We start from the raw sequence: 72089 nt of genomic DNA, 5'->3' as shown, positions 1-72089 counted from the left end.
CCTCTTTCTCTGACTCTGAATTGCGATGCCTCTCTGCATGTCACTCTTAATAATCGCAACCTTATCCACGACCTTCGTGAATGTTTGAGCTTGGAAACCGATAACCTACTCAAACAAGTTTTGTCTCATGCCCTCTTCAAACTTTCTCGCCTTCTTCTCCTCGTCCGATGCCAAATGTGGGGCAAACTAAGACAACTTAATAAATCGAGTTGTGTACTGTGACACTATCATATGCACCTGAGCTAAGTGCATAAATTCTGCTGCCTTTGCACTCTGAATGATAGTAGGGAAATATCACTCAAAGAACAGTTCCTTGAATCGACTCCACGTCACTGGCATAGGATTCGGTCTCTGCTCCTCAATCAACCTCGTTGATCTCTACTAGTGTTTTGCCTCTCCTGTCAGTTTGAACGTTGCAAGTACTACCTAACTAAGACCCCAAAGCCTTCTGCAAGCTCTTCCAAAATCGTGATGTAAAGCGTGAGTCATGGTCCAAAACTATAGATACTGGCACTCTATGGGGTCGAACAATCTCCTGGATGTAAATCTCTGTCAAATGGTTCATATGGTAGCTAACTTTAATAGGTAGAAAGTGGGCTATTTTCGTTAGCTGATCAACAACTACCCAAATGACATTCTGACCATGCAGTGCCGGCGGTAGCCCACTTACGAAATCCATGGATATGTGGTCTCACTTCTATTCAGGGATGTAAAGTGGCTGCAACTGCCATGTCGGCCTCTGGCGCTCAGTCTTAACCTGCTGACACGTCAAGCACTGCTGCACAAATTTGGCAATCTCCCTCTTCATGCCACTCCACCAGAAATACTCTCGCAAATCCCTATACATTTTAGTGCTTCCAGGATGAACAGTGTATAGAGATTTGTGAGCCTCCTCTAAAATCGTCCTCCTTATGTCATCATCTGTAGGCACACACAATTTGGTGCGAAAGCTCAGAGCTCCGTTATCAGAAATATTGAACTCCTCTCCCTGACCATCTTGTACTCTGGCTATTACCTCTGCTAATTCTGGGTCCTCTTTCTGAGTAGCTTTAATTCTTTCCTATAATATAGGATGCACCACTAAGTTGGAAATAAATGCCTGAGGATCACTCTCCACCAACTCTACATCGAGTCTCTCCAGTTCCATCTGGATCGGATGCTAAACCCCCATAGCTGCCAGTGCTGATCCCACTAATTTCCTACTCAGAGCATCTACTACCATGTTTGCTTTCCCTGGGTGGTAACTAATAGTGCAGTCAAAATCTTTAATAAGTTCCAACCATCACCTCTGTCTCATGTTCAGCTCTTTTTGAGTGAAAAAGTACTTCAAATTTTCGTGATCAGAGAATATCTTGCATCTCTCACCATAAAGTAATGCCTCCAAATCTTTAATGTGCGTACCACTGCAGTTAATTTTAGATCATGGGTAAGGTAGTTCTTTTCGTACTCTTTCAATTGTCAGGAGGCATAAGCTACAACCCTACCATGCTGCATCAACACACAACCAAGCCCTTTCAAAGACACGTCGCTGTAAATTACATAGTTGTCACGTCTAGATGGAATCGTCAGTACTGGTGTAGTGACGAGCCACTATTTTAATTCCTAGAAGCTTTGCTCACATTCATCATCTCATGTGAATCTGGCATTCTTCGTGGTCAATCACGTCAAAGGTCTTGATAATCTTGAGAATCCCTCTACAAACTGATGGTAATATCCGCCAGTCCCAAGAAACTCCTAATCTCCTAAACATTCCTCAGCCTTTCCTAATTACCACTACCTCTATCTTACTAGGATCCACTAAAATTCCATCCCCCGATATAACATGCTCTAGAAACGCAACTTTCTCTAACCAGAATTCACATGTGCTAAACTTGACATACAATTTCTTTTACCTGAGTGTCTGAAGCACCAGCCGTAAGTGTGCCTCATGCTCTTCAAAATTCCTTGAGTAGACCAGTATATCATCAATGAAAACCACAACAAATTGGTTTAAATATTGATGAAACACCTAATTCAGTAAATCCATAAATACTTCTGTTGCATTAGTTAACCCGAGTGACATCACCAAAAACTCGTAGTGCATGTATCTGGTTCGAAATGATGTCTTTGATATGTCCTCTGCCTTGACTTTCACCTGGTGATAACCTAATTTAAGATCGATCTTGGAATAGACTCACGTACCCTGAAGCTGATCAAATAAATCATCTATACGGGGTAGGGGATATTTGTTCTTAATGGTTACCTTGTTTATTTCTCTGTAATCTATGCACATTCTCATAGACCCGTCTTTCTTCTTTACGAATAGCACTGGTGCTCCCCAGGGCGATACGCTAGGTTTGATAAACCCTTTATTCAACAAATCCTGCAACTGATCTTTTAATTCTCCCAATTCAACTGAAGCCATACGGTAAGAAGCCCTAGAGATCGGCTGCTGTCCCAGAAGGTAAATCTATAGTAAAATCTACCTCACGATCAGGAAGCAACCCAAGTAATTCTTCTAGAAAAACATCTGGAAATTCCCTTACCATTGGTGTACTGTCAAGCTTCGATTCATTTTTTGACACTTCTTTTACAAAGTTCATAAACCCCTGACATCCTTCTAGGAGCAGTCTTCTCGCCTGCATAGCTGACACTAACTAAGACGGGGAACACACCTGTGATCCCACAAATTTAAATTCTTGCTTGCCTAGTGGTCTGAATATCACCTCTTTCATACGACAGTCAATATTAACATAATTAGCTGCCAACCAATCCATCCCCAATATTACATCGAATCCATACATATCTAACACAATCAAGTTAGTTGGTAAAACCCTCCCCTGAATTTCTACTGGATAATCCCTGAGCACCTTACGACACCTCATCACTGACCCTGATGGTGTAGCTACTGGAAATTCTATATCTAATAGCTGGGTCTCGTTTCCATACAACTTAACATAGGCCACATACACAAAAGAATGGGTGACACCTAAATCAAATAAAGCAATAACTTGATATGATAAAATAGTAAAGGTACCTATCATTACATCTGCGGTAGTATCAGCATCTTCCGACGTCAAAACATAAACCCTCGCAGGGGCTACATTCCTCTGCTGGCCTCCACGGGACGCCTGATAACCTCCCCAGTAGGGTCTGGGAGTTGGGACCTGGATTGGCAGTCCTAGGCATGCTCGTTCCAGGTGGCCAGGTCTCCCATAATGATAACAGACGTCTCTCCCTACCCAGCACTCTCCTAGATGTCTCCTTCTGCACGTCTGACACACAGGTTACGTCTGCACACCCTGATTCTCACGAGGTCCCGTTAATTGCCTTTGACCACCATTGTAACGGTATCCTCTCCATGGGCCCAAGCTGGAACATGCCTGAAAACACTGAGGTGTGGGCCTCTTTCTCTAACTCTGAGCTGTGATGCCTCTCTGCATGCCACTCTCAATAATCACAATCCTATCCATGACCTCCATGAATATCTGAGCCTAAAAACCGATAACCTACTCAAACAAGTTCTACCTCTGGCCCTCTTCAAACTTTCTCGCCTTCTTCTCCTCGTCCGGTGCCAAATATGGGGCAAATTAAGACAAATCAATAAATCGAGTTGCGCATTGTGATACTATCATCTACCCCTGAGTTAAGTGCATGAATTCTACTACCTTTGCACTTCGAACGATAGTAGGGAAATATCGCTCAAGGAATAGTTCCTTGAATCGACTCCACATCATTAGCACAGGATCCAGTCTCTGCTCCTCAATTAACCTCGTTGATCTCCACTAGCGTTTTGCCTCTCCTGTGAGTTTGAACGTCACAAATACTACCTTATATTCATCTATACATGGAAGCACTGTCATCGTTTCCTTAATTTCCTGGACCCAATTTTCAGCCATAATCGGGTCAACTCCTCTAGCAAAAGATGGGGGCTTCATCTACGTAAATTGCTCGATCGTGCAGCTATGCTCCTTTGAGCTCTTGGCCATTTCAGCCATCACCTGCTGGGTAACACTGCGCAATACCGCCTCAGTATCTCCACCTCCCATACTAAAAGGTCCTGCTCTATCACCCTCAACATTCGTACCACTACTCCCTAGGTTCATCCTAAAAAGGCAAAGAACACAATTTAAGGACCCTATCTCTCAAGCAGATCTAATTTGTTTAATTCAACTGAAATATCATATTCACTATTAACTATCCTCCCTGATCCTAATTCAAAATCCAATCCTGCAACCTAGAAACAAGACCCGACAATAGTTTACTATGACTTTTCTGAAATCGTCACCCTAGGAAAGACACAGAAATCACCACGAAAATCTTGCACCCAAACCACAGAACAAATCCTTAAATCCTTTCCTATACTCTGGTATTGCTTCCACTGCACTTTAAAGTCTATAGAACCTAGCAACCTAAATTCTGATACCAAACTATAACGACTTGATTTTTCATGCCATTTTTTTCCCCTTATATATATATATAACTGTAAACTTTCATTGCTCTGACACCTTCTAATAAAAACCAAACCATCATCACAGACCAGATAGGGACCATGGAATCTGGAACTTAATAAACTACCTATGGAGTGGAAAGCAGAATACATACAACCACGTTAATATATACAATACCAGAGTGTCAGAATTTTTCCAAAAATATGCATACATAACCATTCCCAAAATACACTCATCTGGACCTAGGGACTACTTGAAATGACTTCCCAAAAATACTCACCTACAGACAAGACAGTACTGTAGTCTCTTCTATCTGCGAGTCTGATCTGCTCGCCTAGCTGGATCTCCTTAAAAAAAATGTTAACTCACTGGGATGAGATAATGCTAAGCAAGACGAAATAAGCTATTACTAGTGTGTGGCAAATAAGTTTACATAATTGGAAAATCTGATTTGGAAGTACTGTAAATAACTGAGTCTGAGAAAACATGTATAATAATAATACAAAGTACAACTCATACCTATGTTGCTTAACATAAACTATTTTTCTGAATAATCTATTCATAATACTTCTAATATTCATAGGTATGCCTACAGTTTCTTTAAATCTGGATATATATATATATATATATATATATAATAACTAAGAAAACTTCCCTGCATGGATAACTGAAAATCATGATTTAACCCCTTATGATAGGGTTGTGCGGGCTACAGGCGAGACCTATCGCTAGCTAGCCGACAAGGATAAGTCAACTGAACTCCGAAAGACAGATCGACCTCCTCAACCCTAACTGATGGGGAGCCTGTCCACAACATAGGCATGATCAACTGCTGAAAATCCACGTACTATCTGAGTTGTGTGGTTGCACTTTAAACTAAAAATAGCTACGGTACTGTGCTCTACTAACTAAATTTGGTCTATTAGAGTCTGATACTTTGTATATATATAACTAACATTTCTATATTACTGTTTTACCATGATTTTGAAATAACCATAACACTATAAAACTAATCTGAATAATCTGAAAATCAAATAACTGACTGAATTTTTAATATCTGTATATTTGAATATCTGAGACTCTGGGTATTATGGTTCTGAAATCATGGTATTCTGAAAATGCTGAAAATATATGTTTCTGTACGTATACTGTAAATCATGGAATCTTGGAAATACTGTAAATCATGTTTCTAAATATTCTGTAAAATTTCTATTTGTATGTATACTGAAAAATTCATCATTCTATAGAACATGCACATCCCATGATATTTTATGCTCATATACTGTAAAACATGGTATTTGTAAACTGTATAAATACTGTACTAATCTATACGAGCTCATGCCACACAATTAAATAATTAGACTTTCGTGCTCTGAAATCTGTATTTTTTTGTTATACTAATATTTCACAATGTGAATAATAATCTAGTAAAACATATACTTTATACTGATAACCATACTAAAATTTCCTAGCATAGCATATTTCCTTTACCTCGTGATTAAGCTCGCCTACTAACGTTTTAAATTACACCTCTAGCATCTATCATTCCATAACCCTGAAAATATTATACATATATATATCTTGCAATCAACTAAATACCCAGAATATTCTTCATTTTTCTATCTTCTGAATTATAAACTATTCATTATTTACCTGGCCTTCTGAAAAGATATCCACTGGGGTCCTCAACCCATTCCTGCAGGGTCCCAAAACACCCTAACCCTGAGAATATAATACCCTGATTTTACTTCACAAAACTCCAGTATATTCTCATATAATACAAAATCTAGGTTAAAATAAACTTGGTAATACTAACAATGCCCAGATAATCTACTTACCCTGGTTTTGGGATGGTTCTCAAACTTCTCAAATCAACATTTCGCTCCAGCTATGTTGTAGAGAATCTCCCTAGGATCACTGTGGTAGCTTCTAATCGTCTAACCAGGGAGAGACGGAGCCGGAAACTTAGAGAGAAGTGAGAGAAACCATATTCTAGAGAGAGAGAGAGAGAGAGAGAGAGAGAGGAAGTTTTATTGACATTCTTGTAGAAAAAATGATTTTTTGACTTCATATAAAAAGCAAGCTTGTCTACGTGGACTTGTCGACGAGACATGTCACCTCGTCGATGAGTTAATGAAGGGATTTCGTCGATGAACACCTTCTCCTCATTGATGAGTTTCAAGTTCTAGAATAGTCCTTTCAATAATTTCTCATCTTTCTCATTAACGAGATACTCGTTCTCATCGATGAGCCCAAAGGCCCTACTCGTTGATGAGCACTTTTACATTCGTCGACGAGACCTTGCTGAAATCCCTTCTTCAAATTCGTTTTCCTCTCCTTTATTTATTATTTAATTACTGTAATTCTTCGGGTCTTTACATCTTCGGCCGACCAAGCAAATACATCTACGAATTCATTCAGTAGCTCACTTAGTTTTGCTCTCAAAGTATAGGGCAGGTGACTCTCGATTTGCACGCACTTCTCCTGATTACCGTTTATGGGTATACGTGTGAGGTTGTTATCCAATGTGCTAATTTGAGGCTACACTCCCCTCACCTCTGGGTCTTCAACGGTCAAGGTCTCTCTTGCTTCCGTCTTACCTTTTACCGCCATCACATAGCAATTCTGAGCTACTACTTGATCTCCCTTGACCATCCTTGTCCCGTACAAAGTAGAGAATTTCATCTTTAGGTGATACGTATATGTTATGGCTCGGGCCGCATTAAGCGAGGGGCGGCCTAGTATGATGTTGTATATTGATGGCCGATCGACCACTAGGAAATCTGTCAACCAAATGATTTGCTGTGGGGCTGTCCCCATTGTTATCGGGAGTGTAATTGTTCCCATGAGATGTACTATGTCTCCTCCAAATCTGACCAAGGGGGTGGAGATTGGTTTGAGGTGTTCCCTATCGATCTTCATTCCCTCGAGCACCGACTAGAATATAATGTTGGTTGAAATCTCATTGTCTATCAGCACGCGCCTCACTTTGTAGTTAGCCACTAGAAGGGAGACTACTAAAGCGTCGTTGTGGGGTTGTTGTACTCCTTTTTCATCTTCACTATTAAAGGTGATAGCATCATTTGGTTTTTTTATTTTGCCGCTTGGCCCCCTTTTCTCCGTTAAGAGTACCTACTTAGCATACCTTTTTCGAGCACCTCCGCTGTCTTCACCACTAGTGGATCTTCTAAAGATCACAACGATTTCTCCTATGATTTGTTCCTCTTTCTCGTCCTTGTTTGGCCTTTTCTGCTCACGAGCTTCCCTTTGATGACTCCCCTTATTTATGAACCTCAACAGGTGGCCTTTTTTTATTTATTTATTTTTTATTTTTATCAAGGCTTCAATTTCATTCTTCAATTGAATACACTCTTTTGTATCGTACCCGTGATCCCTATGGAACTGATAGAACCTTGACATATTCTGTTTATATGAGGGTGTTCGCATAGGTTCAGGCCACGAGACGTACTTTTTCTTTATTATGTGCATCAACACATCGGTTTGTCGTGCGTTTAGGGGAGTATAAATGGGGAAATTACTAGATTGCCCTCTTGCCTTAGAGCTGGCATGTAGTGTATTGTTCTCTAGGCTCTTCACGGTCTGGAAGGTTTGCCAATCTCCCTATTACCCTTCATTTTCAACTCGATCCGATTTCCTCTAGTATCTATCATTTCTTCCAGGTTGATATACTTTCATGCTTTGACCATCAGTTCTCCCATATCAGCCGATGGCTTCTTCCCCAATGACTAAAGGAAATTTCCCGACTGAAGGGCTGTGGTTAGAGCTGCCAAAGCCACCCCCATATCCAAGTTACGGATCTCCAAGGTCGCAGTGAGGAAATGGTGCATGGACTTTTTTAGTCTCTCCCATTCTCCCTGAACCATGCTCATCAGATGAGCCGACATTTTGACAATTCTCTGACTATTGAGGAAATGGCCGGTGAACAACTGCTTCATCTCCGAGAAGAAGCCGATTGATCCAGGACGTAGGGTTTGGTACCAATTCTTGGCACTACCTCTAAGGGTGGCTGCAAATGCTCGACACATGATGACATCAGGTGCGCCTTGTAATTACATCAACACCTTGAAGGTGTCTAGATGATTGACTGGGTCAGTCAAACCCTCGTACCTTTCAAAGGTCAGCATTTTGAATTTGCTGGGCAGCGAAACCTCCTGTAGTGACCCGAAGAATAATAATATTTTAATAATAAGAGGGAGAGAAAATAAAAACAGAAACAAATGGAGGTCGTAGACTTCATTGACGACATTACATTTTGGAGATAATATTAAATAATCAAAATTTTAGAAAATTATCGGGCTTCGTTGATGAATATAGGGTTTCGTCGACGAAGGCCTTAAGGATTTCATCGATGAGAAAATACCGAGAGAGGGTCTAGGGCGGTCTGAATTTCGTCGACGAATACAGGGCTTCGTCAACGAAATTACTAAAGATTCATCGACGAAGTGACATGGCTCGTCGACGAATCTAACAGTATAAAAGGAGGAAAACCGGGATTTTTATCAATTCTCTCGCCGCTCTCTCTCTCCTACGACTCTCTCTCCCTTCTCTCTTCATTTTCGGCCCCATTAGTCGCCGAATCGACCATCCGAAGCTACCACGACGCTCTTGGCGAAGTTCTCCACGCATCTACCAGAGCGGATCGTCGGGAAATCGGAGTTGGAAATCATCCCAAATTTAGGGTTAGGCCTTCTAGTCTCCTTTTGGCCTTGTGGTAGTTATAGGAAATGATACAAGTAGAAAAATACTGATGTTTAGTTCTGACAAATATTGGTTTCAGGGTGTTTTGTAGGAGGCCCTACGGGTATCGGGCTAGAGTGCAGTAGGGGTTTTTCAGAGATAAAGTAAGAGATATATGCTATGCTAGGAAATTGCTAAATATTATACAGTGTATTTATTTATGAAAATTATGTACTCAATTATGGTGTGACTTGAGAATATGTATGTAGTATGGGAGTATGTTTTATGAATTGTAGTTACACCATTTTATGTATTTTAGTGCTATGATTATGTGAATTACAGTACCATGATTTTACGGATTTTAATACCATGATTATACGAATTACGGATATAGTATTATGATTACGTAGTTCCAGTATTATGATTTATAGAGTTTAAAGCATGCCATGTTTTCTATTACCATAACATTCAAAGTATACAGACAGAGTATTTGTAGAATATATAGATAATTATACAGAGATAGCATCGAGATGCTATAGTTATAGTATGTACATAACAGAAAGATAGCATTATGGTAATTTTGAAAACATGATGAAAACAGTGAAAGAGTATATATATGAATATGTATATAGTATCAGACCTTGTTGGACCATACAGTTTACATAGCACGGTACCGTAGCTACATGCAGTATACAGTTTACAGAGTGCAACCGCCTATTCAGATAATAGGTTGTAGGTTGATTGTATAGTGCCCTTGACGTGGATAGGCTCCCCATCAGATATGGGTAGAGGTGGGCAGATTGACCGAGGGAGTATCGTAATTTACCTGGTCGGCCAGCCAGTGTAGATCTCGCCTACGGGTCGCACAACCCTGTCATGAGGGGTTAAATCATGACATATAGATATCCACAGGGGAAAGTTTACAGTTATTATTATGTATATTATGATTTACAGAGACTAGGGAATTACTTATGTATGTTAGAAGTATTCTGAATAGTAACTTAAATACAAATGTGTTAAATGACATGAAAATGGTAATGAATATTATGATTTGTACTGTATTTATAGATCCAGATATACATGATTATATGGAAACGGATCTTTATGATATGATGACTCATTTGTCACACACTAGTAATAGCATATATCGTCTTACTGAGCGTTGGTTCATCCCAGTGTTGAAACCTTTTTCAGGTGATCCAGGTAGGCGAGCAGATCAGGCTCGCAGGTAGAGGGGCGTCTGTGGTGCCCTGATAGCAAAGTGAGTACAGTGGAGGGTTTTTGTATTTGCCTTAGCTAGCTGAGGGCAATTTTGGGGATTTAGGATCACATGTATATATTCTTTTGGGAAACATGATAGCACTCTAGTATTGTACAGTATGGTATATCATTATGTATGGAAATGTTTATTTGTATTATGCTTCTCGCTGCTTAGGATAATGTTATGGTATCAGAGTATGATAATTATTACAGTGGAAAAAAAATCATGTTAATTAAGCAAGTCGTTACACCTCCATCACTTCTTTGGTGAATGGCAGCTCCGAGGATCTTAGAGAGGCTTCCCTGTAGAAGGGGTTGGTTTGGCCCTCTTTCATAATCTTCTCAATTTGGTCTATTTTCTTAATCCTTTCCTCTAAATCGGTCGATCTTTGCTCATTGACTCCTACACTGTTCGCATCTTCCACTTTCTTAGTGAGGTTAGTTTTTCCTCACTCTCCTTTAGTTTCTATGCTTTCTTAGGTGGGTTGGGGCTAACTTGTCATTGGTGGGGGACATGCTCTTGTTGACTCTTTTGTTGCAAGAGTAGGTTGAACATATCCTACGTTTTCTTTTGGAAGGCAAGAAATTCCTCCTGGTGATCTCGAATGTTCTACGAGTGTGGAGTGAATAGACTGGGGTGATTCTTTTTTAGCGGCTAGGCCATAACTTGAGCCGTGAATGATTGTCATTATTTATTTGAGTGTCGGAGGTCGAGAGCAAAATGAGCACCTCTTAGAAGCAATTCCCACATATGGGACCAGCTGTTGCGGGAAAAAAATGGTGATGACTTGCAAGAGTGCTCTCTCACTTCCGATGACCTGAAAAGGGTGAAAGCAAAACAAGCTTGGAGGACCCGGGGTGTACTCTAAGGGATTACTCCGATGTCTAAGTAAGGGGAATGCTTCAAAGAGGTTGAATGTAACAGTAAAAGTGAGTTAAAAATGCGATACCTTCGCTTGTTTGCGTCCCCCTCTTTATAGTGGCGAGGGTTGACCCTTGAGGTGATTCGTCATTGTGATGTGGGGGCATGGATCGCTCCCGGGTCATAATGCGTCAGCATGTGTCACTCCGAGCGTTTAAGGCATCAGCGTGGATCTCTCCCCTCTTTATTGAGTTGGAATTGATTGCTCTCGCCATAAGGTTTGACTTGGGGAGTGATTGTTAGATGTTGACTTCCTTTTATTAACTGATATATTTTTGCCTTATTAATGATTATTGAAATTTTTTAGAAAATTTTTATGCTAGAAATATAAGTTTTATTCATCTATGAGTAATACATATGCCCTCAATTCTTATTTTGTGCTATAGAAGTATAAAATATATAAGATCAACCAAAAATAATGGCTCTAGCCAATTTATATGATACTATATATATTCCACTTGAACAACATGTAATTGCATAAGTATAATAGCTTAAAATATTTTATAATTCTTAATTAAATTTAGAAATTTTAATTAAATAAAATTAATAACATATAATCAAAATTTAATTTGTAAATATTAAAATATGAATATTCAAAGTTATTTATAAATGATATTTATATTTTGTTTTTAAACTATAAATTTAAACATAATATGTTATTGTAACACAATTTAAATATAGTAACATTAAATTTTTTTGAAAATATAAGATATGATAAAAAGATATAGGACCCATATTAAAGTGTACCTCTCATTTGTGTGGGTCTTAATTAGAGCTGGCAAAACGCATCATGACTTGTCGGGTCACCTGTGACCCGTCTGTTTAAAACAGGTTCGGGTTTAGGAAAGTTGACCCAAGGATAAATGTGATACTTTGAATGGGTATGAAAGTTGAGAATGAAATTTGTGAACATACTGTCATCGATTGTTTAGGAAAAAATTTTTCTTTTAACAGGTGCATGGATGAGATATGATCATTTTTTAAAAGGAGATTCTTTTGAAATTTTTACAGCAATGATTCTGTATATAATTGGACGCCCGCACCACGCTAAATACTTACTTGATATTATTGACAAAGTTGACTTTGGGCTTATAATAAAATATTCTTTTTTGATATCAAAATTAGCTGAATATGTCTTTTGATCTTCTTTATACAAAAATATAATTTTATTTTTAAAATAAATTTAAGAAGGTAGCAGATGTTCAAACGACTATATTCTTAACAAAAAAAATATTAGGTAATCTTTTGCTTACATTGTATTTAAAGAATTGCAAATCTTCAATATAAATGATTTAAAAAATTGGAATGTAGATATCAATGTATTGCATAAATGTAGCTGATTTAAAAAATTAGAATGTAGATATCAATGTATTGCATTGATATCAGCTGAGACACATTTGATTCTTCCTTCTTTTCTCATCTAGAGCCAATCCAAATCCCATATCAACCAAATAATATATATATATATGGATGGATGGAGAGAAGTTGAAAATCATTAGACTTAACTTTCATTTCCCTAAAGAATGTGACACACCATATGATCATGGGGTAGAAATGTTGTTTTCTTTCTAGTTGCAACAAACATATAATTTAACATGAATATAAGAAAGTTAATTTGATATTTCTTTATGAGTGCCCATAAGAACATAAGGGTAGATGTTTCTTTCAATATAACATTGACAATGATGTTGTAGATAACTTTGTTTTCATCACTAAGAAAAGAAGCCTCTAGTGTAACTCTAAAACTTCCAAAAATATTTTTGATGGATTTCATTTTTTTTTTTTTAACATTTTCGAGATAACCAATTCCTTCATATGGTATGTTGACTATTGATGCAATATCATTTGATTTTACAACTATATTGACACTATTCACAAAGCTTCTTAGAATAAACGCAATATCGGTACCAGTTTATTGAAGATTGAAGTAGAATAATTCGACGAACAAAAAAAGAGTGACATGTATGAAATTAATAAGTTTATCCCACCATTGAGCCACCAAAATTTTCTTAATTCTAGAATTGTTAAACTCAAATAATTTATAGACAATGGTAGGATGTTGAAAAATCTCCATCTCAACAAATTGAAGAATAACTTTTTTCTTCATTTTTATCACATTAAAATATAAATTAATTGTTCAAAAATCTTGAAAACATAAAAAGAAAATGAAATACTTAAAAATTTTTAATTTACAAAAAAAAATGCATGCATAGTCGCTCATGGTCCGATGAAATCTGCCATGCATTAAAATTTATTCCCAAGCAAATCTCATTAGATGTTTCAGCGAGATTTGCCATGAGTTCAACGCTGCTTAATTTTTCAAACAAATCTTGTTGGATCAAAAGCAAGTTATGAGTAGGGGTGGCAAAACGGGTCATAACCCGTTGGGTCACCTGGACCCGTCCATTTTAAACGGGCTCGGGTTTAAGAAAGTCAATCCGTTTAATAAACGGGCGGGTGACGGGTTGACCCGTTTATAAACGGGTCAACTGGGTTCGGGGCCGGGTCACCCATTGGGTGACCCGTTTATTTTGCTCATATTCCTATATATATATTATACATTAACTTTACTCCATGAAACCCTAAATTTTCTTGTGGCCGAAGCCGCCTCTCGCTGGCTTTCACTACCTTCGTTCCTTCTGCTTCGTCGCGTGGGAGATTGGCGGCCATCTTCATCAATCATCCCAGTTGCAGAGTTGCAGTATCCTTCCCTCTCCCACAAAATCCCAACCCCGACTCCACGGCTCCGCCTCTCTCTCGCAGATAACCTCCTCTCCTGCGGCATATCCTCTCTCCTCTTAAGCCCTCGACTCTCGCAATTTCAACCTCGTAGCCTCGCAGGTCAGTTTGAACTTTGACTTCGCAGTTCTCCACTCATGTTTGGTCTGATCTGCCATAACAAATCTGGTCATTCTTGGGGCTCGTTGCCGTCTTCGTCCTAGTTTCCGTCTCCGTCTCCAGCTGACTCGTGGTCATTCAGGCTTACTGGCTTAATGGTATACTGATTTTGTTTGAATCTGATAAGTGAGGAAGCCGAGAGAGAGAGCGAAAGAGAGAGAGAGAGAGAGAGAGAGAGAGAGAGAGAGAGAGAGAGAGAGAGAGAGATGCGACAAGTGAGGAAGTTTAATTCCCCTTCAACCATGAGAGAGAGAGAGAGATGTGCTGTAATATGGGGCTTTAATTTTTTAAATAAATAAGAGAGAGATGTGCTGTAATTTGGGGTTTTAAAATTTTAAAATAATATATTTTTTTAAATGGGTAACCCGCGATCCGCCCGTTTAATAAACAGGCGGGTTAGGGTTTATATGATTGGCACCCGTTTAACCTCGACCCGTTAAAGACCCGATCCGTTTACGACCCAGCCTGTTGGCGACCCGCTCAAACCCGGCCCACCCGCCCGTTTTGCCACCCCTAGTTATGAGGAATTTTTTCTCAAATAAAGTATTATTTAATATTTTATTATAAAATAATATTAAAATGGGAAAAACTCAATTGAAGTGACCAGCGAAAGCTTCGTTGGAGCCCTAGGGTGCCTGGCGAGTGGCGACATCATCCGCCCCTATTCTGGCCGTCGAACCTCTCCAACCCTCGCAGCCTTCTTCGCCCTGTTCGTCGGACAACTAGGCCTTCATAAAGAGATTCCTCGGAACACTAGCGCGAGTCGCAACGCCATCCTCTCTCATCCTTGCCGACGAACCTTTCTCCCAGCCTCGAAGCCTCTTCTCTCTCGAAGGCTTGAAGCCTGTTCTTTGCTCAACGTGAGTCGCTCATTCCCCCCCTCCGCATTCCCTCCCTCGTCTCCATCTCCTTACCTATTCTTCACTAGTTCGCAGGTTATGATTGAAGTTCCGAAGCACAAGAAGGGGTTTACGTCTTTGAAAAGCTAAATGCAAAATTGGTGTTTCGGTGTTTGAAAGGTTAAACACAAAACTGATGTTTCAGCGTTTCAAAAATTAAAAGGGGACTGCTAGTTACTAGGTGGGTAGATGCAGGGAAAAAAATGCATCCAGTAAACATCAATTTTGTATTTAGCTTGAGTGCTTGCCAATGGCCACTGGTCCACTGCCTATTTCATTTTAAATTAAAATTACCTAAAATTTTTTTTTTCTAATTTAAAAAGAAAAAAAACATGTCTATTATATATGTATGTATATTATGTTAATTAAGGTATCCCAGTTGTGTCGTATCTTTATTTTCACAAAATTGCAAATCACTGGGTCTATATCCTGCCATATCTGTTTTACGTATTGGTATCTGTATTTCGGTTTCAGTGTTTCCTAGAACTAAATAAAATTCTAGCACGTCAGATCAGAACATTTAAATGTTTACTTTTGAATTAACATGTTTTGGGCCCATTATTAAGAGTGTTATGCCTGAGTTTTTTCTCAAATCAGAACATCATATTTCAGATCTTTGAATCTCTTATGAGATATTTGGTTTTTTTCATTTGGAACTGAGGCAGCCTTAGGGATGTCTCCTTGAGTAATGGTAACTTTACATGGGTGTGGCTTTGGGTGATAGACATGTCTCTTGGATTGATAGATTGCTATCCACTAGTTTTTGGGAAGACTTTTTCCTGAATGTTCTTCAAGAGGTTCTGGTGAGGTCAATCTTTGATCAGTGTTCGGTGCTCTTAGACTCTAATCTTATTTGGTGGATCCATACCCCATTTAGATTTGAGAATATGTGGTTGACACACTCCTTTTTTAGGGACATTATTAAGATGTGGTGGAGAGATTATCGTGCTTAGGGGTGGGAGGGCTTTAAAGTGATGAAAATATTGAAATTTGTGAAAGATACTATTGCTGCCAAAATTTTTTCAAGAGAATTTGGATCAATCACAACTTCGATCACTTGCCAAGAATGAGAGAAAAACGGTTTGGAGGACCCGTGGTGTACTTCAAGGGATCACTTTGATGTCTAAGTCAGAGAATTTGGAAGGATTATATGATCGTAATAGTAAACGAGTGAGGATGAGATGAGATCCCTTACTTTCCTTAGAGGGTCATTTTTTAGGCATTTGGGATATCTCCCTATTAGTTTCCCTACTAATGTATTGCACGGGTTACATTTTGGATACACTAAGGAGTAAAGATTGGTGTGCTAACCCCCTGCTTTATTTAACAATCGTTACCTCTTTTCCATTAATCCCTTGATGCCTTTGGTCTTACATAAATTAATGTTGAGTTTAATGTTAGGGTCTCTTTTATGTTATATTAGTTGCCCCCTACTTTTGAGTCTTACAGTTACCTTTTTGGCTCGGGAATATATTGCATTTACTATAAATCCTTTTATTATCACGAGATTTAGATTAAGTCATTAGATGGATATCTTTAGGCCTCATGAGCTGTGCTTATCAAAGGAGCCATACTTGTTAGAATCTCATGATTTATGATTCGATTCATACAATTCGTATCAATTTCAAAACAAATTGATTCGAATCTTACTAACGAATCTAAGAACAACGGAATCATTGCTTAATCTATCGACTTGCCTCGTGAATCTATTGAATTGATCGGAATTTATTTATTCACACGATTCTAGACCTATTATATCCTTACAAATCTAACTATTTCAAAACACCCAAAACAACATTTGTTTCTTTTTTATTGCTTTTATTTTTACATGATTACCTTCCATTCTTTGTATATGTCAGTTTTGTGCTTATAAAGAGGAGAAAATAGAACTTTTGTTCTTATGTTGCCTTCACAAAACCAATCTTCACTCTAGGAGTATAGTGTTCTACTATTGGGAAGAAGGGCGGAACACTCACTAGCTAAGGTGATACTCATGTTTCATTATCTTGTTAAGATCCCAAAGTTAGTTCTTTTAGTAGTTTGTTCAATTATTATCGTTTTTTTAGGTTAATAATTTTTTTTTCTTTTTTAGCCTTAGAAATAATACACATGAAATGTATATATATTTTTTAAAATTGTTGATAATTGCAAAAGTTCAATTTTTTATTTTATTTTCTTGATTCCTTCCGCTAAACATCATAAATTTCATTATTTAATTAGTATTTCTAACCTCAATTTTCTTACTTCTCTTTTCTTTGGGGAAGTCATACACAAGAAATATGATTCTTTTTAATTGTCAAAATTTAGAAGTATTTTATTATTTTCCTTGTTGCTTGTTTATCAATATATGTGTGTCATTTAGAATTGATTTAAGAAATGTTTACTAAATCTTGTGATTTGATTTGATTCTTGATTTTCGAAATAGAATTTTTGATTCACCATTCGAATCTTGATTTGACAACTATGAGAGGGGCCAATACTTTGCCAAGTAATGTCCGTTTCTTGTTGCTTCATGAGTGGTGCTCATTAATGGACATTTTTGGGTCTTATGAGCGGTGCTCATCAGATGGACTAATTTTTTGTCGAGCAATTCCCATCTCTCGTTGTCTCACGAGCAATACTCATTATATGGACATTTTTTGGTCTCATGAATGTTGCTTATTAAATGAGCCAATTTTTTGCCGGGCAGTGCTCATCTATTGTTGCCTTATGAGGGGTGCTCATCAGATGAACTTTTTTGGATATCATGAGAGGTGCTTATTGGGTGGGCATTTTTGGGCCTCATGATTGGTGTTCATCAGATGGACCAATTTTTGTTGAGCAATGATTGTTTCTCGTTGTCTCATGAGTGGTGCTCATCAGACGAGTCATTTTTTTGCTGATTAGTGCATGTCTCTTATTGCCTCATGAGCGGTATTCTTTTGATGGACATTTTTGGATTTCATGAGTGGTGCTCATCAGATCTACATTTCGGGTCTCATGAGTGGTGCTTATCAGATGGGCCAATTTTTTGCCGAGCACTGCCCATTTTGTGGGTAGATATTCTTAGCATGATTTGCATCTCATGAAGCCTCGTGGTCTGTGCTATCTCGTTTTCTCCTATAAATTGTCTCTCTCCCCTTCTCTTATTCTCCATACTTGGAAGGGACGTATTTATTAGAGGTATGTTTCCTTACCCCTCCCTTGACGATTTCATCAGTGCTTCTAGTATGTTTTCTCTTCAAATTTGATCTGCTTCTTTTTGTGGTGATAACCTCCTCTGGGATTAGCTCTCCCATATCAGTTGGAGGTTTCTTCCTTATGGAATTTAGGAAGTCACAAGGTTGCAAAGCCATTGTTAAGGCGGCTACTATTAATCTGTGGTCCAAGTTTCTGATCTTTAGAGTTGCATTGATAAAACGACACATGAACTCTTTCACGGTCTCTTCCTCTCCTTGAAGAAGGCTCATAAGGTGGGACGAAATCTTCGCCATTTTTCGGTTGTTGACAAAATGCCCCACAAATTGTTGATCCATCTTAGAGAAAGACCTAATCGAGCCAGACTTCAAATTCCAGCACCATGCTTTAGCATTCCCCTTTTAGGGTTGTCGCAAATGCTCAGTATATAATGACATCAGGTTCACCTTGCAATTGCATCAACATTTTGAAGGTGCCCAGGTGGTCTAGGGGATTTGATAGCCCATCATATCTTTCTATGTTGGACATATTGAATTTATAGGATAGAGGGATCTCTATTATTTCCTTGGTAAAGGTGGGATAAGAAAATCTAGCTGAGGTTTCCTTATTAAGGTTTGGCTACAAACTTCTTTTACTAGTTTTTTCAGTTGATCAATTTTCTTGAGTTTTTCTTCCAATTCTTGGGACCATTGCTCATTAATGCCCAAACTATTGTCCCCATATACTTTCTTTATTGGATCTAAAATTTTCAAGGCAACTTCATATAGTGCCACTAGCTTACCCTTAGGTGTCGTTTTTTGCTTGAATAGCCCCCGGCCCATATTTTACAGGATCTTTTTTCTGTTGTAAGATCATGGTGAGCGTGTCTTCCACCCTCCTTTGGAAGGCTAGAAATTGGTATAAGGCATAATTTGTGGTGAATTGTCTAGTAGTGGGGAGTGAACCGACTTGGGTGATTGAACCCTAGCAATGGGTTTAGGCTCAAAATTGCGTGATGTAGTGTTATGGGCTCACATTGAATGTGTACTTGGGAAATCACGTTGATAAGGACGTCAGAGATTGGACAGGAGAGTGTGACATTCCACATCGGATGTGTACTACGGAGATCTTGTACTCATAAGAAAGGTTTGGGCTCCAACTAAGTGAGGTGCCTTATATAGGACAAACCTGTGATGCCAGTGGACCAAAGTGGACAATACCTCATTGGAGTTGGGCCTAGGATCATTACATTTGGTATCAAAACTGCGCTGGGGGTACTATCATGTGAGTGGATTTGCGTTGGGGGTACTATTACATGAGTGGATCCACCTTGGGGGTACTATCATGTGAGTGGATCTGCCTTGAGGATACTATCATGTGAGTGAATCCTACACAAAGGTGTAAGCCACTTTGATGAGGACGTTAGAGATTGGACGAGAGAGCTTGTCATCTCATGTTGAATGTGTACTAGCCTACTAGGGAAATCACGTTGATGAGGACGTCATAGATTGGACAGGAGAGCTTGTCACAGTCTCACATCATATGTGTACTAAGGAGATCTTGGGCTTATAAGAAGGGTTTGAGCTCCAACTAAGTGAGGCGCTTATATAGGACAAATTCGTGAGCTTAGCAGGCCAAAGTGGACAATACCTCATTGGAGTTGGCTCCAAGACTGTTGCATGTAGTCATGATTGAGAGAGAGTCCAAGTTTCCCATAGACCGTGCCAACTGTTGCAGCCAAAATTTTTTTGGGGAATTTGGATCAATCATGGCTTCAGTCACCTTCCAAGAATGAGAGAAAAATGGCTTGGATGATTCAGGGGGTGCTTCGAGAGATCACTTCGATGCCTAAGTCAGGGAACTTGGAAGGATTATATGATCGTAACAATAAAGGAGTGAGAGAGGATGAGATGAGATCCCTTACCTTCCTTAGGGTTTTTTTTTTATATGCATTCAGGATACCTCCCTATTGATTTCCCTACTAATGGATTGCAAGGGTTTCATTTTGTATATGCTGCTAAGGAGTAAAGATTGGTGTGCTAATTCCCTGCTTTAATTAACAGACATTACCTCTTTTCCATGAATCCCTTGATGTTTTATCATTTTTTGGTCTTGCACAAGTTAATGCCGAGTTTAATACTAGGTCTCTTTTAGGTTATATTAGGTACATTGAAGTAATGGAAAAAAGAGGAGTTTGGGAATACCAAGGAGCAAAAAATTAATTAATTAATTATTTTTTTTTTGCTGATTGAGAGTTGAGATAAGTCAGAGCAGTGTGGGCTGTTGGGTGAGGAGGATAGGGCTAGAAAGGCTAATCTTTGTAATGAATTGGAGCTGCTTTTCCCTAGGGAGGAGACTCAGGAGAGGCGTTGGTGTCAAAAATCAAGGATAAGCTGGGGGAAAGAGGGGACAATGATTTTGAATTGTCTTATAGTTGAGGAGGGAAATAATATATTAAGGAGTTGGAACTTTTATTTGGATATTTTGTCAGAGATAAAAAATAGATTGGAGATGATATAATGCTCTTTTGTAATCATTTATATACAGAGGGCTAAGCATAAACTGATGATTGAGGGGCATAATTGGAGTCCTTTAAGGGTGGATAGGTGCATCTGGTTAGAATGGAGTTTTTTACATGATTGATTGAAATTACCATTTCATATTAATTTCTACTTATCCTAAAACCTCTAGATTTTAAATTTGTTTTCTATAATTCTAAATTAGATTCTATTTTACTCTTGCTTTCATCTAGCAAAACAATATTGTTTGTGAACGACATACACCATGTAATCTCATTTTGAATATTCCTAGTGAGTTCATCAATTACTAAAGCTAAAAGATAAGAGCTCAAAGCAAAACCTTGATCAACACCTATTGTGATTGAAATTCTCTAGACTCTCCACCTACAATCTTGATGCTAGTCATCACTCTATAATACATACCATTTATGACATCAGTATATCTACTGCAAATTCCCTTCCTTCCTAAAACCCATCAAAGAACTTCTCTAAGTACCTTATCATAGGCTTTTTCTAGGTTAATAAAAACCATATGCAAGTTCTGTTGCTTTTTTGCTAAAATTTTCCATTATCCTTTTTAAAAAGATGAATGGCTTATGTTGTCGATCTCGTAGGTATAAAACCAAATTGATTTTCCGAGACCCTCGTTTCCATTCTTATTCTTTGTTCTATTACCTTTTCCCACTATTACATCGTATGACCCATAAGTTCAATTCAACAATAGTTATTACACTTTTGGGTTTAGCCCTTGGTTTTATATATATGTATTAACGTGCTTTTCCTTTATTCAGCTAACATTTTCTTTGTTTTTATAATAGTATTAAACAATCTAGCTGGCCACATACTTCCATTATCCTCTTAGCTTTTCCAAACTTCAATTGGGATATTATCTGGTCCTATAGATTTCCCATTTATCTTTTTAAAAGTCATCTTAACTTCAGTGACTCAAATTTTGTGAATAAATCTCATAGTTTTAGTCTTCTCATCATTTGTCACTTTTAGGTTCAAGCTTTCAATTTGGTTTTGACTGCTTTTTTTTTTTTTTTTTTTAGAAAAAGAGGATGCATCAATTGGCTTTCAATTTGGTTTTCATTAGACAATTTATTAAAGTATTTTTGCCACCTCTCTTTTATGTCTTCTTCTATAATCAAGACAATATCAATATCATCCTTTATACATTATACGTAATCTAAATCCTTGCACTTTCTTTCTTTAGCTTTAGCAAGTTTATATTTTGTCTCTTTCCCTTTCTTTAATATCTACTTTAGCGTATAAATTATCATAAGCCCTATGTTTAGCTTCAGTAATGGCCTTTTTAGCCTTCTTGCTGGTTTATAATTTTCAAAGTTTTCTATGTTTCTACAATTTTTCCATGTTTTATATCAAATTCTTTTTGTTTATACAACCTTTTTTGGCATCTTGATACCACCACCACATTTTTTATTGTCTGAGAATCTCCCTTAAGAATCACCTAAAATCTCTTTTGCTATATTTTTAATAGAGCTAGCCAGCTTATTCCATAGAGTGTCTGCGTCTACTTTGTCTCTTATTACCCAATCACTCTCTTTGATCATTTTATTATTAAATTTTATTATAATTTCTCCCTCCAAAATTCACTACTTAATCCTCTTGCATTGCTTTATGTTGCTATTTCTTTTCCTTTTTTTTGGACTTATATCTAATGCTAGAACTTTGTGTTGTGTAGTCAAACTTTCACCTAGGATAACTTTACAATACTTACATGACAAACGATCCCCCCTCCTAGTTGAGAAAAAAACCTATTTGGCTTTTATTTTGTTTACGTTTGAAGACTATTAAGTGACCTTCTCTTTTCTTAATACGGTTATTCATTATAACCAAATCATTGAACATGGCAAAATCTAAAATTGTATCATTGGATTCATTTTATCTTCATATCCATGGCCTCTATGTATCCTCTTATAATCTTCATTGTCCTTTCCAATGTGTCCATTCAGACCAGTAGCTACGATTAGCATCCCTTGTATTATGGTATTCATATCTCCCAAAAATTGTCTTTTAAGGTTTTTGGCAAAGCTTATTTGGGGAGCATGTGCATTAATGACGTTTATAATATCTAGTCCTACAGATATTCTGATTTTATGATCCTATCCACTATTCTTTTGACATCTACATCATTATCTTTTAGATCTTTATCTACAATGATTCTTACCCCATTTTTATGTTTATATTTTTCCAGAGTACCACATCTGTGTGTGTGTGTGTGTAGGGACTTGGGAGATCCAAATACACCCTATACTCTGGCGCCAACCAGAGAACTGTTCCTCTGCTCTGTACTCTAGCAATCTAGTGTCATTATAATTATTTAAACCAAACATGAGAATGGAAATGTCTATTCATTCTAGCATTATTCTGTGTTTGCAGCCAAACAATGGAATTCCTACTTGAATTTCATTCATTCTCCATTTCATTCTTGTGTACGAAAAATGGTGTTAATTTCTTGATTTTATGTCTAGTTGGCCATCATTGCTGATCATCATCTTCTTGTTCTCAAACTGAGCAACAAGCACAAGCGATCATCTCCAAATTAAACTCTAAGGTGGTGTTTGGTAATAAAGAATTAACTCTAGAAATCGGAATCGGAATAGTAGTAAATTAAAAAAATACTATGATGTAATTGTGGTATGGTTATTTACTTATTTTATTATCATATAGAACCCTAAAAGAAGATAAAATTTATATTATTAGTATCATTAGTACAAATATATAATAGTAAATTTTACTCATTATATAATATGCAAAAGAAAGAGTAAAACACTATGGTGTAATAAAATATAATGCCATGGTGGCTGTTTTATATATTATTAGTTAACATTATTAATATAATTAGTGCAAATATATAATCGTAAAATTCTACTAATTATATAATAAAAAAAGAATAAAATATTATTGTGTAATAAAACATGATGTTATGGTGGTTGTTGTATTGTATTATTATTATAATAATAAATTATGTTACAGTGTTATCATGTATGATATTTTTATTTGCATTTAATAAATTACATATTAAAATATAATACTTATAAAATATAATATTAATAATTTAATTAAAACAAAATTATACTAATAAAAAATATGATAAAATATAATACACTAAGTATAATCGAGTACATGATTATCAAAATGATTTTAGTGTAAAAAATTGATTATTATATAGCTTAATAAAATAATATTATATAATAATTATATTTATAATATTATTATTTTATATTAAATTAATTGAATACATTTTTTACACTAACTAGACTCATTTATGATTTCTATGTTTGTATATACCGTACACTACAATACAATTTTGATTCTGATTATTTGTTGAACCAAACATAAGAGAGGAATCTGGCATTCCATTTCTGATTCCAGTGAATTCTGATTCCGATTCCAATTGTGAACCAAATGCTACCTAATAGAATCCAAGTTCCTTTGACCACCACACCATCAATTGTACTCCCTTTCTTTTAAAAAAAAAGAGGTAAAAATTGTTGGCGCTTCCATTGTTTCTTTTAGTTTCTTTTAAGTACATGGAGTTTCATTGTATTATTGCTTTATTTTTATAATTTGCTTGATTGATCTGCTATAGTTTAATTTCTCCAATAAATTTTACTACTTTCTAATTAAATAGGATGCCATTATTTAGTGTTTAAAGGGATTAGCCTAATGGTTAAACGAGAAGTAGCTGATGGAGGAATCAAAGATTCTGGCTCTACTAAGACTAATAAGAAGGAAATACTTCCATCCATGATAAAGAATAAGGAGAAGAGATCAATTGTCCACGGAAAGCTCAAGCACAAGAAGAAGCTTGAGAAGCGTAAGAAGGCTAAGGCATGTGATGCTGCTGAAAAGTTGGCTCTTGAGCTTGGCGAGGAGGTGCCTTCCCTTTCCCTGATTGATTATTTGATTGTAGTACTCAATTGTACACGTAACTTGATAATGGTAGATTCTGAAGGATTACTTCGGGAACTAATAATATTTTGGGGCCTCAATAGTTTCATGTTCTCTTTTTTTTCTTTGTTCAGCCTCCACCAAAGCAGATACCCCGGACTATCGAGAACACACGGGAGTTTGATGAGACTGTTTGCAGGCCTGATGATGAAGAGGTCATATCCTCTCTCTCTCTCTCTCACACACACACACAAACACACACACACAACACACTAATAGAAACACAAAAGACATACATACTGCTGCATAATTTTCTGTAAGTTTGAATCTCATGTTTCCACACTGCTATACAATTAACCTCATGACATCAATTTTGGTCTGGGCTGGACAGTTCATTACACCTGGATTTTTTCAGAACTTAGTTTCTCTATTCTCCTCTGTCTAACAAGGAATCCTTATGCATTTATTTTATGGTCTTGTAAATCATTAGCTATAAAAAAAATTACACTCTGCTGCTTGTGGTTGACTTATGTCACACGTGTAAAATTGCAGCTGTTTGCAGCAAATGATGCAGATGAATTTAGTTCAGTTTTGAATGATGAACACACTCCCAAGATTCTAATCACTACTTGCCGTTTCAATTCTTCTGTATGTCCTCTCCATCCTCATGTATCATTTTCATAGGGCCATTGAGCTTAATGGATGACACATTGCATTTTTAATTTTCCCCATGTTTGACGGAATTCTTGGGTTGAAAAAAAATCTCTTCTGCAAAATGATCTCTAACATGTTTATATTACCTTTGCTTTATATGTTGCTTGGTACTTAGAGGGGACCTGCTTTTATATCAGAACTGCTTTCAGTTATCCCGAATGCACAGTACTATAAGAGAGGGACTTATGATTTGAAAAAGGTGCTGGTTATTAACCTCATATGTTTTTTTTTCCCTTTTATTTTGTTGGCATAGAAGTTGACTGACATTGAATTATTGTCGTATGAACTTTTTTAACTAGAGTGTTATAATTTTTTTTCAATTCAGATTATAGAATATGCAAAACACAAGGATTTCACCTCTGTTATAGTTGTTCACACTAACCGCAGGGAGCCAGGTTTGTGGTAATTCTTGCTATCTTATAAAAGCCATATTTGCATCTTCTGTTCAAAATTTGTGGTCTTGGGTTTGAGGAGTCTTGTGCTTCTATAATTTATTTGGATTGGGAGTGTGTTTTTGTTAGCAGGACAATATATATATATATATATATATATATATATATATATATATTATCCCCACCTTAAAAATATTTGTTTTATCCCTACCCTAACCATTGTTGTTAGAAAGTTTATGTTGTGAACTGGATGGCTGCCTTGTAGATGCTCTTCTAGTTATTAGCTTACCTAATGGTCCTACTGCTCATTTCAAGCTTTCAAGACTTGTCTTGCGCAAAGATATTAAGGTATGCTGTTACTCGATGATGGTTAATTAGCATAGATCTTTTATTCTGTGTGAGCTACTACCTGCATAGCCAACAGCTAGTGAGTAATAACTATAGAAGATGTCTTTCTGATATAAACATATATATGTACGGACATGCATACATGTGTGCATGTTTTAATGTGGATGATAATGTGCTATAACACCTTGTACACAATGCTCTTGTTGTAATCCTGTATGAAATAAGGACTAGTGTTTTTCGTCCAATGGATATGGGTATGATTCTTGCTTTTACCTAGCGATTTCCAAGTATGCAAGATAGGCATACTTGCATATATGCTTGTATGCTGAAGTAGCTGGTTTGTGTTGCTTATAGGCTATGCATCCAATTAAGTGTTTGTATCATATAATCATTGGAGACATATTTAATTAGTAAAGTTAATAGAGGTAATCTGTTGAACATTCATGAGAATACACATCAATACAAGAATAAATTATCAACAGATAAGCATTGTATGCCCATGGTAATCTCTAGCATACTCATAGAAAATACACACTGTTCCTACTTTTATGCATGAAGGGATTTCAAAGTTGAATAGATTGTTTAAATATACAATTGAACAAAACTTCACTCTGTTTGGTGTTTTGTATACATTCTAATATATGTAGAAAACAAGAGTTTGCTACTTATTGGAGTTAATAATTGAAATGCAAGTGAACATGAGAGGAATATGTGGTGGGCGTTGCACTTGTTATTGACTCATTATAGTGTTTGCCTTGATTTTTAACAGGGCATCAAGGGGATGCCTACCCCGTACACAAACTGAACAAGGATCACAGGGTGTCACAAAAATCTAGAATTACATCATGATCATTCAAAAAATGCACACTGTGCCAGCTGTTACAAGTAGCAACCCACCTGATTTTTACAAATATGAAGGGGTGTAACTGAGCCTTCCAAGGCTCTACTATTTCTTTCCTTCCAAGCACACCAAAAGATGGCAAAGCTTTCCTGTTCTCTTTGGTGGCTTGAGCACCTTTCCTAGCCCAAAACTCCCATCCTGCAGAGCAGGCAGTGGTCCTTCTGCCTAGTCAAGGAGAATGCCATGCTTCAAAACTTCCTAGTTCAAGGGTGTTGTAGGAGGATGTGGTCAACTGATTTAGCATTATACATGGAAACTCCTGGTTGGTGAGGGTCAGCCCTCTTTTCCACAGGTTTCAAAGTTTAAAATCTTGTTGTGCATTGTCTTCCAAGCAAGAAAAATCATTTTTGTGGGGGCTGTTGTCTTCCAGATGTGATTCCAAGGGAGATTGTTGCAACTTGTTCCCATTGGGAAAAGTTTTCTAGAAAAAGACCCGATCATGAATCGACCATTAATCTAGAATCCATTGGGGTTCATTGGTTATATTTCAATGCTGGAACTTCTACAAATGCTATAAAAGTTAGTGAGGCGATCAAGTTCCCAAGACGCATCATTTCTAATTGTCACGGGTTGAACACTTCACACCTTGTGAAAGGCCATGCGGCACTTGCTAAAGTGCTTTGGCATAATTAATTAGCCAAAAGCATACTGAGGTTTACCATAAGAATGCATTTACAACCACTGAATGCAAAGTAAAGGGAAGTAGTTAGCAATTCATGTAAGAAAAATTAGAATCACGTAGAAAACATTGAAGCAACGTAATTCATTAACACCTCCATAGGCCATGTTGATGCCTTTTTAGTGACTGAGGCAAGGAGGCTGAACACGTTTACAAATGCTAGTGAATTTTTCAATGATTGATAAACATTCACCCTCCTCCTAAAGAGCTTTATATGGTATTCTACCTTTGACGGAGGCAAGGAGGCTAAATTCGTTTACAAATGAACACTCATCCTCCTCCTAGAGAGCTTTATATACTATTCTAGCTTTGACACTAGGAAACATGAATCTAACCGAGGATTCATACCCCTATTTTACACTTAAGGCATAAACACACTTCATGAATTGACGTTATACTATTATTTACATGATGGTTACCTATCCTATGTACACGAGGCAAATGGTCACAAGTAAGCGTAATGCCCTAAATAAGCTTGGCTCGTGGCAATCTCTCCCACTTATGAGGCCAATGTCCTCATAGAATTTGACACTAAGTACAATCGTAAGCTTCCGTTGACATTCAACTGATTTATTCGTCTCCAAGGTCTTTCGACTTCACTAAGAACCTATGCCACTTCTTCCTTGAAGATGTGAATACTTTGTTTGCAAGGATGACTTTAACTTTTCTTATGTTAGCTTAGGCTATCTTCAATGGTGCTTTGGTTGACTAACTTCTGCTTGGATCTTTAGTGTTGGTGTTGAGTGGCTGTGAAACACATGATGCACCTTCATCTAACTTGGATTCAACCTTGCAAGAGGCCTTTTCAACTTTAGCTCTCCTATATTGACCCCATAGTAATTTGATTTGTTTTTGATGGAGCTTAACAAGCACCAAGTTACCCATGTTGAAGTGCAACGGTCTTCTCCCTTGATCTGCACACTTCTTCATCTACTTGAAAGCTTTCTCTGAGTAAGCTTGGGTGATTTCTGCATTTTTTCTCCATTCTTTGGTAAAGATGTATGCGCTCAGATTCTTTCCTCTATATGGCTCCCCCATTGTGTGAGGTAAAAGTGGCTGTTGGCCTGTAACAAACTCAAAATGATTCTTTTTAGTTGTTGAACTCTTTTGGGCATTGAAACATAATTGAGCAACGTTGAGTAGCTGCACCTAATTATTTTGGTTGCTAGTGACGAAATGACGTAAGTTTTCCTCTAGTTGCCCATTGGATATCTCTGTCTGTCCATCTTTCTATGGATGGTAGCTCGAAGAGATGTCAAGTTGTGAACTGGAAATTCTGAAAAGTTTTGTCTAGTGGTTGACTATGAATCTCGAGTTTCTGTCAATGACAATGTCTGCGGAAATACCCCAATATTTCAAAATATGCTTGAAGAACATTTGTGCTATCTTCTTTATTGAAAAGTACCCTGGTGTGATGAAAGTATCGTACATTGAAAACTTGTCTATAACCACGGGTATAGACCCTGAGTCTCCAACTTTGGGTAGCTTGGTGAGAAAGTCAAGCGAGACACTCTCCCACGGTATCGTTGGTGCTCAAAGAGGCCCCAACAACCTTGAAATCTTCTTTGGATCGACCTTGTCTTGCTAGCAGGTGAGACTAGTTAAGGTATACTTGACCACTTTGTCACGCATGTGTGGCTAGTAGTACCTTTGTTTCAAAAAGCCAAAGTGAGATACCATTCTGGATGACTTGTCTCCATTGTGTCATTACACTCGCCCAATAGTGTCTTCTTTAGATCACTAGCTTGAGGGACAAAGAGTTGGTTACAATGTGTCATCAACAATCCTTCTTCTAACCAGAACCGGTGTGGTTTGCTTTCCACAAGTAGCTTTATGAGGTCTTCGGTAACTGGATCTTTGACAAGGTTCTTCTTAATGTGATCCACATTATCGTGGCAATCCTACTTACTGTCGAGTGTGTTACTATTTGTAAGGCCGCAAGCTAGATGTTCTTGCTCAGTGCATCCCACCTTCTAAATCTTTTTTATAAAATGTGTAGGTTTAATAAAGTATGGATTTTTTTTTTTTAAATTTGGGACACTGATGCTTATTGTAAAAATTTAAGGGCCTGTTTGGTATTGTTGCTGTTTTTAATTTTCTGTTTCTGTTTTTCCGTAGTGAAGAAACAAGTTATAAAGACGCGTTTGTTTATGTTGTCAGTTTTTTGTTTCTGTTGCCGATTTTCTGCTGTTTGTCAAAAAGCTGAAAACCAGATTTTATGGCTCTCAATTGTTTTGGCAACTTGTTGCCAAAAATTTCAATATCCAGAAATAGTTTTTTTGCATTAAATTATTCATTTTACACACTTTTAAATTAAAATAAAAAATAAATGATCATATGAATTTAAATATATTTAAAAGATAAGCATACATAAATTTCCAAAAATAATAATAAATCCAATTACAAAATACTTTTACTATTTCAATTGTAATGTCTAGTAAAATTTTTATTGTAAAGCAAATTTTGAAAGTAGAACAATTGAGTAAAATAATTATAATAAATTTTGTTTTTATTATAGTAAATATTTTAATATGTGCTATTTGTAATTTTATTATTTTAATCATATTTTATAATATTATTTGGTTTAAAGATGAAAATGAATATTTTTTAATTTAGTTTTTAATTTGTATTAGTTTTATAAATGTTAATCATATAGGTTGTTGGTTTTTAGTTTCTGTTTTTGGTTTTTGATTTTCGTTTCTGGTTTTCATTTCTATAATTTTTAACAGTGATACCAAACGACCCCCAAGTAATTTTGGGGTTTATTTTGGATATTTATGTGCTTTGAGGTACTTCTGTAATTTTTGATGGTCTTACTTTTGTCTTTAGGATGCGTCTGGTTTGTTGGCTAGGCTAGGCTAGGCTAGGCTTAGAACTCTCGGCCCATGTTTGATGCAACACACCAAGAAGATTGTACTGACCGAGAAGAGAGGGCTAATACCTTTTATGTGGGATATGCGTTCTCCAACAGAGCATGGTACAGGAATTTGGTGAAGCGTAATTTGTAGATTGTCTAGGAAATTAAATTTGCCAGTCAGAGCTTTGATTTTTTCATTTCACTGGCTGGAAGGCCTGGAACTTTGATTGGAGACTCCAATCGAAAATTGCCCGCTGGCAACTCCCAACAAAGCCTTGTGACCGCCGTCTGCTCTACAATTTTATGAAACTTCCTCAAACTTTTAGTAAAAATTTGCAAATTGAACAACTTTAGACTGTCAGTGAGGCACGCAAATGCAAACTCTTCAGCCCGTCCCTTGAGCTTCACCTTCGGATTCGTGTCATCGCCTTCAAAGGGTGGCAACAAGACAGAGATCTTTCCAAGCTGGAGCATATTGCTCTCCCTCTGGCTGTGACAGTGTCTGCAGCAGCAAATGAGGAAACATTTACACAGGGATTTTCAGCGATGGAGTTGGACCATTGGGCTGGTGGTGGCAGAGGCCAGATGGCAAATCAAACGCATGACAGAACAATTCTTATAGCCAGAGCAATCTAATCCAGTCCAGACCTGTCAACCTTAGCCACCAACCAAACGCACCCTTACGAGTTTATTTGTTTCCTGTTAATATAGGCTTACGATGCAAATGGTTATTTATTTTGAATTAATTGAATTACTTAACTTCTTTTTTCTCATTTCTCTCTCTCTCTCTCTCTCTCTCTCTCTCTCTCTCTATTGTATTAATCCCCTCCTCTTGTTCTTACATTTCTACTTCTGGTCCTCTTTTCTAATTACTTAACTTCTTTTTTCTCATTTCTCTCTCTCTCTCTCTCTCTCTCTCTATTGTATTAATCCCCTCCTTTTGTTCTTACATTTCTACCTCTGGTCCTCTTTTCTTCTGTTTGTCTCTCTTTTATTCGTTTCTTCCCTTAATTCTTCTCTAATATCCTTTGTTTTTATTTATTCTTTTTCTTTCTTATGTTCTCCCTTTCCTGTCCTAACTCAGTTCAGCTTTGATGTCTCTGTTTCTTTTTCCCAGATTGGTGAAGCAAACACACATTTTGTTTTTGCAATGGTCTTTCTCTTGGAATATTTGGAGTTGGTTTTTAGGTGCTTGTGGGGAACTTTGCGTGTGCTCTTTTTTTCTTTGGAGAGTTTTTTCCCTTAGAAGATCAAGGGCTTTCTTTGGTGGTAGGAAGGATGGGAAGATACTTGGAGCTGTGAATTTTTGCTGTAGTGAGGTGCATTTGATTGGAGTGGACTGCTAGATTCACTGATTGGAGGAAGATGTCTTAGTACTTGGAGTGGTGCATGGTTATCTTCTTGGATTCTTTATGTTGCTTGAATGTTGGTTTGCATAGATGGGCGCAGCTGATTGATATGCAAGAAATTGGATGGCTTTGTTAAACTTTGCAATGTTTGTTGTTCTTTGCTGCTTTTATTTTCTGGAGGAGGATTATCTTGCCTACCATTTAGTTTATTTCTTTCCCGTATCTTAATAATATTTATGCTTTTATCCAAAAAAACCAAAAAAAAGAAAAGAAAAAAGAAATGGTGCAAAGGGATGCTGGGTGGGGCCTCATTTAACAATTCAAAATTTCTTTTAAATCAATTTAAAAAAATGCTTGAACTTGAGGGAGTTTAACATCTTGAAAAATTTTAGTTTGGCTTTTTCCAAAACACTAAAAACCCATGGAGCGGGCTTTCAAACAAACTTCCTATTCCAAATTTTCAAATCTTTCCATGATCATATACTGCACTTTGAAGAAATAAAAGAAAAACTCAAATTATGGGTCATGCAAGCCACCTGGCAATGAAGAAGAAAACAATTTATTGGATTTCTCACCCTTAGCACAAACAGCTCCTTTTAGGTATACTCATATCCTCCATACCAAATGATCATTTATATAGCTTTTATGATGGGCAGCTGTCACAAAAAAATAAAATAAATAAAAAGTAAACTTTTTTGTGGAATTTCAATTCCAAATCAGCCTCTAAGGGTGCCCATTTTGCTTATTCCTTTCATCCAAATTATCTGTTTTATTCAGTTACCTTTAGCCAGGAGTGGATTTAGGATTTGCATTCAAAGGGTGCAAAATTTAGGAAAATCTTCATACTTGTAAATGGGGGCAAACTTGGAGAAAGATAATTTTGATAGCATTTTTGGAAGATTGCGCTAGTCCCTTATTGGATCTGCTCAACTGGTCCTATGTTCACATCTCCTAGTTTTTTTTTTTTTTTGATCAGCAATGTTCACTTCTTCAAATATAATAAAATTCTAACAAAGATGAGATTGTAGTGCATGCCACTGGCTTCTCAAAGATTCGAACAATTTAATTTGCCTTTGATGCCTCTTTATGAAGTTTAGGGGTACAAGATCAAGTTAAGTCAGTTTTAAAGCCTCCTTCTGGTACCAATTATTATACCAAATATTTACTCCTGCCACACATTACTTTCATTAAGATGTAACTTGGGATGAGGTAGCCTAATCATCCGAAGTAAACTGGAAGCTGGTTTGATTTGCAGATTGGGTTCTTCCAAGTCTAATAAATAGGAACTAGGTGTGGTTCTTGTTTTGGTTTTTTTCTTTGGATTGAGCTGAACTGCATTGAGAATCAAACTGTTCCAAATATATAAATTCAATTATTAAAAAGTGTGAGTTGTTGCAGATTGAATGAATTTTTTTGAATTACTTTTCAAATTTATATTGCTTGCAGGGTCATGGAAATCCCACTAGTCACGAGCCTGAGCTGGTATTGACAAACTTCAGAACAAGCTTGGGTCATCGAATTGGAAGGTTGCAAATACTTGTTTTTCTAATCAAAGAACTTTAGGCACCATCTCTCCCTCTCTCTCTCTCTCTCTCTCTCTCTCGTCGGAAGTTTGCATCTTATTTGTTTGTATATGTGTGTTTGTGTGTGTGTGTGTTTCTTACCCTTTTTTTTCATTGTTGTTTTTTTGGTCTAGGATGATACAGTCACTTTTCCCCCGAGATCCAAATTTTCGTGGTCGGCGAGTTGTGACTTTTCACAACCAGAGAGACTTTATATTCTTTCGTCATCATCGGTGACTTTCCATTGCATAGAGTGCCTTATTTTTTGTTCTTGCTTTGAGATTTTTTTTTAAATGGCAATTTCATTTTATTAATTTGCTATTTCATGTTTAGGTACATTTTTGAAAGTAAAGAAAGCAAACCTAGTGACCCAAAAGATAAAAATGGAAAGAATGCGAGTGGTGAAAGCACTTCTAAAGGGAAATTAGTAGCCCGCCTTCAGGTTTGAGTTTTTGTAATTCATTTGATTAGTTGGTATGCTGTGATTATGGATTTAAATTATAATATTGATTTTTTTAGTTCTTGATTGGCGTGGATTTATAAATGAGCTACACTTTTTGCTAAAACTGTGACTAGTGAACCTGCTGAAGCCATTGGGTTGGTTGGATTGCTTTGTCAAATTGGTGATCGAACCAATGTTAGCATGACATAGTAACCAAGGTTATTCAAATTGGAATCATACGTAGGATCACTAGTATGGTTGGCAGGACCAGATTAAGGATTGTAAGATTCTACTAACTAGGGCATTGAGGGGATGCTGCCCAAACATCAAACAATGGAAATCACTTCCATTGCAGGTTGTAAAAAACAAAAAGAAAAAAAGAAAAAATCAAGAGTTACTAGTGTCAAAACCATAAATAAACAACTGTGCCATCTGGCCACAGTAGCAGTCCTTTGCCATTTTAGTAGTATGCATGGGCGTGGGTGATCCTTCAAAAGCTTTTGTATTACTTTCCCTCCAACCAAACCAAAAGATGTCAAGGGGAATGAGGGACAAAGCTTTGTTCCTCTCTTTGCTTGAATGGATACGTTTCCAGGTCCATAGCTTTTCTTTCACCCTTTTGGCAGTAACTCACTGATGTTTTGGTGTGAAAAGCCCAAGTCCCAAAGGAGTCTGGTCCAAGAGCAGTGTGAGAGGATGTAATGAATGGATTCAGCACTTTTAAAACACAAAAAGCACCTGTTAACAAGAGGCAGACCCTTTTCTACAGGTTATCCAGAGTTGCTCCCACATAAAGAGAGTACCTTTTTGTTGGGGCAGCTGTTCTCCAAATGGGCGTCTAGGGAAAGTTGCTGTAAATTTCTGCCCGTGGATAATAAAATCTGACTGTAAATCTAGCATTCTGGCTCAGGATCCACTTGCTTAGTAGGGTTCCACACTAGGCATATGCACAAGTTACCATAATAGTTTGTAAGATGTTCAATTTCCCAGTTGAAAGCATTTCTAATCAAGGGAAACTTCCAGAAAAATCCGTTGGTCAGAAATTTGAAGAAGGGCATCATTGTCACAAGCCAAGCTAAAAATAGAAAGAACCTAATGCATAGGGGAGAATGGCTGCACAAGATATCATGCCGAAAAAAGAATATATCCCGTTTCCTCCACTTGGAAGTGATGAAGAAGAAAAAAAATCATCGTGCCCTTTCCTAATAGATTTCCAAACTCCAATACCATGTGCTCCTCACCCAGCTTTAGTGATCTGACCATAGTGTTGGCAACATATTTTGAAGTGACCCCCCCACCCCCCCCCCCCCCCCCCCCCCAAAAAAAAAAAGAAAAAGAAAAATGATGATCTATCTCTTTCTGAATCTCCAAAGCAATTCCCAAGGAAGGGCTTTGTTGAAAGTAGACAGAAATTTGATTTGTAAGCCTCCATATCCTGTAGGTTGTTTATCCCACATCCATTGTAATTGTTTCTTTCATTAATAAATTTGTTTTGTTATAAAAAAAATGACCCATAGGTTGTTTAATGGCCCCCAATTTAACTAGATACTTGAAATCCTCTCCTAAACTCCCCCAGAGGAATCATTTTTGAATTCCCTCAACTTTCTAGCAAATGAGCAAGGGACTGGAAAGAGTGACATCTATTAAACCGGGAGATTGGTTAAGATGCTTCTAAATTGGGCAAGTATCACACCTTCAGACAAATAATTCCTCTTCCAACTGGCCAGGTCTCTTTCATTGATGGGATCCCCAACTCCTTGTCTTCGAATTTAGCTCCGAGAGGGTGATGATGGTAGGAGATTGGAAAAACTTCCAGTTTGCAGCTGAAAAGGCCCACAAGGAAAGTCCCTTTGGTGCTGGCCCAAAGAGGAATCAGTCACTTCTTCCCAGATTCACCTTCACGCCTTTGACTGCTTCAAACCTGAGAAATATGCATCTAAGATTGAGGATTTGCCAGGGATCCTCTTCACAAAAAATGATGGTAATGTCCATGAAGAGATGGAAGCGTCCTTTTCTCTTCCCTTTATTCCAATACTAAAACCTTTAAGAAGGCCTTCTTTTGAAGCCTTGTCAACAAGAGATTCACTCTTCCATAACTAAAATTAACAATAAGGGGAGGGGGGATCACCTGCCTTAGACCTCTAGTAGAGTGAAAAAAGTCTGAAGGGCAGTCATTGATGAGCACTGAAGATGTTGGGTTTGAAACGGATTGCTGGATCCACATACACCAAAGATCTCCGAAAGCTATTTCTTTTGAGAATGTTGTGAGGAAAAGTCCAGTTAACATATTTGAAAACCTTCTCCATGTTGAGTTTACAGACCACCGAAATCTTCCTGCCTTTATTATAGGTGTCCACAACTTCATTAGCAATTAGGGCTGCCATGATCTGCCTGCCTGCTTCAAATGCATGCTGATGCTGGTCAATAACCTCTGGATTGCTTTCTTCAGCCTTGCAGCAAGGACTTTGGATAGGATCTTACCAACTAGAGTCATAGCACGGAAGTCCTTAATGTTGAAAGCTTCAATTTTCTTGTAACAATTGTGGAGTTAATGCTTCTAACAAGTATGCCTGTTTAGGAAAATAATTAAAAATGCTGACAATGTCTTGTTTAAGGAGTCCCCAATTTGCTTGAAAAGAAAAACTAAAGTAAAACCATGAGGGCCATCTTGGTACAAAGATCTTTTGTAGAATTCAACAATGCCACTTTTGATATCCTTCTTTGATACCATTAAGGATCACATTCTTTTCCATGTGTTGTTTCGGAATGCACTCTTATTCCACCATTCCTTTACCTTTAGTCCCTTTAATTTTGAGACAGCCCCAAAAATTGCTTTAGTCTCAAAATGGAGAGAAGAACACCATTTGTTTATCCAGATCTCCAAAACATCATGTTTAAGGCACATGATTTCGAAATGGAAAGGGGTTGCCCCTACTTTGTACATCTTGTATCCAGAAGGATGGGGAAGTAGTCTGAATTAGGTCTAAGGAGAATCTTTTGAGAAGCCTTAGTGAAATGTTCTTCTCAACCTCTGAAGATGTGGATCCTATCAATTCTCAAGAAAGAGGTAGTTACCCTAGAATCCTACAATTTGAAGGAGCCGCTAGAGAAAGGCAGATCAATGAGGGCATTCACAGTGATAAAATTGATGAATTCTCTCTTGCTAGTGGTCTACTAGGTGCTCCCACTTCTTTCATGAGGGTGCAAGACCATATTGAAATTCTCCTAGTAACCCAAGGGGCATCACGATTTCCTTTAACCTCCAAGAGCTCATACCACAAGAGCATCCTCTGCATCCTCTAGAGGGTCCTTCACGTGGCCTATAGACACTTGTGATAATCCACTTAAAGTTATCTTCTAGGTTCCTTAACAGGCAGGAAGCTGGGCTGGAGTTAATTGAGTGATCAAGCGTGTCAATCACTTCATTTTTTTATAAAATAAGAATTCCTCCTGCATTTTCATTTGCCCAAGGGAAATTCATCTGCAGTTTTTATGCCCCCATAAGCTGTCAACCTAAAAATTGTTTATGGTTTCAGTTTTCATTTCCTGTAAACCCCTCTCGAGTGTTTAAGAAAAGAAGTTAGAGCCCTTTTAGAAACATATTAAGGCCCCAAGGCCCCTTGCATTCCAAGAGATAATTTCCTCAGCATGGATTAACTGAAGTACCTTGACTGCTGCCAGCCTTTACCAAGTTTGAGATCTATGACCTTAGTTATAATTTACTTGAAAATTCCAATTGTTTGAGTTCCCTGCTAGCATCCTTCTTACTATTGCCCAGAGGATTTTTAGCTGAAAAGTTGGATGAAAAGAATTATGTTTAGTGGTCTAAGGCTGTTTGGGTTTTATCTAATAGGATTAGGAAAATTTGACCACTCATTCCAATTTGTTCCTCCTAATGAGAAGAGAAAAGAAGTGTGTGTACTTGGAAGATGCTTTGATTGTTTCACACTTGTGGAACTTGATTGCATCGATATGCATATATTTAGATGCATGCAAGGAGACTTGGGAATGTGCCAAGTTTCTGTACTCTTGTAACATTCCACGTATGTATGATTTATTCTAGGAGTACTTTCAGCTACAGTAGGGAGATGGGAGCATTACAGAGTATTTTGGAGAGATAAAACATATCCATTAGGAGCTTAACATTGTGCAACCTATACTCATAGATGTTCGTGAGATGCAAAAGTAGAGGAAGTAGATGACAGCTCTTTGAGTTCTAGTGGGTTTGAAACCGGAGTTTAAGTCAACCAGGTCCTAGACTCCTAGATACTTGGTAGTTCAAAGTTGCCATCATTTGTTGATGTTTATTCTTATGTCCTTCGTGCTTCCTTCAGCACACATTCTTCTACTTTTTGCATTTGACTTTGAGAGTACAACCTTCGCCATGCATTGTGATACTAGTTTTCAACCAAGCATCTATAGAAGATATAGAGGTGGTTCAAGCGGTCGTGGTGGAAGAGATGGATGAGGTAGAGACACTCTCGCAAGTGTGCTCATTGTGGACGAGATGGTCATACTATTGAGCATAGTTGTCAAAAGCGTGCCTCCTAGGCGTGAGGTGCAAACAGGCTAGGAGGCCAGCGCCTCATATCATGCGAGGCGAGGCGACCTATAAGAGGTAAGATGAGGTGCAATGAGGCGCAGCAGGGCGTCATGCGACGTGAGGCGCGCCTTGAAGTTTTTGAGCCTGTTAAATAAAGAAGTAGCCAAAGGCCAACGCTCTAGCCCTCATTCAATTCGAACCAGTAGAGCCCTAGCTCTTTTCGCCCCCTAGAAGCCCCACGACCCTTCGCAAGTTCGTCTTGCACTGTTGCACATTTTGAACCAGCAGGAGCCTTCGCGAGCCTTCGAACCAGCAGCATGAGTCGTCTTCGAGCCTTCGAACCCACATGAGTCTTCTTCGAGCCTTCGAACCAGCAAGAACCTTCGCATTTCGTCTTCTACATTTCGAACCAGCATGACCCTTCGCGAGTGTTTCTTCCACATTTCGAAACCGCAGGAGCCTTCGCAAGTTCGTTTGCGAGCCTTCAAACCAGCAATGTGAGTTCGTCTTTGACATTTTGAACTAGCAGCTAGCTCGTCTTTCTGCTACCTGCTTCCTTCTGCCGACTGCCTGCTTCTTCTTCTTCTTCTTCTGCTACCTGCTACTTCTTATAATATTATATGTATCTGGTGCCAGCTGCTGCTTAGTTTTTTGTTTTTTTTGTTTTTTTTTTTTGCAGTTAGGCTACCAAGTGTTAAATCTTAAATGGATTCTGGAAATGGAAATTGTACCTCTACAAAGAAAGATCCTGCATGGCAGTATGCACATTTGGATGATAACAAAAATAGGAATAATTTGACTTGCAATTTTTGTGGCAAAGTCACAAGAGGAGGAATATTTCGGGCAAAACAACATATTGTCGGAGGATTTAGAAATGTAAAAGAGTGCTCTAAGTGCCCTGCTCATGTACGCAAGGAGATTAAGGAGTATATGTTGAAGAAATATATAGAAAAGGAGGAAAATGAGTTATTGTCCGATTTTGATGACATATATCATTATGGTGAAGATGAAGAAGATGAAGTTCATGATATTGACACTTGTGGCAAGAGAGTGCTTACTGATGGAAGTAGAAGTTGAAGTCAAAGTTTATACCAATCCAACTTGAAGAAACCAAAACAGAAGGGACCTATAGACATGCTTTTTACTCCTAATCCAAAGAATGCGGTTAAAGTTAGGAAAGAAGGGAAGATGAAGCAAACATCAATAAATGAGGCATAGAAGAAGTAATTAAGAAAAAAGGCAATGACAGATTTTGCTAGGTGGATGTATGATGCTGAAATACCATTTAATATTGTACGTTTGAGCAACTTTGCAATGATACTTGAATCAATTGGTTAATATGGTCCTGGAATAAAGCTACTTAAATATTATGAAGTGAGAGTTCCTTTCTTAAAACAGAAAGTTAGTCGAATGAAAGAATTGTTGAAGGTCCATAAGGAGGAATGGGCAAAATATGGCTGCTCAATTATGTGTGATGGTTGGAGAGATTCAGTTGCTAATAAGGACATAATAAACTTCTTAGTGAACTCTCCAAAGGGATCACCGTTCATAAAGTCTATTGATGCTTCTAATCTTGTCAAGAATGCAGATAGAATGTTACTTGATGAGATGGTAGAGGAAATTGGAGAATCAAATGTGATTCAAGTGGTAGATAATGCTTCAAACTATGTTGCAGCAGGGAGATTGTTGGAAGCAAAGAGACCACATTTATATTGGACGCCGTGTGCTGTCCATTGTCTCGATTTAATATTGGAGGATATTGGGAAGATGCCTTCAATTCATACAACTTTGAAAAGGCAATGTTTTCGAATGGTTATATTTATAACCGTGTTGGTGTGGTGAACTTGATGAGACATTTCACTAGAGGAAAGAACTTACCAAGGCCTGCAGTTACAAAATTTGCAACTGCCTTCATCACCCTTCATTCAATCCACCTTCAAAAGAACAACTTGAGGAAGATGTTTACATTTGAAGATTGGAATACTACTAAATGGGCAAAGGAGGCAGTTGGCAAAAGAGCAACTAGTATTGTTTTGATGCCTACCTTTTGGAGTACCATTGTCTATGCTCTTAAGTTGATAGATCCACTTGTTCGTGTACTCCGTTTGGTTGATGGGGAAAAGAAACCTGCAATGGGATACATTTGTGAAGCAATGGATAGGTCTAAGGAAGCCATAACTAAGGCTTTCGGTGAGAGAGAGGATAAATTCAAGGAGGTATTTGAAATTATTGATACGAGGTTGGGACACCAACTCCATCAACCATTGCATGTAGCTGCACACTACTTGAACCTGAAATTTTTCTATTCAAACCCCGACATTTTGCAAGATGAAGAAATTATGGCGGGTTTGTACAAATGTATTGCAAGGTTACTGCGAGCCCTTGAAATGCAAGATAAAGTTGTACATGAGTTGGGAAAATACAATAGCGCTAGTGGCATCTTTGGAATTAATTTGGCAGTGGGGCAAAGGAAGATGCAAGCACCAAGTAAAGTGGCATTTTTACTACCACTTTCTTTTTAAAATTATTTTTGCTATTACCTAGTAGGTATTCATTTTAAATTTATTTTATGACAACGCAATGGTGGATGTCATTTGGATCATCAACTCCAAACTTGTAAAAGTTTGCTATGAAAATTCTTAGCCTCACGTGTAGTGCTACCGGCTGTGAAAGAAATTGGAGCATATTCCAACATATAGGTCATTAGTATATCATGGATTAATTATTAAAGAACATGAACTACCAGTCTACTACTTTTTAGAATCATTATTTATCATATTACTTAAAACCTTTTGCAGCTTCATTGCAAAAGGAGAAATAGGCTATCCCAGCAACGCTTGAATGATTTGGTATTTGTGAAATATAATCGAACTCTGAGGCGTCGATATGACAAGCGTGACACCATTGATCCCATCTCCTAAAGGACATTGATGATAGTAATGAGTGGTTGGTTGGTAGGATGAATGGCAATTCTGATGAGGATGATGAACTTGTGTTTGAAGATGATATTTTGAATTGGTATTCTGTTGCTAGAGCTGCTGGACTAAATAACCCCCCTCATCACACTAGATCAAGAGTAAGGGCAAAATGTCAACATCGTCTAGAGGAAGAGCTTCATCTAGTAATGTAGCCAGTGCTAGGGGCCAGACCACAATGTTGGAACTTGTAGATGAGGATGAAATCGAAGTGGATAGTGTAGAGGAGACAGAAGAGGGAAAAGATGTTGGAGAAAACACTTCTGGTGATGAAGAGGAAGATGATGATATCTTGACAGACTTAGTTGATGATGTGTGATAACTGATGATTGAGGAGGATATTTAGATTTTAGACTTTGAAATCTTTTATTGTACTATTTTATTTTGAAGTTGAACTATGTTGAATTGTTGATGCTTTTGGCCTCGGCAATTTCATTAAATTTTCATTTTGCTATTGAATGTTTTGACATTTTAAAATCTAATATTACTAGATATTCATATGTTCGTATATCAATTACCCCAAATAGGCATTTTACAACATTTTAATAGGTGAGGCGCGCGTCTTTGCCTCGCGCCTCGGCTTCACACACCCTTTGTGCCTCGGCTTGCCTTGCGCCTCTGATTACTATGCTATTGAGTTGTGTTGGGATCTCCATGGTAAACATTGACGTGTTGCCAATGCAATCACCATCGACACCACACCTTTGGGTCCAAGTGGGGAACAACGTACTATATCTATGTCAGAGAAAGAGGATTCTAAGTTTAAGCAGTAGCAAGCATCACAACTTGCTTGTCATCTAGTACTTCTTGTCCTAGTCCTTGTGTTATAGACTCTGTTGCCATTGGTCATATCATAGATATACTTAATTTCTTCTATTCTCTAGTATTCTAAAAACTTACCACATGTCTTTCTTGCTGATGGATCCACCCATGCGATTAAGGGAATTGGGACGGTAAATCCGACTTCCTCTATCCTTCTATTTTATGTACTCCTAAGTTTGTTTTCAATCTTATGTCAGTTAGCAAGGTTACCAAATCCATGAATTGTTTAGTAACATTTTTCCCAGATTCTGTGGTCATTTAGGATTTGAAGATGAGGAACACATTTGACAGAGGGCATGAAGTCGGTGGACTTTATTACTTTGAGCCGCAATCTCCTCCTATTGCTTGCCCTACTGTTGCCACACCTCTCCAGATTCATGGTGTCTTGGTTATCCTTTGTTGCAAAAGTTGAAAAGTCTAGTCCTTGATTTGAGTTCTATGTCTAGTCTTGGTTGCAAGTCTTGTCAGTTGGGAAAGAATCTTTGTGTCCCTTATGCTTCCCTAGTCAATAAATGGGCAACAAATCCTTTCATGTTAGTCCATTCTAATGTTTGGGTTCCTAGTTGAGGTGTGTCCAAGTTGGGTTTTTGATACTTTTTAGCCTTTGTGGATCATTCAAGGATGACTTGGCTGTATTCATAGAAGATTGTTTTGAGTTATTTCATATATTTTGTGTGTGTGTGTGTGTTTTTTTTGGTTATTTGTTTTTATTTTTTTTAAATAAAGACTCAATTTGGTTTGCCAGTTTGAATACTTTGGAGTGATAATGCTGAAGAGTATTTTAGTACTCAATTGACTACATATACAACTCTGCTTGTTATTGTTCATTAATCATCTGTGTTTACACTCTTCAACAAAATGGGGTTGCATAGTGGAAAAGTAGACAAGTCCTTGAAATCACTGACACCTTAGTTTACCTAATGCATGTACGTAAAAGTTTTTTGGGGTGATGTTGTATGTAATGCTTGCTATCTTATCAACAGAATGCCATCCTTTGTTCTTTGTGCAAAATTCTCTACTCCGCTCTCTTTCCTAATTCACCTCTATTCTCTTTACCTCGTATATTTAGGTGTATCTTTTTTTTTGTTAGCTAAATCTTGGGGTGGATAAGTTGGACCTTTGTGCTATAAAATGTGTCTGTGGACTACTTGTGCACTCAAAAAGAGTATCGTTGTTATTGTCCTACTCCTTCTTGCTCCTTTGTTTCTGCTGATGTTACCTTCTTTGAGTTTACACCATACTACACTCATTCCTTGAGTGCTTTTGATCTTTATGAGACTCTTCCTCTACCTAATCTTCTAGACTTTAGTTTGCTGTCCTTACCCAATCATTCACTTGTCTCTCCATGTTGTTTGCATCCTTGCAAGTATATTCATGAAGACAACTCCAAGGAAGAGAGTCCCTCTAGCTTTTACTACCATGCCTTTAATTTCCTCGTTTGATGATCACATTTCTCATGATTTTGATCCTCCCATTGCTGTCCAGCAAGGTAAACGTAAATGTACACAACATTCCATCTCCAAATTTGTTTTCTATGACTTTATATCACCCTCCTATTATTATTTTGTTACTACTTTATCATCTGTTTCCCTTCTTAAATATGTTTCTGAACCCTTAGCCCACTCTAGATGGAGGAATGCAATGGTTGAAGAGATGAATGCTTTACAAGATAGTGATACGCGGGAATTGGTATCACTTATTCTTGACAAATCTATAGTTGGTTTTCACTGGGTGTATATAGTGAAAGTCAACCTAGATTGTTCGTTCTGTGGCTCGTCTGAAGGTATGTCTTGTTGCTAAAGGGCATACATAGGTGTATGGTTTGGAGTATTTTGACGCCTTTTGCTCGGTTGCCAAACTTACATTAGTATGTTTATTCATCTCATTGGCCACCACTTGTCATTGAACTTTGCATTGGTTTCATATGAAGAATGCCTTCTTGCATGGTGATCTTGAGGAGGAGATCTATATGGACCAACCACTTGGGTTTGTTGCTTAGGGCGAGTCAGGCTTAGTCTGCCATCTCAAGAAGGTATTATGTGGTTTCAAACAATCTCCTAGTGAATGATTAGGTCAATTCAGTGTTGTAGTACTTATGTTTGGCCTTCGATGGTTTGTAGTGGATTACTTTATGTTTTATCATCATACTTCATTAGGTATGATTCTTGTTGTGTATGTGGATGATATTGTAATTATAGGTGATGATCAAGGTATTCAAGGCCTAAAACATTTTCTATAAACTAAGTTTCAAACCAAAAATTTGGGACCACTGAAATACTTCTTGGATATAAAGTATCTCGATATTGCGTGAGAATTGTTTTGTCACAGAGGAAGTATATTCTTGATCTTTTGTATGATATTGGGTTGTGGGATTCAAAAGGGTTGATACACCAATGGATCCTAACAGCAAGTTAGTGCTAAATATGGGTGATTTGTTGCCTAATCCTGGATGATACCAAAGATTGGTTGGAAAGTTGTATTATCTCATAGTCACTTGATTGGACATATCTTTTGCCATAATGTGAATCAATTTTTGGATTCTTGAGGCCAAGCCATTGGGACTTAGTAATTCGCATCTTGAGATATCTCAAAGGTACACCTAGAAAAGGTCTCTTGCATCGAGATCAGGGTCACACTTATATTTAGGGTTATACTAATGCAGATTGGGCCGGATCACCTTGAGACAAAAGATTCACAACTAGATATTGTATCTTTGTTGGTAGTAATTTGGTTTCTTAAAAGATTAAGAAACAAACTATAGCGGCTAGGTCAAGTGCTGAGTCAGAATATAGACTTATGGCTCATACTATATGTGAGCTTGTTTGGCTCAAAAACATGTTGGAAGAATTGACCTTTCCACTTTCTTAGCCTATGAAGTTGATGTGTGATAATCAAGATGCTCTTCTTATTGCCTCCAACATGCTCTTTCACGAGTAAATAAAACACATTGAAGTTTGATTGCCACTTTGTTCGGGAGAAACTTGTACGGAAACTAATTACCATAACTTATGTGAAGTCTAATATGTGTTGCACTCATGGTTCGAAATCGCGGTCGCGGGTAACGTCGCGAAACGGTCGCGGGTGTCGCGGGTCGCGGGAGACGCGGGTGTTACGTAACGGGAAGCGGGCGTAACGGTCGTGAATTTTTTTCACGCATGCACAACCATGCCAAAATTAAAAAATAAGCATGAAATCCATTAATACATGATTTTTAATGAATTTTGAAGGCTTTTTTTCAACCTACAAATGCTTTTTAATAGGCATTATGATTTTTATATTAATTTTAGTGTGCTGTTTACAAAAAAAAGCATATTTTTTTTATAGTTTACATTACTTTAATGAGTAAAAAGATGTAGAAATGTAAGAATCAATTAATTAAAGTCATAAAGTTACTAAAAATGAATCAATACTCAATAGACTTAATACTCAATATACACATTACACATACATGAATTTAAAAAGTGATTAATATCAAATATCAATAAATAGTTGAAAATACATGAATACAATATTACAAATTTATAACATAACACATGTCACCACCAAAAAGAATGACGTGGAGGGTCTTCATAATTTGCATCTGTATCTTGGGATTGGGATGGGAAATTATCTCCCCATCCTTGTGGAAATACATAGTTGAATGAACCCAAGTTTACGTCATTTTGTTGTTGCTCTTGAAAATGTACTGGTGATGAAAATTCTCCTGAATAATGTCTATAAGTTGGGGCAGGGGCTGGCTCTGGGTAGTGTGTAGAAGAAGACTCACTAGATCCTGAGATTCCTGATCCACTGGGATAAAAATGTGAGTCACGAGATGCATAATGTGGATATGCTGGATGAGATCCATATGATTGTGATGATGAACCATCTAAACCAAAGTCGCCAAAACTACGAACCACACCATATGAATCTTCAGTAGAATCGTTAGGGTCACCACGAGCACTCATTCTCCTGGGTTGTGAAGATTGGTTCCCTGGAGGAATACCCAAGTCATAATTTTCAGGTATGTCATGTAGTCCATAAGGATCAGAAGGATATATATCCCTTCCAAATGATATCCCTGTATCATATCCATAATTATATTCTACACCGCCGCCTCCACCACCACCACTGCCACCCCCCCCAACCTCAGCTCCAGCACCACTATTACCATCATCATCACTTGGTGGGCTCAAACCAAGATTGTCATCACTTTGTGTACGTTCAGGGCTTGAACTTGAATCATCATGCGCGTTTATTGGTGGTTGATCACCTCCTTCTGTAGTACCACCAACCTCTTCATTTAACCAATTTGAATTGTCCTGACCGTCGAGTAGTGGTGTCTCTCTCTCCTCTAACCATTGACTTAAAGGATCATCTTCTTCGAAAATGTAGTCCAAATTGATAGGATTGAAACCCTCTTCAATTTCTCGTTGGCTTCTTCTCATTGTACGTCTTAACTTTAACCTCATGTTGTAATGTACGAAAACAAGTTTTTGTAGTCTCATGTACTTGAATCTATTTCTTGTTTTCGTATGGATGAGGCTAAAGGTGCTCCAATTACGCTCACAGTTCGAAGCTGATGTGGTCTGGCTAAGAACTCTAATTGCTATTCTTTGGAGTTCAGGAGCACACAAGCCATAATGAATCCACCATTCAGCTGCATTAATAATTAAAAAGAGTTTTATATTAGTATAGCGTATTTCAAAAGTCAAATTTGAACACAAAGAGAGAAAATAGAGTAATTTTCCATTATTTAGCTATATAGTCATATTTACCAGGATTTGTTTGTTTCACTGCCTTTTAAGCCAATGGGGTTCCAAAAGTCTCCTGCCTATCTCGATATAGCAACAACTAAAAAAGGATGATTGTGAAATAAAATTAATTAATTAGATGTATTAATAATTATTCTTGAAAGTATTACAGAATACTAGAACAATTCATTATTCAATTTAATGGAACCAATACTTACTTGATTAATAGCTCGAATTTGAGTATCTATATCGGGTACCAACTTGGTTATCACTTTTTTAACTCCATCCATGACTTCTCTAGCAACTTCAGGAGAGGGTGAGGCACCATAAAGAAATTGTGGGTTCAAAAAATACCCTACAATTAAATTTAGAAACATATTAATCAATAGTTTTCTAATGCAACTATGCATAATTTAAAAGTTAAAATAATAAGAAATTGTATTTGATTTACACTTACCAGCAGCGTGCAAATCTTGGTGCAACTGAAAACTCCACCGGTTGTCAATAATTTTCCAATAGTCTTTGTAAAACCGACAATCTTTTTGAATGGCCAACTTCGCCCTATCAATTGCCTTGTATATGAAGCCCATGGTTGGTTTTTCATCACCATCAACCAATTTAAGAACTTTCACCAAGGGTTCTTGCACTTTAATTATATCAGGGGCCTTTTGCCAAAACTCTTTGCCTAAGATAATTTTCTTCGAATCATATGCTGGGCCTGATTTTGCCATTCCAAATCTTGAGTTTTTCCAAGCATCAGATGTAAACATTTCCCTTAGTGCTTGTTTATGCCTGACAATAGTCTCCAAAGCAATGAAATTTGTGGCAAATCGAGTGATGGCAGGGCGAAGTAACTCTCTATTATTTGTGAATTTCTTCATGCAATTCACTGTCCATGTGTGGTTGTAAATAAATGAGGTTATTGTTTTTGCATCTTCTAAGACCTTCTTCACGTTACTTTTCTTACCAATATCTTCAAGAATAAGGTCTATGCAATGAGTTGCACATGCTGTCCAATAGAGATTGGGCCTCTTCTGCATCAATAATTTTCCTCCTGCCTTCATTGCAGCTTCATTATCAGTCACTACTTGAACAACATTCTCCTCTCCAATTTCTTCAACCACCTCATCCATTAATCTGAAATGAAATTATAGATTCAATAATTACTACTATTTAATTAAAAACATGCAAGTCCATAATACTATTTGCATATACAATTAAAATTAGAAAATTACCTGAAATAATATTCAGCTGTTCTGCTTGGCACATCAGAGGCATCAACTGATTTGTGAAACACGGTGCCTCTATCGCAATAAACTAAAAAGTTTATAATGTGTTTTCTAGTTGGTCCTGACCAACCATCACACATAAGTGTTACACCTCTTTCCTTCCAAATTCCAGCAAAAGAAGCTATATAATTTTTCATTTCTTGATACTCTTGCTCCAAATAAATTTCAGATATCTCATAGGGTGATGGACCCTTCACCCCCTTTCCAACCTCTGCAGCAATATCAAGCATAGGTTGCATAAATGGAGAGTCAGCTACATTCGCTGGAATCCGATTATAAATTAGGAATTTTCCAACCGCTTTTCCTAATTTACTTCTTAAACCTTTCAGTAACTTTGTGTTGAGTTTTGGTTGTTTCGCACTCTTGCTTCTTTCTAAAATAGGATCCATTGCCTTTAGTCTAACTTCAGGGGCATCAGGATTGATCCATTGTCGTCCACTACCTCCAGCTTCTCGACCACTATAAGATCGAGCTCCTGCTCTATTGAAACCACTGGTAGCACCACTGCCAGAGCAACCTCCCTCTTCATAAATATTACCCCTTCCAGTTGTTCTTGCTCGAAATCTTTGTCTTTCTTCCCATTGTTGTTGTGATCGCATGCTTTCTTGTCGAGCAAATCTCATACTTCTTCTTCTAAGTCTTCTTCATCGCTCAAATTCTCAAAATCTCCTCTAATTTGGGCTTCTGCTTCTTCTTGCCTTTTTGTTTATCTCTTTTCTTCTCAGCATACTGTTGTAGATGTTTCATCATTTGTTCTCTTACTTGTGTGGTCACATTTGAGCATCCAGCTACTTGACCCTTTTTATGTGCCAAGTGTTGTTTCAAGCGTGTAATGCCCCCTTTGATTATCTTCCCACATAACTTACACATAATAACATGTCTATTACCGTCTACCGCAGTACCAAAATGCCATCCAATATCCTCACTAGGTAAGTTTTCATTTCCTCTATCACGTGACATATTGATAGACTTAATTTGATGATCTCTACACAAAATATAAAGAAAATACAAAGTTACAACCTTTCTACAATGACAGGAATAATATAATTAGTAATTTAGTAATATTAAATAATAAGTACTAAATAGTCCTAATTTTAAATACTTATTACGTAAAAATAAAGTATAATATTTGATTAAAAATAATAAGTAATGTTTATTATTTTTATATTTAAATAAACAAAATTATAAAATATTAGATATTTTATTACAAAAAAAATATATTCCTTTATCGTTAAAAAGATATTTTCATTATTTTTCATAGCTTGATTTTATTTTCATTTATAACTATAAGAAATTAACAGGTGAAAAAGATTTTTGCTCTACTTTCATATACATCATAGCATCACAAATAGAGATCCATACATTACAAATTGACTATTTAATTTTTTAAGTATTTTCTCAGTATATGGATTAAAATTAAATTTTTCTATAAATTCCAGTAGTAATTAGTAAAAATCAGATTTATTAATGTATTAACTATTAGGTTAATTTTTTTATTATTAAGTTATCAAATTTTACTTTATTTGATAACTAAAAACAAAAAATAGATGTAAACATTTATTTTACCTAATTTTAAATTTAAGGTCAAAATGATGTATTAAAACTTAAAAAATATTAATAAACAAGGTCACCCTACTCAAGAAATGGCAAGTAGATACACATGTAACATAAAATGGGTGACAGATGTTATTTAATTTTTTTTTATTTTATAATATGAACATTATTCAATATTTTTTCAATAGATGGGAGTGAATATGATATCTTCTTTATCAAAATAACCACTTTGTCCAGCTGACATAAATAGTATGTTAGCCAATTGGTGCCATGAATTAATTTTATTTCTATAAGTTTGGCAAATCCTAAGACTAAATATTATAATAATTGTGCAGAGTATTCCTTAGAATTTGGCAAATCCTAAGACTAAATATTATAATAATTGTGCAGAGTATTCCTTAGAATTCTTTAAGAATGGTGAAAAATATAGCTCAATTAAGCCTAGATAATATAAAATGCCATCACATGGATGTCTTGTGTACATACATTATTTTAATGCTTTGTTTAGATGGTGAATGCAGTAGTGGATTATTGATATTCAAATATTATTATAAAAAAGGCTTCAATTATTATTGGTAAATATTAATTATTTACTAACCTTAAAAAATATTAATTATATACTATTAATAATTGCTTGCTATGTCATGGAATTAATTTTCATAATTATCTTTCAAAAAATATAATACAATTAAAATATTTATAAATTAAGAAAATTTTATTTTACATAATTATTAATGATTTCTAATTTTTTACTCTATTAAATTACTTTTTTTTTAATTCAATTTAACAAACCTATTTTACAACAAAATATAATTTAAAAAAAAAACAGAATGAAAAGTGCTGTGGGAACAACAAAATATAATTAAAAAAAAAAAACAGAATGAAAAGTGCTGTGAACAACAAAATATAATTAAAAAAAAAAAAAAACATAATGAAAAGTGCTGTGGGTGTTGAGTGTTAGTGTTAGAGTGTCTCATACGCTGGGCCTGGTAGTCGAGTCAGACCGAGAGAGGGGAGGGATTCAAGGGAACTCGAAGGAGCTCGAAGGAGCGAAGGCTGCGAACTGCGAAGCACAAAGCAGAGATGACGCCAAGCTCCGAGCCTCCGAAGCTTAAAACGAGAGGCTGGCTGGTGGCGACTGCGACGACTGGCGGAGGAAGGTGCCGACTGCGACGACTGGCGGAGCTGCTGCAGACCTTTCGCCGTCGCTGGTGACTCGCCAAGTTGCTGGAACTACAAGATGAGTAGATCTGCGCGGTAGCCTCGGTGTGCTCACTCTCAGGCTTCGAAGCCTTCTTATTGCTTCCGCCAGGCGCCAACAAATTTTCAAGGTCAGTTTATAACTTTCCATTTTACCCTTTGAATGGCAGATGAGTGTGGGGACTGGGGAGGGGGAAAGCAGCGCTGCTGCCTGCTGCCTGCAGCAGAAATCCTTCAGCGAATCTGCGACTGTCGGCCATGTAACGGTCCGTAACGGACGTTACGAAGTGTAACGTTGGAGAATCGGCCGTTACGTGCCGTTACGCCTCCGTAACGGCCGTTACGGCCGTGAATTTTTTCCGAACCGCATTATCGGCCCGTATCGGTTTCGGGGCTTCCGATTTCCGTTACGTATCGGCCGTTACGCTACGTAACGGCCGTTATTTAAAACCATGGTTGCACTGATTTGTTTAACATTGCTTTGGGGGGTGCTTATGGTAAATTTATTTGTAACAGACTAGAAGCATATGATATCTATGCTCTAGCTTGATGGGGAGTGTTAATGGTTATTTTAATCTTTTAGTGTTATTATTAGTGTTAGCGTTATGGTAATGAGAGAAACTTAGTATATGGTGAATGTATTTGATATGTATTATAAATAGAGTTGCCACTAACCTTTTGGGGTCTGGTTAGAACACCTAATTACTACCCAATTAAGAGTAGAATCAGTCTGCGTATACCAGGATCAGGATTGAAAGTTCGGTTATGTGAGGGGAATGTACTAGCATCCTTACACACTCGTTCTACGAACGGTACCTAATTAACTAAAAATTATCCAAACTAAATTTCAACGACGTTTTATTTTACTCCCTTTTAAATGAACAAATTGCTTCAGTATATACAATTAAGTAAGCAAACGAGTATGCATGTTTTTATAGAGTATATTTAAAATAAATAATATAAATGATAATATAACAAAAACAAAAAACAATACCCAAAAAAAAAAAAAGAAATCTTACCTTTAAAGAATAAAGTGGCTATGGGGAGGGTGAATCAAACCTCCACCCTTTGTTATGATTGTTAAAAAATATCAGTTAAAGTGCACTAGGGTGAATAAGGGGTGAGGTTTAGATTTCATGGACCTTATGGAAGGAGAAGAAAATATCCCAATCTGAAGGAGTTGAAATGAAGATGAATGGCTGACCAAAACCTTGATGGCAACGCAACACAAAAGCGTCCAGCTACCATGTGATGCGGTGGAGGTTAAGCAGTGAGTGTGTGCGTGGAGTGAAGGATGGAGGTTGTTTCGATGGAGTTGTAGAGGGGCTGTTCTGCTTGCTGCGTGTGGTGCGTGAGGGTGGCCGGAGACGGTGATTGCTTGCCTTACCTGTAGAGTTGCTTGCTGGTGTGCACAGTTGGGTATGGTGGTGCTGGCCGTGTGGAAGATGGTGGTCGTGTTCCCCTCTGCGGCTGTGTGTGTGTGGCTGTGGAGAGGTGCTCATGACCGTGTCTCCTTGTTGCAGGGATGTAAGAGTGGTTGTGGCTGCCTTCGTATTGGCTGTGAACAGTGCTCACGACTGTGGTGCTGCTGTGGTGTGAGGATAAAGGAGGTCGTGTGTGGAGATGTTTGTCGGTGATGAGGGTGCGTGTAGAGATGGCCGTGAGGGTGGGTCTGCTGTTGGAGTGGTGCGTGAGCAGGAGTGAGAGAGAGAGAGAGAGGGAGGGAGAGCTGCGTGAGAGAGAGAAGAGTGCTGCAGCTGCCATGCCTTTTCCTTGTGTTTGTCCACCCTTTTATAGGATTAGGGTTTTGAAATTCCTTCCTTAATCCTTAGCTTCCCCAATTAATGCAGATTTTGATATTTTGGCATATTCCATTTTGCAATGGATATTCTAGAATATTCCCTTGTATTGGATGTTCTGGCATATTCTCTTTGGAATATTCTTGGTTTAATTCTTGGGAATAAAAGACCCAATTTTAAAATAACCGAGATTCGATTTTAAAATATTCGGAACTTATTTTAAAAATATCAGAGACTCAATTTAAAAGTAAAAGAGACTCAAATTTTAAAATAAATAGGACTTAATTTAAAATATCTGGGACTCAATTTAAAAATACCGTGATTCGATTTAAAAATATCCGAAACTCAATTTAAAAAATACTGGGACTCAGTTTAAAAATATTGGGATTTCATTTAAAAATAGCGGGACTCAGTTTAAATATATTGGGACTCAGTTAAAAAATGAAAGGGACTCAATTTAAAAATATCCGAGACTCATTTTAAAAGTAAAAGAACTCAGTTTTGAAATTAAAGAATTCAATTTTAAAAAGAACTTAAAATTAAAAGGACTTAATTTCTAAATTAAAGAACTCAATTTCAAAGACTCAAGACTCAAATAGGATTTTTCAAAACGGATCCTTCAATTCTCGGGATACAGGGTTGACTTCTTATTATGAAGGATCTCCTCAGAAAGGCTCGGTTAAAATTGGGGTGTCTACAGCTGCAACTTTTTATAGGCTTTGTTGGTTCGAGGTAACAGTAGGAGCTCTCTTATGTTATCTTTAGCAACAGACCTATAAATATAAAAGACACCTATTTTAGATGGGTCTCACAACTGCCTCATGTCTTCAGATCAATCAGGTACTGTTTGCTTATGCCAATCAGAGATAAAAAGGGAGTGACTAGGGTAACCTAGGAATGTTAGGATCTTTCTCTAGGTAGCACACAATCTTCTTGGTAGCACACTTTTCATGTGTAGCATCATTTCGCATTTCTCTAGGATGTTAACAGTTGGTGAGCTTTTTTTGGGATATTAGTAATTAGTGTACTTTGTTGGGATGTTAGTGATAGTGGATACCCCGAAGGTTTGACTTGAAAGGACCCTTGAAAGTTTGACTTCAAACGACCAGCGAAGGGTTAACTTGAAAAGACTTGCGAAGGGCTAACTCGGACAGAACTGCAAAGGATTAACATTGACAAGACCCGTGAAGGGTGGGTTAACATGGACAGACCCGCGAAGGGCTAACTTTGAAAAGACTTGTGAAAGGTTAACATGGAAAGACCCGCGAAGGGTTAACATGGAAGGACCCGTGAAGGGTTAACATTGATAGGACCCGTGAAGGGTTAACATTGACAAGACCCACGAAGGGTTAACATCAAAAGTCCCGTGAAGGGTTAACATGGACGCACCCGCGAAGGGTTAAAGATGACTATATGGGTGTAGGATCTCGAGAGCCAAAGCTTTTCTTGATTGAAGATGACTACCCGGGTGTAGGATCCTGAGAGTTTGAGCTTTTTTTGATTGGAAGATGACTGAGTAGGTGTAGTTCTCGAGAGCATTTTCTGATTTGGGAGATGACTACTCGGGTGTAGGATCTCGAGATCATTTTTTGATTTGGAAGATGACTACTCGGGTATAGGATCTTGAGAGCATTTTTTGATTGGATAATGACTACTTGCGTGTAGGATCTCGATAGCATTTTTTGATTTGGAAGATGACTACTTGGGTGTAAGATCTCAAGAGCATTTTGTGATTGGAAGATGACTACTCAGGTGTAGGATACCGAAAGCATTTTCTGATTGGAAGATGACTACTCAGGTGTAGGATCCCGAGAGCATTTTCTGATTGGAAGATAACTACTCAGGTGTAGGATCCTGAGAGCATTTTCTAATTGGAAGATGACAACTTGGGGGTAGGATCCCGAGAGTTAAAGCTTTTTTTGATTTGAAGATGACTACTTGGGTGTAGGATCCCCGAGAGCTGTTCCTGATTAGAAGATAACTACTCGGTTTTGGGATCCTGAGAGCATTTTCTGATTGGAAGATGACAACTCAAGTGTAGGATCTCGAGAATCAGAGTTTTTTCTGATTGGAAGATGATTACTCGGGTGTAGGATCCCAAGAGCATTTCTTGATTGGAAGATGACTACTCGGGTGTAGGTCTTGAGAGCATTTTCGATTAGAAGATGACTTTCGAATAAATGAGCTAGTCAAGGCAACTTGGAATAGATTATTTGAGTTTTGGAGGCGTAAATGCTCCTAGTATTCGAAAACCACTTGGGTTTGAGGACTGATGCCGTTGTGCCTGAAAAGCTTTTCTTGCATCAATAAATTGGACTTGAGGAGTGATGCCACAGTATTTGAAAAACATATTCTGAGATCCGAAGACCAGTGCCCTGATTTCTAAGGTAGATAAAACGATTTGGATAGAAAAAGCTTGGTTTTGAGGACCAATGCCCTAGTTTCAAAGTAGACAATCTCAAATTTTGGAACTGAAGGCTGGTGCCCCAGTTTTACAGTAGACGACACAATTTGGGAACTAGGGGCTAATGCCCTAGTCTCAAAGTGGTCAACTTGATTTGGGTTTGAGGGTCGATGCCTCAGTTTCAAAGTAGACAACACAATTTGGACCTGAGGGCTAGTGCCCCAGTTTTAAGGTAGACAACACAATTTAGATTTAAGGGTCGATGCCCTAGTTTCAAAGTAGACACCACAATTTTTGGAATGAAGAACAACTCAATTTTTGGAACGGAGGACAACTCAATTTTTGGAATGGGGGACTAATGCCCCAGTTTCAAAGTAGACAACTCAATTTGGACCTGAGTTGGTGCCCCAATTTTAGAGTAGGCAACGCAAACTGGACCTGGGTCAATGCCCCAGTTTCAGAGTAGATGACTCAATTTGGACTTGGGTTTGGGGTTGTTTATAAAGAGTTGGGTCTGGCTTATTTTAAAATGGGTTCAGGCTCGGGTTTGTTTTAAAAGAGTTGGGTTTGGGTTGTTTTAAGAATATTGGCCTGGATTTTTAGGTAATAGGGCCGAAACCCACTTTTTGAAATTTGGATTTGGCTTTTTAAAATTAGACTTGGTGTTAGAATTGGTGTATTCCCAAGAGGGGGGGGGGGTGAATTGGAATTTTCAATTCTAACACCTAGGTTAAATAAAATGCTTGTATAAAACAACCTAAGGTTGGTCTATATAATTCCAAATACGCAGATATAAAAGATATGTGGAAATTTAAGTTAAGCGCATCATTCACATAATAACATACGCGTGCGATAAATGTAAAGTGCATAAATGTAAATAAACACACGATATGTTATCGAGGTTCGGCCAACAGTGCCTACGTTCCCGCCTCAAGCTCGTAAGTTAGAGGATTCCACTAATAGCTCACTTAAGGGTGGAGCGACACCGTTTACAACCAGGTCAATTAGCGGGGCTGACCTCAACCTACACGCCTTAACAGGACGACGCACCTAGCTTTCCTAACCGGGTTTAAGCCAATCCGGGACTATTCCAGGGCTAGTCTCCCTCTTCAGGCCCGTGCCTGGAAATACAACCAATGTGTATTATACTGAAATGGTACAGTGATTGTGCTTTCAAGTAAAGCAGATATGTACCCAAATTCGCGCAATAATATACACCACAAATATGAAATAATATGTAAGCTCAATGTGGTCTAGATGATTCAACTCTCAAAGGTATTTTCTATCGGTGTAAAGTGTACGTGAGAGTGTCAAACAAACAATCTTTGTATCACAAGATATTCAACAAATAGTTTCACACAAAGATGTCAAGTCTTATGTATTTCAATCATTAAGATATCTCAAGCATGTATGTATTAAACGATGTATATGCTTGGTTTGCAAAAGACGTGTAATCTTTGTATTCAGCAAATAATATATGAGTGAAAGAATATTGCAACAAAGATTTTATCACACTAACAAATATCTCATCAAATATTTTCAAGATAAAAACACAGTAGATATTTGAAAATGTTTTTGCAACCAAAATGAAAATACCCTCTTCTTAAGATCTTGCAATGAAGATGCAAGCTTAGAAGATCTAACAAGGTTTTCTTAGGAAATGCTTATTAGCAAAAGCCTCCTAAGAATCCTAAGGTTTGGCTCTCAAGAAAGTCATATCAAACAAATAGCATAAGGAGAGCAAACCTATTAAACAAAACACTCAATCAACTTACAAAATATGTAGGCAATGCTAGAAGGCAAGTATGAGTGGTTTGAGTAATAAAATGAGTAGTATAGGGTTTTTATTTTTCAGAGAAATTTTCCCTAATCAAGGTGGCTAATCTCACACTAATTTTCTCAAATGAACTTGTATATATAGGCAAGGGAGAAAATATGACCGTTGGGGACCTATAGGGTATTTTTAGAAAAGTTTAATGATGTTTAAGGCATTTTAACCCTGTTTAGAAAAATATTAACCACGGTAAAAATGGGAACAACCCGAGAGGTCCGGTCGACCAAAAGTGGTTCGGTCGACCAGGACTCAAGTGGCTCGGTCGACCAGGGGGATTTTGAACTGAGTGGTTGGTCGACCGGGAAAGGGCGATTTTCAAAAACTCCGAGGTTCGGTCGACCGGGGCCTTTTTGAACTACAGGGCTCGGTCGACCAGACCGTTGGGAATCCTCCCAAGACCCCTCGGTCGACCAGGTAGTTGGAGTACAAATCTGGTCGGTCGACCGGGAGGTCAAACTGTTGACTCCCAGGTGGTTCGGTCGACCGAGGTCAAATGACCTACAAGGGCTCGGTCGACCGGGCCTGGGTCAAATAGTTGACCCGGACTAGTTTCGGTCGACCGGGCCAATTTGAACTGAATTGGCCGGTCGACCGAAAGTGCACCAAGTGTGCATTTCGGTCCTGTATCTATCCAAACAATTCCTATTCAAGTGCCTAATGTGTGTGTCCTAAGGTCACTTTGGGGTCCAATTTGAGATCACCGAAAAAGTCCGGTGTCGGTCGACCGAAGGTTCACCCTAAGGTCTTTCTACGGTTCGGTTTGAGCTTGCAAATTAAATCATGTTTGTGATGTGTGTGCTTATTACAAACCGAAGAACCCTAATTACTATTACAGACAATTTTACTAAAAATTATTACAATTAAGAGTTATGAAATTGTCTTCAAGCCTTTCTTGCTTTGTGCACATCTTGATCTTATCATTCTTGATTCTTGCACAAAACTCAACAACTCATTAGATACAATGAGTATTTGTCATAATCAAAACCGGGTGTGACCAATAAGGTCAACACTTGGGTCTAGTTGCTTAAAAGGGATTGGACCGACCCTAAAATGATTAGGCCGAGTGCTTTATTTTTGAAATAGTGGGTTATGGTCTCACTATTGGGCTTTTGGGTTTAGTGTAGGTATCCTGGGGGGAAACTAATAAGCATACACATAAAGAGGGGGGGGGGGGGTTTCCTTTTGTCCTGTGTTACAGATTAGGGTTAGGTCTCAGTCAATTTAGGCAGTGTCTAATCTTTCCATTTTTCATTGTTTTCTTTTGGGCAAAACCCTAATTGTACTTTCCTTTCTGCAGCAATCCTTCAAAAATATCTCAATTAATTAAATGATTTTCTTTCAAAATTTGTTTCCTTGTGCACGATTGATTTATTTTTCATTTTTAGGGTATAGCGTATCTTTGGAGGTGAAATATGAATCTTCCACGAATAAATCGGGCTTTTCTAGAATCTTGGCTAAGTAATATGGATGCAACATGTGAGACACAATACCACACATTAAAAAAATATATACAAGATTAAATCACACGGAGAAGGATGAGGCTCCTGCCCCAATCCTAAATAGATCTATCATTTACAGGGTGTTTTCAAGACTCTATCCTAAGGAGGGAATCTTGTGGATAAGTATGTGTGGTTAAACTCTAATCCCTATTAACAACAGGTTCTCAGCATGACCTCTGTCTTCACCTAGAGGGTTTGGACAAAGCTCAAACTGAGCGGAGTGGTTTGTGGGTCCCCACAAGCTTTCTTACATGGGGACAAACGATATTACACTCCTTTCTAGTTCTAATAAATGAAGCCTGGGTAGAAGGTTCATGAAAATGTGTGAATTCATAAGCTTGGTCTATTTCCACTATCCCTACACATCATACAATATTCAAATTTTAATCACATGCTCACAATCACATATCAAACATATATAATCAAATCTTTACAATAATATTCACAAGATTGATATACAGGCAACAATTCCAACATATATAAAACAATATAGAAACAAAATCTGTCATAATGATATTCACAATTATTTACTTATTCACATGTTTTTTCAAATAGATATAAAAACAAATATTCACAATTAATTAAATATATTCAAACATATACAATATTCACAACATAGACATACAAGTGGATGCTCAAACATATATGCAATCAAATATTCACAATAAACAATATATTCACAAAATAAGATAGAGTAATTAAAAGACTTATAAAATTCACATTTGGAATAATTCCTAATTAATTACTGGCTCGACTCTCTAATCTCTCTAGTAGAGTCGCCAAGCTGTCGCGACGTCTTGAGAGCAAGGGAACCTCGAGGAGGTGAATAAAAAATGATGATTTGAATTAAAAAAAAAACTTGGATGTTTGGAGTCGCCACTAACCTTTTTCTTCGTGTGGTTAGAACACCTGATTACTACTCAATCAAGAGTAGTATCGATCTGCGTATATCAGGATCGAGAGTTTGGTTATGTGAGGGGAAGGTATTAGCACCCTCTACACACCTATTCTACGAACAATACCTATTTAACTAAAAATTATCAAAAATTAAATTTCAATGGCCTTTATTTTACTCATTTTAATTGAACACATTACTTAGAGAGTATTTATAACGTGGTGTGTTTTGAGATTTGTCTAAAAGGACTCGCAAAAGTGGGGATCTCATTAGAAAAATCCCCCCCTCGGAGCTAACACGGGTGAGACTTGAAAAACCCATTGCCCTTTTTGAAATCATAGGGACACACCCACACAAAAATCAAGAAAATCATAAAAGGGTATTTTTTTTTTTATACATTCTTAAGTTTTTTAAAATTTTTGTAGATTTTTAAAATATTTTTCTAAAAAAAAAAAAACTTGCGAGATTTTTCAAAGATTTTATTATTATTAAAAAAAACTTCATATCAAATAACCAAGCTTAACTTTTAAACGTATAGGATGCAAAGGATATTAAATAATAAGATATCAATAGAGAATTAAATATTTCAAAGAACTCACCATGGAAGGAATAAAAAAGAAGATAATTACAACTTTTTAAGACTCCAAATACTAATCCGACTAGTCAGAATTAAGAAAAATGGGTTATGAAGATCTTGCAAAAATTCCAACTTCATTGGATGAGTAACCACTGTCCGATCATCTACATCATACAGACTGTGCAGGCACCGGTGAGCCTACTGCTATTGTGGCGAGACTGTTGTCCAAGAATCAATAATAAAGTTTTAAAGCTCAAAAATATAATCCAACCGGTAAAAATAAAGAAAAGAGTCAGAAACAAGCTGGTAAAATTTGAGCTTGATCGGACAAGACATCACCGTCTGATCGTCTTCGTCAAGTTGACTGTGTAGACACTAGTGAGTCCACTGCTGATGCGGTGATGCTACTGTCCGGAGCACAAAAATAAAGTTGTAAAGCTTTAAAACATAATACAATCGGTAAAGATAAAGAAGAGAGGATCAGAAACAACTTGATAAAATTTGAGCTTGATCGGACAAGAAATTACCATCCGATCGTCTTCATCAAGTTTACTGTGTAGGTGCCAGTGACTCCACTGTTGCTACGGTGAGGCTACTGTCCGGGGCACAAAAATAAAGTTGTAAAGCTTAAAAAAATAATTCAAAGGGTAAAAATAAAGAAGAGAGTCCGAAATAACCTAGTAAAATTTGAGCTTGATTGGACAAGAAATCACCATTCGATTGTTTTAATCAATTTCACTGCGCAGGCCGTGAGGTGTTCCACTACCATCGGTGAGCTGTTTCATCCCTGCCACTGTGGAAGAGAGGGAGAAGCTGCGTGAGAGAGAGAGAGAGAGAGAGAGAGGAATGGGGCTACGACCACCCTTGGCGTGTCTAACCCCTTTGCTTGCATGCCCTTTTATAGGCATAGGATTTTGAAATTCATTTTCTAATCTACAGATTCTCGGGATACAGGATCGACTTCTTATTATGCAGGGTCTCCTTAGAAAGATTTGGTTAAAATAGATGTCTTTTATTTTTATAAGCTTGTTGCTAAAGATAACAGAGGAGAGTTCCAACTGTTACCTTGAAGCAACAAAGCCTATAAAAAGGGGCAGCTAGGGGTGAACAAACGGTCTATTCGGCCGAATTCGGTTAATTTACCAAATTGACCTAAATTTTCGGTTAATTAGAACTATTAATCAAATCAACCGAATAGAGGGGCCTCATCGAATTGAACCCGGCTAAATTACCTTTTCGGGTAATTCACTTAATCGAATTTAATTGAATTAATTTGAAATTAATTAATAAAAACATAATATAATTGTAGATTTTTTTATCGAATACTAATTAAAATATTAACAAATTAACATATACTAATTAACATATTAACAAATTAGCATATACCAATTAACATATTAACAAATTAACATATACTAATTTATATTTAAATTTTAATTAATTATTAAATTGGTTATTTCGATTAACCGAATTAACATTCCTCTTAACCGAATCGATTAACCGAATTTTGTAAAACCATAACCGAATGAACCGATCTCGTGTTAACTGAACCTAACTGAATCGAACCGAACAATTTCGGTTGGTTAATTAGGTTAGTTTGTGTTTTCCTGAATTATGCTCACCCCTAGGGGCAGCTGTAGATAGGGGTGAGCAAACGGTTGGTTCGGCCAAATTCGGTTAATTAATCGAATTAATTGAAATTTTTGGTTAATGAAAACTGTTAACCGAACCGACCGAATAGAGGGGCCTCATCGAACCGAACCCGACCAAATTACCTTTTTGGGTAATTTGGTTAACCAAATTTAACAAAATTTAACCTAATTAATTTGAAATTAATTAATAAAAATAGAATATAATTGTAGATTTTTTTACCAATTCTAGCTTAATTAAGCATCTCATCTATTAATTTTATTAATAAAAATGATATTTTGCTATTGAAACTATAAGAGTAGAATTTGCACTATTACGTTACCCACCATCAGCTTAATTAAGCATCTCTTAACATATGCTAATTTATATTTAAATTTTAATTAATTATTAAATTGGTTATTTCAGTTAACCGAATTAACATTCCTCTTAACCGAGCCAATTAACCAAACTTTGTAAAATCATAACCGAACAAACCGATCTTGTTTTCTTAACCAAATCGAACCGACCAATTTCGGTCGGTTAATCTGCCCTGAATTATGCTCACGCCTAGCTGTAGACACCCTAATTTTAAATAGGCTTTTCTGAGGAGACCCTGCGTAATAAGAAAGTCGAACTTGTATTTTAGAAATTTGCAGATTGGGAAATGAGTTTCAAAATCCTATGCCTATAAAAGGGCATGCAAGCAAAGGGGTTAGACACACCAAGGGCAGTCATAGCCCCCTTCCTTTCTCTCTCATGCAGCTTCTCAGGCTCTTCCATAGTGGCAGCATTGGAATAGCTCACCGATGGTGGCGGAACACCTCACGGCCTGCGCAGTCAAATTGATGAAGATTATCGGACGGTGATTTCTTGTCCGATCAAGCTCAAATTTTACCAAGTTGTTTCTGACCCTCTCTTTTTTATTTTTATCGGTTGAGTTATTTTTTTGAGCTTTACAACTTATTTTTGTGTCCTAGATAGTAGCCTCACTGTAGCAGCAGTGGAGTCATCGACGCCTGCATAGTAAACTTGATGAAGACGATCGGATGGTGATTTCTTGTCCGATCAAGCTCAAATTTTATTTGGTTGTTTTTGATCCTCTCTTCTTTATTTTTATTAGGTGTATTATGTTTTTGAGCTTTACAACTTTATTTTTGTGTCCTTGATAGTAGCCTCACCATAGCAGCAACGAAGTCATCCGCACCCGTACAGGCAACTTGATGAAGACGACCAGACGGTGATGTCTTGTCTGATCAAGCTCAAATTTTACTAGGTTGTGTTTGACCCTCTTTATTTTTACCAGTTGGATTATTTTTTTGAGCTTTAAAACTTTGTTTTTATTTATTGGACATCAGCCTCGCTGCAGCAACAGTAGGCTCACCGATGCCTGGGAAGTCTGTATGATGTAGATGATCGGACGGTGGTTACTCGTCCGATGAAGCTGGAAATACGATCGGGGGCATCCCTGCAGTCGGGAACCCCTGTGCTGGTATTGTGGGGATGAATGGGGGCGCGTTCGGCTCTGGTCCTTCCGTGGTGCAAGGTGGTGGTGCTGAAGTTTGACCAAGGATCCGGGTGAATCCCGGAGCATGAGTGAGGCCTGAATCCGTCTGAGTCTTGTACCTGCATTGCCTTCTCCTTGTTCATTAATAGATCTAGCACTTTGTTCATTTGGGTCTGCCTGTCTTTGACATTATTATTGATTTCCTCCTAGCCTTGTTCGATGCCCATAACACAGTTCTCCATATGTTCGCTCATTTCCTTCCTCATTCATTCCTTTCTCGGGTGATGGCCCATGTACCCAAAGATTCTACAAAGGATCAGGCTATGATCTGGGTTTGGGGTTGACTTAGGCGAGTCAACCCATTGGGTTTGTTCAGTGTGAGCTTTGATGTGCATTTGGGCCTACTGATCCCACTTGGATCCTATTGCAATCCTCCCATTTTGCTATTCTATGTAGGATCAAGATCATTTTGGTAAAGTAGGATAGTACGATCCCACGATCCAAATCACGATTTCAACAACCATTGTCATAGCATGCGTTCGTGCATGCATGTGTGTGATGACGTACACAAGTGCATGAGCATGTTTGTGCGCATCATGTACAAAAATATATTACTTACCTAATAAATAAGTAGTTACGTATAGTGAGGTTTAAGGTTTGAGACGGTAGACATTTTTTGTGCATGGGACCCGTTTGACTTGTTAGTTACCCTGTTCACATTAGGCTAGTCAGGTCAACCTTGGAGCACCTCGTATTCAGGTTTTGTCATGTGTGTTAACTGGACCAGCCTAATGAGTAGTGACCAACTTCGGTCAAAATCATCAGGATCAGTTATACCTAGTGGCCAACTTTAGTCAAAATCATTAGGATCTGCTATTCTGTTCCATTTTAAAACCATATATGGCAAGAGTTTGGTTTGTGGAGATTTTGGGAGTTGATGGGTAAATGGCCAAAAGACTGGGATACTGAACAATGGTAGCAATTACAAAAAATTGGAGAATTGAAGCAAAGCTCTACTACCCTATTGATGTAGGACTAATTGGCAAGAAAAAGAAGAGAAGATGATGAGAATTTTGTTGAGAGGAGAAAATAAAAGAAAAATAACATGAAGAAAAGGGAAAGCCCAATTAGAGTTCAATTATTCAATGATCCAAGCTGCCTCAATGGTACGTAATGAAGCCATTAACATAGGCACCCCTTAAAGAACAAATGAAGAGAATAATATCAAATCGCCATAGAAATAAAATTAAAAAAAAAAAAAAACATTCAGTGTCCTCCCAACCCCTGCCTCCACCCCCCCCCCCCCCAAGCCCCTGTAGCATTTTTTAGTTTAAGAATGCACATCTTAAATCGATTTGCCAATGTCAAACATGCAGGAGTGTGGTCCTCGTTTCACTTTGAAGTTGATCAGTCTACAGCATGGAACATTTGACAGCAAAGGCAGCGAATATGAGTGGGTTCACAAGGTAATTTACTTTTTGGCCAATTTATCTGGCATTTGATTTGGTAAAATTTCTTAGGCTCCATTTGCAACTTGGAGAACATGAGGAAGAGAGAAAAAAAGAAAAATATGAAGGAATTCACTTATTTATTTCAAGGAAACGAGAAAATAAAAAAAATGCAGTATATTAATATGAGTTTAATTTTTTGCACATCACGAAAATTTAATATTTCTTAATTTTTAGTTGAATTACAACAAATTAAAATAGTATATGGTATGGAGAAATAATAGCAAAAAAAGGATTTCGGCTTTCTTCTCCTTTCCTTCTCTGAAACAAAATTCCTGGTTTCATTGGAATGAAACATGTGATGATGTCTAGTTTGTTATTTTGGAATTTTAGCCGGAAATGGACACCAGCCGCAGGAGATTTTTCTTGTGACTTGCTTTGCTAGTCCTTTGGGCCCAGAATGGAAAGCTTTTCGAGACTCGTGGCCCTGCAATGGAAGTTGGTTTCACATAAAAAGATTGGAGAGTTCTGAAACCTGCAAACAGAATGGCCGTTGAAATTTTTGCACAATGTTCTATCTTGATGTGCCCACCTGCCTTGCGATTGTACCGTTTCTTAATTCTTTTTGGCTACTGCTATTTTTTTTTGGGGAAGTCTAGATTATTCTGAATCCATGTCTCCTTTTGCACTTGCATTAGTTTTTTTTTTTTTTTTTGTCATTTTATAAATTTAATTTAGGATAAAAAATTACATTGCAATGGGTAAGTTCTGTTGGTAGTCCGGCAAATATGGGCGTAGTTGTTTGTATTCAGGTTTCAAAACTTTAATTTGTTGCACCACTGGTCTCGCAACTATTTAATTGCTATTTAATTTGGTGCGATTTGACATTCAAGGGTTTTGAAGTTCACGTGACTTGGTTGTGGGATTCATTTTGTGTATGATTAAAAAATACGGACCAGGTGGTGCAAGTAAATTACATAAATTTCAATAAAAAATAGTAAATGAAAATAAGAAGATCTCGTGATCATTTTTCTTTAGCAAACTAACAAGGTTAGGTTAATTGGAATTTTAGGCCAAGTGGGACCTGGTGCACCCATGAGAGCTCTTAATTTCGTAGTTATGAGTGGCTAGCAAATCATTTTGAAATAATATTGTGCAAAAATGTTGGTACTGGCAGAATGAACAAAACTTAGTTGTGAAAAATGTAAAATTCAAATTTCATGATTTTCAATTGTTTTGAGGTGTCGGAACGATTCAATAGTCAAAATTAGTTTTTTTTTTAATTAAATCATTTCGTATTTATTTATAGTTTTTTTTATTAAAATAATTTTTCAAGCGGTCAACCGGCTTGTGTAGGTGGTCAACCGTTTGAAAATCTTTACAACAAAATTCTTGTTACTCTTGTGAAGAATATTTCATGTAAGTATACAAAATTTATTCTAGGAATGAAAGTTAAAACGAAAGTCTAACTGTTATAAAGTTTTAACTCGTGATTTACCTAATTGTTACAAAATTTTAACTCATGATTTGTGGCTATTACAACTAGATTTATAGCCTAATAATTAGGTTGTATGATCTTGTGCTTGATTTGAGTTCTCCTTTATATGCCCCCGCAAGTTGGAGCTGCCATCGATTAAGCCAATCTTGTTTTTTATAGAATTTGTGCGTTGTCGTGACAAGGGCTTTGTTAGTAAATCTGTGAGTTGATCTCGAGTGTTGATGTGATGAATATTGAGAATGCCACGATGAGCCATATCACGAACAAAATGTAGATCAATCTGAATATGCTTCATTCGAGAATGCTGCACTGGATTAAAATTGAGGTGAGTTGCACCCAAATTATCACATAACAGTGTTGGTGAAGCTTTCACTAGTAAAACGAGTTATTTGAATGGTGATAGAAGCCACATAGTTTCTAAAGCTGCATTTGCAAGGGATCTATATTCATTTTCGGTTGACAATATTGCTATAGCTCTCTGTGTTTTTGAACTCTAAGATTTGGAGTTTGTTTTAAGAAAGCACTTGTATGCAGAGGTGGATGTACGATCATCAAGATTGCTTGCCTAATCAGCATCGGAATATATTGTGAGATCAAAATTGGATGTTTTTTTTATGTGAATGTTGTGAAAGATTGTTTGCTTCAAGTAGTGGAGGAGTCTCTTTGCCGCTGCCCAATGAGTTATTGTGGGTTTGTGCATAAATTGTGGGAGTTCATTTATTGAAAAAAAAAAATGCCCGGATGGGTGAGAGACAAATATTGGAGACCTCCAATAACACACTTTGAAACTCGGTACTATCAAAATATGTTGTCCCATCAACCAACTTTAGAGTTGTGCTTGTGGATAGCGGAGTAGAAACTTCTTTAGCACCTTTCATGTTGGTTTTAAATGGGAGGTCCAGAATATATTTGTGTTGTGAGAAGAAGAGACCGGATTTAACGAAAATGACTTCCATTCCCAAGAAAAAATGAAGCTGACCCATGTCCTTTAAAGATAATCGAACTCCAAGTTGTTCAATGATATAAGACACAAAATTAATGTCATTGCCAGTGATAACTAGATCATCAACATGTACTAAGAAATAGCACAAAACAGAGCTATGGTTATATTTTTTAACAAAGAGGAGTTCACTTTCGAATTTTGAAACCCAAGATTCACGATTGTCATTTTTAGTGCCAAGTACCAGGCTTGAGAAGCCTGTTTGAGGCCATATATGACCTTATTTAACCTGCAAACATGAATGGGTTTCGATGCATCTTTGAATCCCGGGGGTTGGACTATATAGATTGTTTCAGTCATTATCCATGCAAAAATGCATTGTTGACATCAAGTTGTCTCAAAGGCCATCCCTGCATCACAATAACTGTAAAAACGGTTCTAATAGTAATAGACTTCACAACGAGGTTAGAGGTTTCCTTGTAGCCCAACCTAGGATGTTGATTATAACCTTTAGCGACAAACCTCACTTTAAAACGGTCAATAGACCCATCATCTTTGCGTTTTACATGGAATACCCATTTACAACCCACTGGTCTATAGTTATTTGGTGGGGGAACCAGTTCCCATGTACTATGGTGTATGAGTGCAGTGAGTTCTTTGTACATTGTTGTTGTCTGGTGTTTTTCACGGAGTGCTTGGGCCACACAACTTGGTTCAATGGTATTTGGAATGGGATGTTTGGTTGTTGAATTCAGTTGTTTGGGTTTATGGATGTTGTTCATCGACCTAGTGGTCATGGAGTGGGTTCGTGTAATTTATTGTGCATGTATATCGCAAGGAACAAATATGGGATCTATGTGCAAAGTACAGGGTCGGCTCAAAGTGTAGGCAGCTGAGGTGCTCGCCTAGTCCTAAATTTTTTTTAATATAATAATATATTTTTGAGACCCCAAATTTTTTCTTAATTAAATAATGTTAACAATATTTATTATGCTCTCTTCCCATACATTGACTTTCTAACTAACAAATAAATGAAATTATATTTTAAAAATGTAAAATAAATGCAATTTAATTCTTTTTCTTTTTTCAAATCTCATTGATTTCCCAACTAATAATTTTATTATATTTCTAACTATCTATTACTCTCATCTCTCTCTCTTAGTCTTTCTAAAAAAATCTTTTCATCTCTCACACTCTCATACTCTCATCTCTCGATCTCTTTATGATTTTTGCTCCGGCTCTTGTGTTCATCATCTTCGGGCTTCCGATTCTTTGTAATTTTTATCAACCATAATTTTGATTTCAATGTTTGTGCATTATTTTTTTATTATTTTCACTATGAATTTTTTTTTTTCTATTTTTTTGTAGATTTTGGAAGCTTTGAGGCTAGAGTGTTATATTCGGCAAAAATCCGATATCTCTAAAGTCTCGCTCGCCAATCGATTTGCAATAATAATAATAATAATCAGGTTATATTGTTTCAATCTATTATTTGTATAGATTTATTAAAATTATTTTTATTTGTTTACATAATTTGTCAATTTATAGTTAGTGTTAATTTTGAAATTTAATTATGTCAACTAGAAAATATGAATCCGGATATGAAAAACGAAGAAAGAAAAAAAAAAATAGAAGAATTAGTGTCATCTTACTTGATAAATTTATTTTTAGTTCTAAATAAAATATAAATGAGCAAGATGAAAATCTTCCAAGAAACGAGCAATCAATTCCAGAGATGGAATAATAATAATAATAATAATAATAGTGATAAAGGTAACATTAATATACAAGAAATGCTAACTAATGATATTTCTTTTGAAAGACATTTTAAAAATATAGAAGAAGTAAAAATAAATAATGATGATAATATTTATGATCCAAAATATTGGGAAAATATAGATACCAAATTATGAAATTTATTAGTTGAAAAAGGTCCTATTAGGGATAATAATTTAATTTTTCCAAAAGATGAAATTCAAGACATTTTTCAAATACATATTATATTAAAAAATTATCAAATGGGGGGAAACATGATAGAAAATGACTTATATATTCTATAGATTTAGATAGAGTATTTTGTTTTTGTTGTAAGCTATTTGGTCAAAAATTAAATAACCAACAATTAGCTAATGAAGGGTGTAAAGATTGAAAAAATCTTAGTACTAAGTTTAAAAGTCACGAAATTAGTGAAGAACACATTTTCAATATGAGTAAATGGGCTAATTTAGAATTAAGATTGTTAAAAAATACAACAATTGAAAAAAATATGGAAGAACAAATTAACAAAGAAAAAAAATACTGGAAAAAAGTATTATTGAGAATTATTTCTGTTGTGAAAACTCTTACTAAAAATAATTTGGCATTTCGTGGGAAAAATGAACGAATTTATCAAGAGAATAATGAGATTTTTTTAAGTTTAATTGAAATGATAACAGAATTTGATCCAACGATGAAAGAACATATTCGACGTTTTCAACATGGTGAAATTCATAATCATTATCTTGGTCATAATATGCAAAATGAATTGATAAATTTGTTAACTCTTACTATTAAAAAGAAAATTATGAAGCAAATCAATGAAGCAAAATATTATTCAATCATACTCGATTGCACTCCAGATGTAAGTCATTAAGAACCAATGTCTTTAATAATACGATATTTGAATCTTTCTACAAGTCCAATTAAAAATAGAAGAACATTTTATAAAATTTCTAAAAGTAAATGATACGTCAGGAGAAAGACTTTTTAATAAATTAATAAATGTCATACAAAAATTTAAACTTGATATTGAGAATATAAGAGGGCAAGGATATGATAATGGATCTAATATGAAAGGAAACAATAAGGTGTACAAAAGAGACTATTAGATATAAATCCTAAAGCATTTTACACTCCGTGTGGTTGTCATAGTCTTAATTTAGTATTTTGTGATATGGCTAATTGTTATTCTAAAGCTATAACTTTTTTTTGGAGCAGTACAACAAATATATACATTATTTTCTTCTTCTACGAAACGATGGAAAATTTTAACCGAATATGTACCAAATTTAACTGTAAAATCATTATCACAAACACGTTGGGAAAGTCGAATAGAGAGTATTAAGGCAATAATGTTTCAAGCTTATCAAATTAGAGATGCTTTACTTCAATTAGAAAAAACTAGCGATGATCCAAAAACAAAGAGTGAATCTTATTGTATAGCAACTTATGAAATGAAAAATTTTGAATTCTTATTAGGAATGATTATTTGGTGTGACATACTATTTGCTGTTAATTGTGTTAGTAAAAATTTACAATCAAAAGATATGCTTATTGATGTAGCCATTAATCAATTAAAAGGTCTTATTGTTTTTCTAAAAAATTATAGGGAGAATGAATTTATATCTTCTATGATTTCAGTAAAAGAGATTGCATTTGAAATGAATATTGAACCTATATTTCATAAAAAATGTATAATTAGTAGGAAAAAATAATTTAATGAGAATGCTAATGATGATACAACACACTCAGCTAAAGAATCTTTTAGGATTAATTTTTTCTTATACATAATAGATTAAGCTATTATTTCACTCGAGAGTAAATTTGAACAATTTCAAATATATGAGAATATTTTTGATTTTCTATATGATTTAAAAATATTCAAATCATTAGATGAGAATAATTTAAAACAAAAAAGTTTGACACTTGAGAATATTTTAAAATATGGAACACATTCAAATATTAATGGTTTTGATTTATTTTCAGAATTGAGAATTTTAAAAGAAAGTTTGGAAGAAAAGAGTACACCAATTGAAACATTGAACTTTATAAAAAAGATAGATTGTTTTTCAAATGCATTTATTGCTTATTGAATTTTATTAACAATACCTGTGACAGTAGTTTCCGCAGAAAGAAGTTTTTCAAAACTTAAACTTATAAAAAATTATTTGCGATCAACTATGTCGCAAGAAATATTAAATGGATTAGTTATGTTATCCATAGAAAAAGAAATACTTGAAAATCTTGAATATAAAACTTTAATTAGTGATTTTGCATCTCAAAAAGTTAGAAAAATTAATTTCAAATAAAAATTAAACAAAATATTAAGGGTCTTGATTAAATCATTCGCCTAGGGCCTCATATTGTGAAGAGCCGGTCCTGACAAAATAGTGTCATGTGTGATAGGAAGCACATGTGAATGTGATGAGGATACCTCACTATTAGGTGATGAAGAGAAACTAGGACACAAAAGAACAAAGTTTAAATTTAGGGAATTAGAAGAAGAGAAAACAGAGGCGTTACCTAGAGGCGATGCGGAAGTGTTATTCCCTACCACAGTCATTGGTGGAGGTTACTGTGAAAACATCACGTTGATGAGTGGAGTAGCTGCCAAGGATGACGAAGACTCTGAGTTGTCATGAAGACCATTTTGGTTTTCATCGAAGAGGACATGCCAAGAGTGATAGACTCTTTTCATTTTTGGATCAATGCATTTGTATGCATTTTGGTCTGATAAATAGCCCACAAATAGACAATGAATGGCTTTGGGCTGAAGTTTGTTGGTATTGTAAGGTCGAGTGAGTGGAAAACATAACAACCAAAATTTTTTAACTTTAGATAATTTGGTGCCTGTTTAAATAATGCTTCAAATGATGATTTGTTGTTTAGAAGTGATGTTGGTTGACCATTTGTAAGGTATGCAGTAGTGGAAAAGGCATGGGGCCAATATTTCAAGGATAGTGAAGCATCATGTAATAGTGTGAGGATAGAATTTTTTTTTAAAGCCACAAATTCACCGCCATTATCCGAATAAATTGCTTTTGATTTTTGATTGAAATCTGGTTTCAACGAGATGTTTAAATTGAGGAAATACTGTGCTAACACTAGATTTTGTTTCCATAGGATATAACCAAATATATTTTGTGAAATGATCAACCAAAATCAAATTGTCGCGACGTCCCGGGAGCGCGTGTGCCCCCGGCGGCGAAATAAAAACAATTTGAATTTTCAATTAAAAATAGGT

At 36.8% G+C, this 72089-nt stretch overlaps 2 protein-coding genes across 4 annotated transcripts; one reads left to right on the top strand and one right to left on the bottom strand.

The window, feature by feature from the left end:
* Positions 1 to 14800: 14800 nt before the first annotated feature.
* On the top strand, positions 14801 to 65541 carry LOC131152020 (uncharacterized). 3 transcript variants are annotated; one of them, XM_058103581.1, is made up of 13 exons: positions 14810 to 15068; positions 16967 to 17091; positions 24456 to 24685; positions 24835 to 24915; positions 25253 to 25348; positions 25530 to 25613; positions 25740 to 25809; positions 26072 to 26154; positions 33387 to 33466; positions 33637 to 33735; positions 33836 to 33944; positions 64578 to 64667; positions 65043 to 65541. In XM_058103581.1, exons 3-13 carry the CDS (start codon positions 24476 to 24478, stop codon positions 65079 to 65081), a joined length of 1041 nt encoding a protein of 346 aa, XP_057959564.1. In that variant the 5' UTR covers positions 14810 to 15068; positions 16967 to 17091; positions 24456 to 24475; the 3' UTR covers positions 65082 to 65541. The 3 variants fall into 3 exon arrangements, with proteins under 3 accessions (XP_057959566.1, XP_057959564.1, XP_057959565.1); XM_058103583.1 differs by lacking the exon at positions 16967 to 17091 and having other exon boundaries at positions 14801 to 15068; XM_058103582.1 differs by lacking the exons at positions 14810 to 15068; positions 16967 to 17091 and adding an exon at positions 15149 to 15288.
* Positions 45736 to 48371, bottom strand: LOC131152021 (uncharacterized). Its single transcript, XM_058103584.1, has 4 exons — positions 47475 to 48371; positions 47236 to 47372; positions 47042 to 47117; positions 45736 to 46923 (listed from the first exon to the last, which is right to left on the bottom strand). Exons 1-3 carry the CDS (start codon positions 48148 to 48150, stop codon positions 47067 to 47069), a joined length of 864 nt encoding a protein of 287 aa, XP_057959567.1. The 5' UTR covers positions 48151 to 48371; the 3' UTR covers positions 45736 to 46923; positions 47042 to 47066.
* Positions 65542 to 72089: the final 6548 nt, after the last annotated feature.

The sequence above is a fragment of the Malania oleifera genome, chromosome 3, assembly GCF_029873635.1.
Source record: "Malania oleifera isolate guangnan ecotype guangnan chromosome 3, ASM2987363v1, whole genome shotgun sequence".
NCBI lineage: Eukaryota > Viridiplantae > Streptophyta > Magnoliopsida > Santalales > Ximeniaceae > Malania > Malania oleifera.
The sequence above is the reverse complement of the archived record's forward strand: the minus strand, read 5'-3'. Positions and strand labels throughout refer to the sequence as shown.

What these genes read in the sequence shown, in the direction of transcription:
- LOC131152020 (XM_058103583.1), top strand. Translation starts at nt 24,476, where the DNA reads ATGGTTAAACGAGAAGTAGCTGATGGAGGAATCAAAGATTCTGGCTCT. An exon ending in GGACTTATGATTTGAAAAAG is followed by an intron (nt 25,614 to 25,739) that starts GTGCTGGTTATT and finishes TTTTCAATTCAG; the next exon opens with ATTATAGAATATGCAAAACA. An exon ending in TCTTGCGCAAAGATATTAAG is followed by an intron (nt 26,155 to 33,386) that starts GTATGCTGTTAC and finishes TATTGCTTGCAG; the next exon opens with GGTCATGGAAATCCCACTAG.
- LOC131152021 (XM_058103584.1), bottom strand. Translation starts at nt 48,150, where the DNA reads ATGGATGAGGTGGTTGAAGAAATTGGAGAGGAGAATGTTGTTCAAGTA. An exon ending in CCAAGATTTGCACGCTGCTG is followed by an intron (nt 47,373 to 47,474) that starts GTAAGTGTAAAT and finishes ATTTAATTGTAG; the next exon opens with GGTATTTTTTGAACCCACAA. An exon ending in AAATTCGAGCTATTAATCAA is followed by an intron (nt 47,118 to 47,235) that starts GTAAGTATTGGT and finishes ATCCTTTTTTAG; the next exon opens with TTGTTGCTATATCGAGATAG.